Source organism: Apodemus sylvaticus, chromosome 17, assembly GCF_947179515.1.
Source record: "Apodemus sylvaticus chromosome 17, mApoSyl1.1, whole genome shotgun sequence".
NCBI classification, from domain to species: Eukaryota; Metazoa; Chordata; class Mammalia; order Rodentia; family Muridae; genus Apodemus; species Apodemus sylvaticus.
Genome location: NC_067488.1, coordinates 48,545,387 through 48,615,533, shown reverse-complemented (window position 1 = coordinate 48,615,533; position 70,147 = coordinate 48,545,387). Strand labels below are relative to the sequence as shown.

The window sequence follows — 70,147 nt, the reverse complement described above, 5'->3', positions numbered from 1 at the left end:
GTGCTGGGATTACAGGCGTGCGCCACTACCACCCAGCATACAAACACATTCTTAACAAAGCACAGCACACCTTCATGTCGATGATAATCCTCATTTCTGCAACTGGTCACGTGGCCTTAGATGGTATTTATAACTACTTTCCTCTACTACCCATTCTGTATTTCCTTCACCCTCTGCAAGCCCTTCAGTAGGTCTTGGCTCTTTTCCTGGAGGAGTGACCCACCTCCTCATTCCTGATGGGTCCATGCCCTTTGCTATCCTGCCTGGATTAGGATGTTGTAGTTTCCCGTGGACTTTAGCCACAGGACACAGTAGCACCCAGAGATGCCCTGTAGGTTCTTCTGCACTCCGGACATAATCTTTCTTATTGCTTTGCACTGTGGCAGAGCAAACCTGTTTCCCCTTGGTAATCTGGGTTAATCACCCCTCCTAATGCTATTATTCCTTTCTTAGCCTGTTGACTTAAGGGCATCAGAAATCCAAAGTGGCCAGGGCAAAGTCTGAGTTTCGGTTCAATGGAACGCATGTTTGGGTCTCGGCAGAAATGTTCCTACTCAGGAACCAAAACTTCTAGGCCGGCGGAACTTAAGGTGGAGGAAAGGGGACAGGAAGCAAAGTTTTCCTAGTAGGTCACTTGGGGTGACAGTGAGTGGCACAGTTCCCTTTCCCATGCCTTGAATTCTGGGCTTGCAGATCCTGGCTATAGGAGAAACTGTACTATTTATTGGACATGGTTTTAAAGTATGTACTCTCTTTTGGAGACTCCTGCCCCAGCCCTCCACGCTGCTGCCCCCTAATTGATGATGTCACTGTGTCTTCAAAAGGCCATTCCATCTTTCTATCAGGTCAGCTGCTTCAGGATGGTGGGCAACACGGTAAGACCAAAGGTTTCCATGGTCACGGGCCCACTGTCGCACTTCTGGCTGTGAAATGATGGTCAGAAGGAGTACTGTGTGGAACACCATGATGGTGGATAAGGCACTTTGTAAGTCTGATGGTGGTTTCAGCAGAAACATCAAATGCAGTAAGGCAAATCCATAGCCAGAATTAATATCAACTCCAGTAAGGTCCAAGTGTTGTCCTTCTCCTAAAGGAAGCTGTCCGAAGCAGTCAGCTTGCCACCAGGTCACTGACTGGTCACTGAATGGTGCCATATCTGGGGCTCATAGCCTGGTACTCAGCAGCAGCTGTGGCCAAGTCAGTCTTGGTGAGTGGCTGTCCATGTTGTTGAGATTATATATAACCCCCATCTTGGCCCCCATGGCAACTTTGTTCATGGGTCCAAAGACAATGACAGAAATGGCTGGGGAAAGAGGCTGACTGTCCACAGAACGGGTCACCCTATCCACTTGATTGTTGAACTCCTCCTCAGCTGAAGGCACCTTTTGATGAGCATTTACATAGGACAGAAGTATCTTCACATCCTTTGCCCATTTGAAGAGATCTGTCTACACATTTCTTTCCTAGACCTTTCTCTAACCTTTTCCAATCCTGCTCTTTCCAGTCCCAGGCCATCCGGCTAATCCATTGGCTCTAGACCCGGAGTCAGTGAGAAATTGCACATCTGGACATTTCCTCTCCCCCCCCCAAAATGTTTGAACATGTGTACTGCCTGAAATTCTGCCCACTGTGAAAATTTCCCTTCATCTGTGTCCCTTCAGGGCTGTGCCAGAACCAGGCTGCAATGGTGCAGTGTCCACTTGTGGGTGGTGCCTGCATAACATGCAGAGCCATTGGTAAACCAGGTCCTAGTCTTCTCTTCCTCAGTCAACAGATCATAGGGATCTGTTGACACACACACACACACACACACAGGGGAGGGAGGGAGAGAGAGACAGAGAGACCGAGAGACTTACTTACAGGCTGTGGTCTAGCTAGTCCAATAATGGCTTCCTAGATACAGAAGGTCCAAGAATCCAGTAAATGTTCAGCCCATGAAGTTGGATGTCTCCGCTTGTCTCCAGTGTACTGCTGGAATCCTGAAGACAGGCTCTAATGCCATACAGGCAAAGAGAGCTCTCTTCCCTCTTCCACATCCTTTACAGTCTTCCAACAAAAGGTGTGGCCCAGATTAGAGGTGGATCTTCCTATCTCAAAAGATCTGGATCTCAGGAGGCAGAACAGGCAGATCTCTGAATTCTGAGTTTGAGGCAAGCCTGGCCTACAGAGCAAGTTCTAGAACATCTGGGCCTGCACAAAGAAACTGTCTTAGTGCTAGAGAAATGGCACAGTGGTTAAGAACACTTGTTATTCTTTTTTTGTTTGTTTGTTTTTTTGTTTTTGTTTTTTTGTTTTTTTTTTGAGACAGAGTTTCTCTGTATAGGCCTGGCTGTCCTGGAACTCACTCTGTAGACCAGGCTGGCCTCGAACTCAGAAATCCACCTGCCTCTGCCTCCCAAGTGCTGGGATCCAGGTTCCATTCCATCACCCAGATGGTGGCTCACAACTGCCTGTAACTCAAGTTCCAGGGAATATGAAGCCTCCTTCTGACTTCGGATGCATATGGCACACAATAGAATAAATAAATCTTAAAAAAAAAAACAACCCTTGTCTCAAAAAAATAAAACAGAGAGAAAGAGAGAAAGAGAGAGATATTATTTTTTGCAGCTTCCAGGCCTTCATGCATACAAGGAAAACCGTGCACAGGACACAGCTTCCATACTGGCCAGTTATCCTAGGGGCAGCTGGAGAGGCTGGGCATCTGCATTTCAGATATGGCGGAGCTGTTCTATGATGAGAGGGGGCTGCAGAGCCCTAGGGCATGCAAGGGCCAACAGCAGTGTTTAGCCCCCTAATATTTAAGGTGTTTCTATAAACTCTGCCACTGCAGGTCTCCTCCTAAGACTATTATGCAAATGCATGAACACTCGTGTTCATGGTTCCTTGCAGAGCCTGAGGGTAACTTCAGCAGAAAAAAACCCACACAGTTCTTCAGTCGAGGATCAAGGATCTCAGAGGTGAGTTAGGGCAGCTTGCCTTCAGAGCTCCTCAGTGGCTGCCAAAGGAATTCTGGAAAGCTGTGTTTATTGACATGAGGGAGGTAAGAGACAGACAGTGGATGGGTGGATAGATAGATGGATAGTTGGATAAATAGATGGATAGATGGATAGATGGCAGAGTTATAGCTTGGCTTTTGATGAGAAACACAATGGTTTATTAGAACTGAGCCTTTTCATACATGAAGGGCATTTGGAACTGAGCCTGACACATTGTTTCGTTTTATTTTTGGATGCAGAATCTCTCGGTGAATCCAGCGCTGAGCTCAGCACCTGGGCTGTTAAAAGTAGGAAGTCCAAAGCTCTTCACACACACACACACACACACACACACACACACACACACACACAGGTACCCATATATGTATATTCACACATATATATGTTCCTATATATGTATATACACACATATGTGTGTGTTGTCTTAGTCAGGGTTTGTATTCCTGCACAAACATCATGACCAAGAAGCAAGTTGGAGAAGAAAGGGTTTATTCAGCTTATACTTCCACACTGCTGTTCATCACCAAAGGAAGTCAGGACTGGAACTCAAGCAGGTCAGGAAGCAGGAGCTGATGCAGAGGCCATGGAGGGATGCTGCTTACTGGCTTGCTTCCCCTGACTTGCTCAGCCTGCTTTCTTATAGAACCCAAGACCACCAGCCCAGGGATGGCACCACCCACAAGGGGCCCTCTCACCCTTGGTTGATAATTGAGAAAATGTCCCATAGCTGGATCTCATGGAGGCATTTCCTCAAGGGAGGCTCCTTTCTCTGTGATAACTCCAGCCTGTGTCAAGTTGACACACAAAGCAGCCAGTACTTGTGTACATGTATACATACATACATATATAAGTACATATACCTGAGACTGGGTCTATCTTCTTAGCTCTGGCTGTCCTGGAACTCACTATGTAGACCAGGATGGCCTCAAACTCACCTGTTTCTACCTCTGTAGTGCCGAGATTAAAGATGTAGGTCCACCATGCCCAGCCCAATATGTTTCCATTTTAAGAGGCTTAGAAATGTAAATTCCAATCCCTGCTGTGGAAACTAAGTAAAAGTCGCCAGATTCCCATGGACAGAAGGAAGGATGGAGTGAGGAACAATGCCGGCTCCTGACTGTGGCTCCTGCAGTCCTGAGGCTTCCAGATGAGCACAGACAGTGTGGGGGTTAGTGTTTATAAGTAGACTCTTCCACACGGACAGTCTCCTGTTGCTCTCAGCTCACTCTGCTGCTCCAGTGGCTCTGGAGAGGACCACCATGGCCCAAAGCAACCAGCCTGCTTCTTTTTTCCTTTTCTTCCTTCCTTCTTCTTCTTCTTCTTTTTTTTTTTTTTTGGAGACAGGGTTTCTCTGTGTGGCCCTGGCTGTACTGGAACTCACTGTAGACAAGGCTGTCCTCAAACTCAGAAATCTGCCTGCCTCTGTCTCCCAAGTGCTGGGATTAAAGGCGTGCGCCACCACTGCCTGGCTCCAGCCTGTTTCTTTAACGGGTATGTTCTACACCTCTTCCCTATCCAAAGAGTTGAATGAAGTGCAGAACTACAGGAAATAAAGCATTGCAACATTAACAACTTTTACTTTGTAAAATGATGTATTTGTTTTTATTTTACGTGTAAACATGTATGTATGTGTGTGTTTTGCCTGTGACTATATGTGATGCCTGGTATATGAGGAGACAGCAGAGGGCACTGGATCCCCTGAGACTGGAGTTAAGGACAGTTGTGAGTCCCTGTGAGGGTGCTGAGAAGCAAACCTTGGTCCTTTGCAAGAACAGTAAGTAACTGCCCTTAACTGTGGAGCAATCTCTTTAGTCCATACAAACTTTTACTTTAAGGCCCATTTCCTACCTCATATCCTTATAAGGTTTAAGAGAACTTGATTTATGGTACTGGGGAGATAGCTCAGTGGTTAGAAAGTGCTTCCTGTGCCAGCCTGAGCATCGATATTCAGACCTTCAGCACCTACCGACAAGCCAAATAGGTGTGGTGGCTCACACCTGAACCCCAATACTCAGCAGTTGGAGACAGAGGAGCCCAGAGGCAAAGTGGCTCCCCAGGCTCCCTGGTTGTCTGGCTCCAGCTCTGGGGCTGGATTATTGTGGAGAGTGACCAGGGAAGGCACCCACAGTCACATGGGGTCCCACGTGTTCACACACATCTGCCCACATATATACAGGAGAACATGTACACTCACATACACACAGACAGACCACACACACAGTCACACACACACACACACACACACACACAGAAAGAGAACCTGACGTACTGAAGTAATATACAGAGATTTATTATATTTTACATGTATCTATTTCACCTGCATGTATGTGTACCTCGTGTGTGCCTGGAGTCCAACAAAAGTCAGAAGAGGGTGGTGGGCCCTCTGGAACTAGAGTTAAGGATGGTTATGAGCTACCCAGTGCTGAGACTTGAACCTGGGTCCTCTGTAAGAGCAGCATGTGCTTTAAACCACTGAGCCATCTCTGCAGCCCCTATGGGTCTAATTTTTAACCATATAGTTGAATTATGGAGTTGGGCTCTCAGGTAGCCCAGATTAGCCTCAAAATCTCTATGTAGCTAAAGATGTTGAACCATGATCTTTCTGCTGTTTTGTTTTTGAGACAGGGTTTCTCTATAGCCCTGGCTGTCCTGGAACTTGCTCTGTAGACCAGGCTGGCCTCAAACTCTCCTGCCTCTGCCTCCTGAGTGCTGGGATTAAAGGCGTGTGCCACCACCACACGCTCTGCCTTTATCTGCCCTGCCCTGTGGCTGCAGGGCTACTCCACCATGTCCAGTCTATGTAGAGGGGGCTCAATCCTGGGACTCATGCATGCAAGCACTCTAGCAACTGAATCTCATTTTGAGCCCCTGGGATTTAGTCCTTTATACAAAGCATTGTAGCAACTAATTAGATTTCAAGTTCTTAGTATTTGTCAGCTAAATACATTAGATTTACAAGAACCACCTAACTAGGTGAGGAGGCCTGTTGGCTTAACACTTAAAAAGCTGAACAGATACAGGATGGACCACCCCAGATGGGATGGTTAAAGGAGTTAACAAACAGACCAAATTAATCAAGGCCTCCTAAAAGGCAATTACTTGGAAAAAATAGTGGTTATTGAAATCTAGACCTATAATGAAAATAATATGCTTTATATGCTGAATTAAAAACTAAGGTAAATGATAAAGGAGGTTTTTCCTGTGGTGTTTAACTTCAATAAATTAAATATTAATTTTTAAAACCTAGGCAAACCAAGGAATAAATCTTTTCTGTACACAAAAACCACCTTGAAGGGCGCCAGGGAACCCCACAGTATCGGTCAAAGAGCTTATGACGTTGAGGTTTTGGAGAAACTCGTTTCTATTTGTTTGGGGCTCAGGGGCACAGCATGTAGCCTCTTGAACTCACATGGGAATTAGGCTTTTGTTACAGCTCCTTCTGCTCCGCGATGCTGACAGGCCATAGATCACACAGGGCCCAGGTGACACTGTCCCCAGCCCAGAAGTTAAGGTTGTAGCTCTTAGTATCCCTTGGGGAATGTCCTAGCTGTCTGTGGAATACTCTGGGACTGCAGCTGTGATTGATATATTCAAGTCACAGTCACCACAAGGCTCAGTAAACTAACACTGTAATGCTGTTTGGTCCCTTGGGCAAAGTCTCGCAGGCAGCCTGTGGTGGGTACAATTGGTACGGCCCTCATAGACACATGTGTTTGAATGCTTGGCCCACAGGGAGTGGTACTATTAGGAGGTGTGGCCTTGTTGGAGAAAGTGCTTCACTGTGGAGGCAGACTTCGAGGTTTTATATATGTTTAGGTTATCTCCACTGTAGAGATACAGTCCTTCTGTTGCCTGTGGATCAAGGTGTAGACTCCTCGGCATCCCAGCACCATACCTGTCTGGATGCTGTCAAGCTTCCCACCATGATGACAATGGACTGAACCTCTGAAACTGTGAGCCAGCTCCAATTAAATGTTCTTTTTTATAATCACTGCCATGATTGTGGTGTCTCTATAGCAATAAAATTCTAACTAAGATAACCTCATCCCCCTTTGCTTTTGGGGTTGGGATAGAACCAGGACCTCAGGTACACAAGGCAAGAACTTTACCACTGAACTCTCCAGCCCAATAGCAAATTTGAAACAAGTACGAGAGGGACCTAATGCTGTGCTTGCCCTACCCTGCCTCGTCACTACTGACCCGAGCCCAGCAAGCATTGGAAGGAAAGCTAGCTCTATTCCCAGGTGTGCAGCTCAAGGACCCTTGACGGCGGCCCCACAAAACTTCACCGTAGGAAAATGGAAGGTTCTGTGCGGACTTGCCCCCTGTGGTGATTTGAACTTGAATGGCCCTATTGTCTCATAGATTTGAATACATGATCTCCAGCTGCTGGCTGTTTGGGAAGGATTAGGAGGTGTGGCCTTGTTGAAGGAAGTGTGTCATGTGTGTGAGGGGGTGAGGGGGTGAGGGGGGGTTGGGGAGTGGGGGGGTGGGGCAAGAGGTTTCAAAAGCCTCCTGCCATCCCCAGTGGCTCTCTCTGCTTCCTGTTTGTGGGTCAGATGTGAGCTACAGTTGTTGCTACAGTGCTGTGTTTACCTGCCTGCTGCCATGCTCCCCACCATGACAGTCATGGGCTCCAGTCTGCCTGAAATTATAAGCCTCAATTAAACCCTTCCTTCTGGAAGGTGCCTTGGGCAAGGTGGATTATCACAGCAAGAGAAAAGTAACTAAGACACCAACCAACCAGTTCACAGAAATGAGGAGGACATTTTCATATCTTGCCAGGAGTAGTTAAAAGGTCTTCTACAAGGAAGAAAGATTTCTTATTTTTGATTATGCGTGTTTCTCTCTCTCTCTCTCTCTCTCTCTCTCTCTCTCTCGTGTGTGTGTGTGTGTGTGTGTGTGTGTGTGTGTGTTTTGAGGGAGTTGGTTCTGTGCACATAAATGCAGTATCTATGGAGGCCTCTCCAGCCCCACACACCTGTTATTCTTTTTATCTGAGTCCTCACTTTATTGCAAAGGATGACCTTGAACTCCTGATTCTCCTGCCTCTGCCTCCCGATTGCTAGGACTGTGGGTGGGTACTACCATGCCAGGTCTCACCCTTTTTTCTTTTTCCTTTCTCCCTCCCTCTTTTCTTCTTTTCTCCCAGTCATGGGTCCCATAAGATGGTTCCATGGGTAAATGTACTTGCCCTGTAAGGCTATTGCCTTAAACTTAATCCTGGGAGCCCTCATGAAGGTGAAACTGTAAGCCAGACCCAAATTAAGCTATGCTCAGTGTGACACATCATCTCCCTCTGCTGCCTGCAGATCAAGATGCAGAACTCTAGGCTTCTCAGGCACCGGGTCTGCCCGCACACTGCCATGCTTTCTGCCATGAGCCTCTGAACTGCCTGAGCCTCTGAACCTATACTCCAGCCCCAGGTAAAGGTTTTCCTTTATAAGAGTTGCTGTGGCCATGGTGTTTCTTCACAGCAATAAAACTTTAAGACACAGCCCATTCAGGCAGAGACCTGCCCGGGACACATGGGGACTTCTGGAGGGAGGAAAGGCTTCCTTGGGGGAATCCCCAGTTGGTGGCTCTGTAGGAAACCATCAACACACAGCCCCAGAAACACTTGGTGTCAGCACTTGGAGATGCATGGTGACCCATGTCGGTGGTGGCTGGAGCCAGGACCAGTGTCCCACAGTAGGGACTATGTCCAGCAGTTGCTTCTAAATTGATGTCACAACCAGTTGGGCAGTCTCTTGTCTTTGTCTGGCCTCCCCACTTACCTGACTGCAGCTCATGCCTACAGAGTCCTTCCTTAGGACATTCAGGCGTGTCCCCAAGCCTAGCCTGGATTTTTTTTTTTTTATTCTTCTCTGGGGACTGTGTGCTCAGGAGGAAACTTGATTATATTGGATGTTATCCTTCATCCAGAGGGTCTTCTGGAGACCCCAGAGAACGAGAAAGGAGAAACAAAGGTTACATAACCCACAGCAGGAAATTGCACTCCTCCAGGTGGGTGTCATGGTCCCATCTGGGGAAGGGGCCCCTGGCATGCTAGCCAGAGCTGGTAGTGTGCACCATGGTGACAGTGGCAGTCTCTACAGTCCAGGGCTGGGCTCTGAACCAGGGTTGGGTTTGGAATGATCAGTGGATTTATAGAGCCCAAGGTGCCCCCGCCCCCAGCGTCCCCAGCGTCCCCCACACTCCAGGAAGTGCCTGGCGTTAATCTGAAGTGAATAAAAAAATCTGGAGGAACAGCATCCCCCAAAACACAGGAAAGTAGCTACAGAGGAAAGCTTGCCAGCGAAACAGGGAGAGCACAGTAGAGAGATGCTCGAGTGGGCTGCTTCTCCCTGACCACGTTCCCTGGAAAGGCGGGTGGCTGGGGGAGGAAAGGGGCCCCGCTGGAACCAGAAGTGTTTCTGTATTTTCTCTGTAGCAGCCCTAGTGTTGGCTCTTCCTGATAGGAGCTCTTCTTTGAGATCCTGTCTGTCCCCCTCAGGGGGCCTCTGGTTTCCTTGAGCCAGAATACACGCAAGAAAGTCTTCTTCTTCTTCTTCTTCTTCTTCTTCTTCTTCTTCTTCTTCTTCTTCTTCTTCTTCTTCTTCTTCTTCTTCTTCTTCTTCTTCTTCTTCTTCTTCTTCTTCTTTTGATTTTGGCTTTTTTCGAGACAGGGTTTCTCTGTGTAGCCCTGGCTGTCCTGGAACTCACTCTGTAGACCAGGCTGGCCTTGAACTCAGAAATCCACCTGCCTCTGCCTCCCAGAGTGCTGGGATTACAGGCATGTGTCACCACCATCTCAACTGGCAGGCAGAAAGAAATTCACTATATACATACATGCACACACATACATATGCACTGACAGGCACAGACATATGCACACTTACACGCACATACACACATGCATACTCAACACTCTCTCTCTCTCTCTTTCTCTCTCTCTCTCTCTCTCTCTCTCTCTCTCTCTCTCTCTCTCTCTCGCACGCCTGCCCGCACATGCACTCTTGCCTCTTGCACACATTTGTGAGTGCAGGTCACTGTTACTGTTTCAGTTTCTGCAGGAGCTTTTTCCACTGTCACATTTGCCTGTCTCCTGGAATACACATGGAGGAGGCTGTGCTACAGTAAATGGACCAAGCAGACATTTTGGCCACTTGGATCCTCACCAACAGCTCAGCTCTGCATGGTGCTTGTTGGGCCAGACCCTCCTTATCCTGGGTTCTCTCCTAGAGCCTCCTCTCTGTAGTCTAAGAAAGAACAAGCTCTCCTCCAGGGCCTGAAAGGCTCTGAAAGGCCCTGCCTCATCCTCCATCTCCCATCCACTCTGCTCTGGTCTTACTGACTGACTTACTTACGTCTGCCTCAAAGCCTGGGCACTCACTATCCCTCTCCCTGGAAATCTCTTGCCCAGGTCTCAGCAGCACCATCTTCTTTCTACCTCATAGTCACAGCTCAGACCTGGCTCCTCAAAGTTCCCTAATTGCCCTGGAACACGGTTTTAACACATGTACCTGTCGCCTACACCATACGACCTCATCCGGTCCCTTTACAACACATGATCTGCCTATAGGGTCTGCCCCTGCCTTGCATGCCCAGGCTCTTTCTGCCACTCTGTAAGAATATAAGCTGAGAGGGTATCTGTGTTTACCATGTCCCCGACACTTAGAATCACATAAGATACAAGTTGCAGTCCAGAAAATATTAGCTGCCGAGAGAGCAGAGTCAAGCACTGTCTGGGGAACTGGGTTCTGGGATTCCTGTCCCCAGGGAGCTCACGATTTATAGGTGGTGACAAGTGGCCAGACAGAGTTCCTGTCCTGGTACTGGGTAAGTAACCAAAGGGGGTAGGGAAAAGCTGGCCAGCTGCATCTGGGTGGACCACACATGGCTTCCTGCAGAGGGTGGCTGGGAGATGCTTCACAATGGAGTCAGGGAGGTCTTCAGGACCTTATCCAAAGGAGGAAGGGAGGCAGCCGCACAGACCTGGCAATAGCAGCTTTTGGAGTCTTAGCAGCAAAGGCCCGAGGCAGGCAACACTCAGTGATACCCTGGGAATAGGTATTAGGTTAGGAACAGCTCCGGCTTGTCCTAGAGTCACTGGGAAGGGTCCCACAGCTGATATTTTGGCTTCTTCACCGTGAAGGCTTTGAAATTGAGGAAGGACTCTGTGGTGCCCACAGAGACCAGAAGAGGACACTGGATCCCTTGAAACTTGGGCTATAGACATTTCCAAAAGGCTCCTCTGTCTAAATTGGTATTTCCCATGTCCCTTGCCCAATTATGACCATATTCAGGCCTATTGCCAAACAATCCCAGTACTGGTTTTCTAAACATAGGCAGCCTTTCTTTAGCAGCACACACTATCGTGCCATGATCTCCAGGCACCCCAACTGTTTTAGATTCTCCGTGACTCACACTGGTCACTTGGGCTCCCATCAGTTTCATTGGTGGAGCTACATCTCAGGGCGGAGCATGTCAGGTGGCAGGGGACAGGGGGATGAGACCGAGACTGGAGAAGGTAGGTATTGCTCATTTCCAAGTCAGAGCAGAAGCCAGCGCCCTCCGAAGTGTCAGGGAGTGTCACTACTCCTTCCTGGGGTTATTTTGGGGAATTGAATTAGTAGATAGTAGATATTGTACACAAATCGGAAGCACTTAGACAAATCCTTGAAGCATCATGTGGGTTGGCTGTGGTGTGTGTCGAAGGTCTTCAGAGTGGATCCAACACACTAGCTCTCAGGGTAAGAAGAACATGTAAGCGCATGTGCCTGGGTCAGTTGTTTTTGCAGCCACAGTACTTGACAGGAAGAAATGACTTGTTTCTGTTCACAGCCTCAGATGATTTTACTCCATCATGATGAGGAAGGTAAAGCTGTATACAGCTTAGACCATGGGTGTGGGAGTGTGTGATGAAGGCTGTTCACATGACAGGGGACCAGGAAGAAGAGAGCCACTCAGAACCAGAGGCTAGCCTGTCGCTTCCATGTATGTATGTGTGTGTGTGTGTGTGTGCATGTATGTATGTGTGTATGTATGTATGCATGTATGTGTATGTATGTGTGTATGTGTATGTATGTATGTATTTGCGTGTTTGTTTGTGTGTCTGTGTGTGTGTGTGTGTTTCTGTGTACTATATATATGTTTGGTGCCCACAGAGACCAGAAGAGGACACTGGATCCCTTGAACCTTGGGCTATAGACAGTGGTGAGCTGCCATGTGGGGTACTGAGAACTGAGTTGGGGTGCTCTGGATGAACAGCCAGTGCTTTTAACCACTGAGCCATCTCTCCAGCCCCTGAGCTATAATGTTCAAAGATCTGCCCCTGGCGACTACTTCCAAAAGTGAGGGTCTACACCCTAAAGTGCAGTGTAGTCCTTGGCCTCCAAGACGGCACCACCAGCTAGAGAACAAAACATGAACATATGAAGAAAACATGGGGAACGTGTGGGGAACATAGCAAACTGAGGCTATGTCAGTACAGTGTATGTGAAAGCCTGTATGTGTGCCAGTGTGTGTGTGTTAGAGAGAGAGAGCCTGAGTATGTGCCTTGATGCCTGCCTCTCTCTCTCTCTCTCTCTCTCTCTCTCTCTCTCTCTCTCTGTGTGTGTGTGTGTGTGTGTGTGTGTGTGTGGTGTCTTGATACTTGAGTGGACCTGGCACTTAGACACACATGCTTCTAGCACCACAGACCTACCACATGCCAGACTGAATTCCAGATGCCTAGAAGCCAAACGCTGTGCTCTCCCAAAACAGAAGAGACTCTCCATTTTACAGTGGAAGAAAACAGGCTCAGAGAAGGTGCCGGCTCCAGGCCACACAGCTGGGTGCACTTTGGGATCCCTCACCCGCTCAGTGTCTTTCCACTTTGTGCTTCCAGAGCTTGGTGCAGAGGAGGGGGAGGGGTGCAGCGAGGGTCTGACGAGCTTCTAAAAATCTCCTAGGCGACCCATCCACACATCCCACACATAAAAACTGAACACCCGTCTTTTTCAAGGTCCTGTGCTGGCAACAGTGAGGAAGGAGAGCCAGGCAGGCGAAGCCCCTTCCCTCAGGAGCCTGGGGGTCTGGTGAAGTGGTGAAACAGTAAATGCACAGGGAGTGTGGAGGGTCAGGAAGGGAATATAGTGTGGTAAGCGGGCAAGAAGGCCAGGGAACAGAGCTGAGCTCCAGGACAGAAAGTGGTCAGAGGACATTTTCTGAAGGAGGGATGTTTGGACTTTGGTTCCTGCAACTCAGGCAGCTGAGGTTGGGACATTGCTTGGGGCCAGGAATCTGTACTTATATAGTGGGGCGGGAGGCAGAGAGAGGAGAAGCTTCTGGAATACACAGAGCAGCAGCAATAAGAGGCTGTGCTTCAACAAGGTTGAGAGTGAGACGTGACCCTCAAAAGCTGCCCTCTGACCTCCACAAGGTCACCGTGGTCTGCACGCGCACACACACACATGCATACACACACACATGCATACACACACACACATATACATGCACGCACGCATGGACGTGCACACAACAGGAATAGTAACATTTTAAATAAAGGGGGGGGGAAGTGTAGTTAAATCCATCTGACACCTCACCTTTTTCCACCCATCCACTTTGTTTCCGGAAACCATGACTCTGAGACTCAGTATTTCATGAATAAATGCCTAGGCTAAAAGCTCTGCTTGTTCCTGACTAGCTCATAACTTACCATTTATTCTATTCTAAGTTCTATCATGTGGCTTGTTAACCTGGTCCTCAGTTCCATGCAACTGTCTTCTTATGTGTCTGGGGCGAATCTCCCATGCCCATGCCTGAATATCTCCTAGAATCCTTTCTCTCTCAGCCAGATGTCCCACCTTCTAACCCTGTCTCAGCTCATTGGCCATAGGCTTTTTTATTGACAGAGGAAGCTTCCATACATTGCATAAGAAATTTCTACAAGAAGGAGAAGAAGAAGAAGAAGGAGAAGGAGAAGGAGAAGGAGAAGGAGAAGGAGAAGGAGAAGGAGAAGGAGAAGGAGAAGGAGAAGGAGAAGGAGAAGAAGAAGAAGAAGAAGAAGAAGAAGAAGAAGAAGAAGAAGAAGAAGAAGAAGAAGAAGAAACCTTTGCACAAAGACTAAAAGCGTGAAGGAAGCCTGAGAGACTGTGACTCCTGAAAGTGTCAGCTGTTATACCTGTGACCTCTCACCGACATGGCTGCCTGAACAGGAGCTGAACAGGGATGGCACGGGTAGACCGGAGAATATGGTGAGAGGAGTTCCCAAGGCCTCAATTCCACACAAAGACAGTAGCTAAGGCAACCAAGGAAACCAACCACCTATCCAATACCAAACGGTCAGCCCTGAAAACATACACATAAGAAACATGCACAGACCGAGTACGTTGTATTTATATATTTAAGAACACACACAGTATTAAAGAAAAGGAATTTGCATGTGAAAAGGGGAGTTGCATGTGAAGAGGGGACAAGAAGGAATTGGAGAGTGGGGTGAGAAAGAGGAAATAATTATATTATACTCTCAAAAAAAGAAAAGGAAAGAAAGAAACAAGCCACACATCCATCTGAAGGGGAGACACATGATGTCTCATTCAGCTGATAGAGGGAGGAGCACACCCCAAAGGCCTGGGGTGAGTGCCAGTTTGGGATCTGCAGAGCCCATAGAGATGCATGAGCTGAAGTGCTAGACAGGTGGCCCAGCTGTTAAGAGCACTGGCTGCTCTTGCAGAGGGCCCAGGTTCAATTCTTAGCATCCCAATGGCAGCTCATATCCACCTGTAACTCCAGTTCCAAAGGATCCACTACTGTCTTCTGGCCTCTGCGTACACCAGGTAAATATGTGGTACACAGACATACACCATATACATAAAATAAAACAGTGCTTTAAAGGATGCTCGGAATGTCTCACTATTGCATAGGACTATATATGCTCTGCCCAGATGTCCTGGATCATTTTAACCCCCACTCCTGATGTTGTTGTCCTCCCAAGACCACACCCAGAACACTGAAGTTCACAAAGACAGAAGCAGGAGGTGCCATAGCCTTCCTCATCTGCACCCCCAGAGTCTTAAGCCAGTGCATTAGCTGGTGAGGACTACACCGATGGATAGCCCATGTACCGGCCCCTCAGAGGATCAAGCTAGGGCCGCTCATTGCTCAAACATGTGCTGGGTAAGCCACAGGTCAATAGGAAGCATAGCGTCTTCCGGTTTTCAGCGAGGGTAATAGGGCATAGAACTCTGCCGGGCTGAGTTGGTCCTCTGGGTCACAGCCCGTATCATAGCCCTCAGGACCTCATTGTGAATGCAGAACACTGGACTGAAGTTCCCAAGCACACGTCCTGTTCTCTGTCACTAGGAAGGGAAGTCCCACTCAGCAGTGAACTTGCCTTGGGACAAGCATGGGACAGACCTTACATGGAAGGACCTTCCACGGGTCCTAGGGAGTTATAGATCCTCTTTCTTATTTTTTTTTAAGATTTATTTATTTATTATATGTAAGTACACTGTCACTGTCTTCAGACACACCAGAAGAGGGCATCAGATCTCATTACAGATGGTAGTGAGCCACCATGTGGTTGCTGGGATTTGAACTCAGGACCTTTGGAAGAGCAGTCAGTGCTCTCAACCACTGAGCCATTTCTCCAACCCCCACCCTCTTTCTTATTTTTTTTTCTTTTTCAAGACAGAGTTTCTCTGTGTAGTCCTGGCTGTCCTGTAGACCAGACTGACGTCAAACCCAGAGATCTGCCTGCCTCTGCCTCTCTCGGGTTGGGTTAAGGTGTGTGCCACTGCTGCCTGGCTTAATTATTAATTTAAAAAAATTATTTGATTGTTTTTCTGTGTGTACATGAGTCATGCCTCACATGTGGAGGTCAGAGGACAGTCCGTGGGAGTCAGCTCTCTCCTTCCCCTATGTGGGTCCTGGGGATCAAATTCAGGTGGTCAGGTTGGCAGCAGGTACTTCCAGGGCTGTTCTGGACAGTTTACTGACTGAACCACCGTACAGACCCCCAGATCCTCTTTCTCTTCTGATTCTGACCTTGCTCAAAGTCAGCATGTCTGTGGGCATCTGTCACTCTAGACTGATGTGCTATCACCAACAGGGCCCTTCCCTCCCCCCTCTCATCCACTTCCCCTACCCAGGTGCCCCTCCCACTCCTGCATGGGGGTCTCACCACATCTCCTTCACTTATTAAAGCACTCACATGTGCCAAAGACTAAGGACACAGCATTAGCAACTGGATGCCACAAAATAAGTATCCCCAAAAGACTGCATTGTAAAGGGGCATCTGCCCCCAGAGACCTCAGTGGTTTTGTTTTTTAGTTTTTGTCTTTCGAGGCAGGATTTCTCTGTGTGATATCTCTGGCTGTTCTGTGCTCACTCTGTAAAGACCAGGCTGCCTTGAACTCACAGAGATCCACTTGCCTCTGCCTCCTGAGTGCTAGGACTAAAGACGTGCCCCATCATTGCCCAGCTGAGACCTCACCATTTTTAACGTGAGCTTTGTCCCAAATTGGTACCTACTTGTGTTATTACAATAACCCTGAGTTGTTATAATATTATAGTATATTACTATTATTAAAAAAGAGTAATTAATATAATAGTAATATAATATTTATGTTATGTAACATGTCATTATACAATATTTTAGGACATTAATATTTTCTTTTATTAATTATGGTATATAATATTATAGTATATAGCACCTACTTGTATTATTATAACAACCCGAGTCTTAGTCACTGTTCTAATGCTCTGAAGAGACACCATGACCAAGGTATCTTATTAAAGAAAACATTTAATTGGAGGCTTGCTTACAGTTTCAGAGAGTGAGTTCATGATCATCGTGGCAGGAGGTATGTGGCAGACAGGCATGGCACAGGAGTTGAGAGCTCACATCTTGTCCACAAGAAAGAGGCAGAGTGAGACTAGGCCTGGTACCAGCTTGTGAAACCTCCAAGCCTAGCCCCAGTGACACACATCCTCCAACAAGACTGCACTTCCTAATCCACCCACTGAGGACTAAGTATTCACACGTGTGAGTCTATTGGGTCCATTCTCATCCAAACTACTACAGTCCCGCTCACCATGAGACCTTGTCACTTCTCCTGTTCAGGAGAATGTCTATTTTTCCATCCAGGAGTCAGCCACAACTTAGTGGTTGAACACAATGCTAGCTTATTGCATCTATGCCTACGGGTCAACACACCGGAGACTGTGTTCTGGTCTCCTAGACGGTCATCATGCTCAGGGTCCTATAGTAAGCTCCAGAACTATTGATACGTTTCATTGCTTGGCATTGTGGAATGGAGGTCCGCCGTTTCTAGAAGCCATGCGCCCTTCCTGCCACCAACTCTCTCTGAAGCTTGGCAGTTTGTCCCTCCAGGCCAGCAGGATGGTGACTCTGTTGGCTGGATCTGTCACGTGAGGAAAGCCTGCCCAGGCTAATTTCCCTTTATGCAAGAGTTAACTAATTAGGGATCCTAACCACATCTGCAAAATCATTTTACTTTTCCCAGAGAACCCAATATGGGAGTACAATCCTAGTCTGTTCTGCAAGCTCTCCCTGCATGTGAGGGGAAGGGATTACTCAGGATATGTGCACTAGCAACCTTGAGCCTATGCCTCTTCTTTTGACTGTAGGATGCCTGGATGGAAGTGTTGTATGATCTCCTCTTTTGGTCCTCAGGGCTCCTGCAGGACTTACCAGGGAAGGACAAGAGCTCACTCATAGGCAAGAGGACCAGTCAGCTTTGGTTTCTCTCATTGTACCCACATTGATGACCCTGGGCAAGACCAGCAATGAAAACCCCCAGCTGGGCCCAGCCAACAGAAGAAGGGGAGGTAACATTCTGATAACCTGAAGCCACACTTCCATGGTTGGTGCTTCAGGTAAGACAGAGGTTCTCACCCGTGAGTTGAGACCCCTTTGGGGTCACATATCAGAAATACTGCATATGAGATATTACAATTCATAACAGTAGCAAAATTACAGTTATGAAGTAGCAACAATATAATTTTATGGTTGAGGGTCACTTCAACATGAGGAACTGCATTCAAGGGTCACAGCTTTAGGAAGGCTGAGAACCGCTGAGGTAAGAGGACCGTCTCTCTGTGGGCATCAGCTCATGTGGGCCAGGAGAGGAGAGGAATATTTTCCTTATAATGAATTAAACATCAGAACAGCCTGTGGGAGGTGGAAGAAACTTTGTTCCTCAGGATGAGATGACCTCCTCTAGAGGTTGACAATCATGGGACAGGCTTCTAGGAGGCACCTATAAACTTCTCATTTTTTTAAAGATTTATTTTTTTTATTTATATGAGTACACTACAACTGTTTTCAGACACACCCCAGAAGAGGGCATTGGACTCCATTACAGATGGTTGTGAGCCACCATGTGGTTGCTGGGATTTGAACTCAGGACCTCTGGAAGAACAGCCAGTGTTCTTACCTGCTGAACCATCTCTCCAGCCCTCTTTTTTTTTTTTTTTTTTTTTTTTGATGAATGACATCCAATCTTTAGATCGAAAACCAATCGAACATAACCATTCTCAGAATAGTCAATGACCAAAAAGTGCTATAAACACTGAAATTTGAGGTGAGAGGCTGGGGAAATGGCTCAGACTGCAAAGTGCTGGCCACAGAAATACGGGGACTTGAATTTGGATTCAGAGCATCCATGTGAAAAGCCAGACGCAGTAGTACAGGCTGCAATTTCAGCACTGGTGAGTGTGTGTGTGTGTGTGTGTGTGTGTGTGTGTGTCTGGGGTTTGCTGGCCAGTCCAAGTAGTCAGCAAGCTTCAAGCTCAGTTGAAAGACCCTATCTCAAAAAAGTAAGTTGAGTAATGATTGAGAAAGACACAGGGCTCCCACATGCGTGCCGCCGTACTCACATGCATGCATACACATGTGCACACACATGCATGCATACACATGCGCACACACACATGCATGCACACACACACACAAATGAAACAGAAACAGGTCTAGAGAGGGCAACAGGGACCTTGTGAGAAAGTATAGTCCCGATACACTTAGACTAAAGCTCCTGCCATGGAGATGTTATTTTGGTCCGATGTAACCACGGGGTCCTCTTGAAGAGGCAGGGGGGTTGTCATTGGTGGGGAAGGGTCCACAGGGTTAGAGATGTGAGCAACCAAACCAAAGGAGTGACAGTCACTCCTCGAAGCCAGCTGAGGCCAGGAGCTGGCTCTCTCTCCAGGGTCCCTAGTCTTGATGTCAGCTCATTGACTGTGACCTGGGACTTCTGCCCTCCAGAGTGTGTCATGTTAAGCTGCTCTATGAAGTTCACCTCGGGTTTGCTGTCATGTCAGCTAAGAGCATTTTCTCAGTAGCATAAAGGCCTTGAGGGGGAGCAGAAGGGTTTCAGTCAATGTAGTTTCTATACATATCACAGTGGTGTGGGGATGAAAGCGGAGATTTTTATTGGTGAGTTTGCACCTTCAAGAAATGGCACAATAGTGGAGACTTGTACAACCCTCTGCCCCCAACCCATTCTAATAAGCCAATCATGAAATCAAAAGACAATCCTGATCCTTACAAATCCCCACTCCCCCTCCAGTCCACCCCTAGACAACAGGGGAACACTGAAAAATCAGTGCCAATGTCCAATTACTCTCATTAAGGGAGGATAGCATCGACAGTGTAAATCGTACAACCCTGCAATGCATAAACATTTATACACATAGAATGTATGTGCCTGCACTCCCCATGTAGGTGATGTGTGTGCATATTCATGCAGGCCAGAGTTTAGGGAAAGAATTGGGCTAGAAGATCATAAGACTTAATAATGCAGGTCACGGATTCTTCCTTCACTTTTCGTTTCCTTATTTATATATGGTTATTTTTTTTTTTCCTTGCAAAGAACAAGACCACTGGCTTAATGGAAAATACGATTAAATAATTTGAAAACAAATGAACGGAAGAGTTTTCCATGTGTGTTTCACGAGGCGGGCTACATCCAGGAGGGAAAGCTTGTGCCTCCCAAGAGCAATGGCGGAGTCATCCCTGCAGCTGTGGGTTGCAGAATTATGCTGTGGCCTGCGGCCTGAAACTCCGGAAACAGATTTGACCATGAGGGCGGGTTCTGCTGAGTGACCCAAAGAAAGACTGCTTTGGACTCAATCTGGGATGCCCTCCGGTCCTCTTGGTCCTCTTTCGAGACCTCTCTCTCTCTGTGTGCTTTATAAACACACTTGCCAAGGTTTACTTGCAGGTGTTGCGACTGACCGTGGTCGTGGTACTGGTCGTCAGACCTGGGTCACCTCTGCCTTCACCCTTCCACCCCCCTTTCCTGTGGTGGCGTTTTTTTTGTTTTAACTTATCTGAACCGGTTACAAAACCACACTCCCACGAATACATAAATAATGGATGGGGTGATGTGTTAAAGAAATCCCCACAAGGCCTGGCAAAGCTGCAGTGAATGCATTTCTGCTGTATCATATTTAACTGTTTGCAAACGTCTGCAGGAGGATGCACAGCGCCTGGAGACTCCTGGGCTTATCCTACCTCTCTGTCGAGGGCCTGGCAATTCTGGTATGAGGAGTTACAAGGAGGGTAGGAGGTGGCAGGGATCTTGGGCCTGCAGGATGAAGGGGACAATGTAAGATTGCACTACACCTCACTGGGCTTGGCACCAGCCTAGCATCCATCGGTCTCCCGCTAGGACTGCGGCGGAGAGGACAGGCCCCTTTAAGAGCCTTCGCGCGCCCCCGCCCCGCGAGCGCTCATTTTCCCTAGCAACCGCCCCGGGGGAGGGGGAGGTCCTGGCAACGGCGCTCCGGCCCCGAGCATCACGTGACGGCCCGCAGCTGGAACGCGAGCGCGCGCCCCGCCGAGCGCCCGCCTGCCGGGGGCCTGAGCGCTGGGGCGCGTGCGCGAGCGGTGCAGCACCGGCCGCGGGAGCAGGGAGTATTATGGGCTGTGGGTGCCGCTGAGCAAGATGGAGCTGTCTGCAGTAGGCGAGCGGGTCTTCGCGGCCGAATCCATCATTAAACGCCGGATCCGCAAGGTGAGACCTCGGCCCGGACAGCCCCGTATTCTTCGCGGGCCCTCGGGGCGCAGCGGTCCCGCTAGCCCGGTTCCCTCAGCCACCCCCGCGCCGCCTCCTCCTCGCGTCCCTGCATCCTCCCCACCCCCATCCTCTATTTTTTTCTTTCTGTTTTTCAGGGACGCATCGAGTACCTGGTGAAATGGAAAGGGTGGGCGATCAAGTGAGTGTGGGTCGGTGGCATGGGGACCCGGGGAGGCAGCAAGAAGACACCTGGGCCTTGGATAGGGACTGCGTGCTTGAGCCCTCGCGTTGTGCCCCTGCCCCTTGGGTTTTCATTTTGCTTTTCTGTACGCGTGACTCGGCAGGTACAGCACTTGGGAGCCAGAGGAGAACATTCTGGATTCGAGGCTCATCGCAGCCTTCGAGCAGAAGTGAGTTGGAGAAGCTGGCAGGCGCGGTGGGGCGCCACGCAGGGAAGCGGGAAAGGCGGGCTGGGTCGGGGAGTGGGGCCCAGGAAGGGACTCTTTTTCATCGTTGGCATTTCTTGACTTACAGGGAGAGGGAACGTGAGCTTTATGGGCCCAAGAAGAGGGGACCTAAACCCAAAACTTTCCTCCTAAAGGTAACCTGGCCCAGCCCCAGCAGCCCCCTTTCGGGCCCCCAGCCAGGGCGCAGCACAGAGCCCGCAAGGGAGGGACAGATCCGCCGCTGCCCAGGCGGGCAGGCTTTTCCAGAGGGGCCCCAGCTGGGCAGGGGGTGGTTGTGAGTCCCTGACAAGTCCCTGGCAGCAGGCCGCAGCCAACCCAGCCAGAGGGGCCTGGGAGTGGGGTAATTGGGGATGAAACCAGCAACTGGGGATGGGGGAATCTACTGTGCTCCAGGAAGCGGGTGAGCGAAGCAGGTGGGGGCATACTCAGGAGAGGAGGTGACCGGGAAGCGGGAAGCTCTTTCGCTAGTGAGACCCTTCATCTCCTCCAGCCTTGCACACACTGGCCCGTTTCGTGATTTAGAGTCTTGGAGCTATTGAGTCTATAGAGTTTCCTCCTCGAAAAACACCGACCTCCCTTGCCTGGAAGCTGCCCACCTCTCTTTTGAGGTGTATTCTGTGCCCTCTCCCATAGCACTTGGGGCCCAACTTGAATAACTTCAACCTGAGTTTGATCAGCCACACTGGACTGACTACCAGCTTTTGGGTCCTAGGCCTGTTTACCCCCAATCCTGATATTTCTGGAGGTAGCAATGACGATGGGGCGGGGCATAGTGAACATAGCCTGTTTGGCAGGAGAGCAAAGAACTTCATGGGAAGCCATCTTGGAGAGTTAGGGGTGTTTTTGTTGTTGTTTGGTTTTGGGTTTTTTTTGTTTGTTTGTTTGTTTGTTTTGTTGTTGTTGTTTTTGGATGAGGAAGAACAGAGCCTGGGAAGAGGAAAGCAAGATAATCCGTGGTGTCCACTTAATGCAAGACTGCTGGTGGCCTCCTCCGTAGTTTCCCTAAAGAACTAACGAGGCCCCAGGTCTTCTCACCAAATTTGGCACTAGAAACACAGGACAGTCTCCTTGGAGAAGAGACTGCAAGATGCAGAACCTCTTAATCTCCAGTTTGTCCAAAGAGCTCCAAGATCAGTGGGGGAAGGGTGGACCAGTCCCCGCTGTCTCCGCCCCCTCCCCCAGCCAAAGGACTAGGTGTAAAGAGTTAGCCTTGGACCAAATGCAAACGTGGAAAAAAACGTTGGTTTTCGGAATCCTATGGTCTTGTACCCCTACTCCCTGCCCCTAGCCTCGGTGCATCTTCGGAGATTAACCTTAACCCTTTGAGGGTGGCGAGGGGTGGGCGGAGCAGCTGGAACACTGGTGGTGGCTGTGTTGACAGCTTGTCGGCGCCCCTGGAGCGCCTTCTAGTGGTCAAGACGGTAGTGATCTTGAGTATCGATTCTCAAAATGCCTTTTTCTTAAAAGTTGTCCTTTCTGATTTGTTTTGGGGCCCAGCAGTGCTGAGTCCTCTGCCCGAATCGTCTTCTTTAATGGTCTCAACATCACAGTGGAGTTCCCCTTTCACAGAGGGAAACAAGGCTCAGCTATGCTAGTGCAGGGGGTGGAGCTGCCTGCCTTTGAAACCTTAACCCAGAATTTAGGAAGCAGCAGGTCATAGAGGGATGCTTGTGACGGGATGTGTAAGAGGCAGTTCAGCAAAATACACTCAGGCTTTTTTGCAAGGAGTAATACTGAGTACCCTGGAGCCATATACCCATTCCACAGCCTGGAAAAGAAAACAGGCTAATAACTTATCCACCACCACAGAGAGCTAGCAGTGGGGTAGAGATGCTGTCTGCAGTACTCCCCAAACCCTGGAGCCACCCCTCCTCCTGTTAGTGCAGGGAATGTGGCCTGCGGTGATTTCAAAATTTACTAAGCAGACCCAGGTCTGACTGTCAAAAAACTCTCAACCCGAGAAGAATTACATTTTTCTGTTTGTTTAATATGTGAGTGCCTATGTGTATGTGTGTGTGTGTGTGTACCATGTTCATGCCTGGTGCCCATAGAGGCCAGAAATGGATCCCTAGAACTGGGAGTTAGAGGCATTTGTGAGCTTCCATGTGGGTGCTGGGGACTGAACCTGGGTCTTCTAGAAGAGCAACCATTGCTCTTACCTTCTGAGCCTTCTGTCCAGCCCGAGAACCGTATCGTATGCAATACTGTTTAGATACTATAAAGCAAGAGATGTTTCTTAGAGACCATTTGAAAGCATGTTTTAAGAAAAGCTGGTTTCTCCGAAGCCTGGTACTGGCCACCTCCAGATGTGTGGTCAGCAGGTACTCTAGCGTTGCTCGCGGGAGAGCACCGCTGCAGGATTCACTGGGCGGCATAGAAAGGGGAGTGAGGTTTGGACTGCCATCTTGGGTCCACCGTTTGCACACATCCTGACACCCCAAGGACCACCTGTCACCCCTCAACCTCTGTAGGAGCTAGCTAGTCACTGGGGGCTGGAGAGATGGCTCAGCAGCTAAGAGTGCAGCTCGGTCAGAGCACCGGACTCCCAGACACCTGTAACTCCAGCTCCAAGAGATCTGAGGCAGGATGCAGCGTGAGGATGCAGCGTGAGCAGATGGCAGGTCCTTGTTTCTGAAGAGATTCCTTAAGGTCCCCCATCAATGTACCTGGGGGAGGGGTGTAAGGGGCCCCTTGTGGAACTCAGCTGATTGGACGGAGGGAGCTAGCAGTGCCTGGCTCGGTGCTGCCACCTAGTGTCAGTGAATGTTGACAGGGATGCTCCAGCCTGGATAATGAGCCAGGCAGTCTTCAGATGTGTTTGTGCCTGGAGGGTTTTGGGCTACCTGGTAAGACATCAGTTCACTATAAGCCAGGAGACCCCTGACCGGTTTGTCAGGGGCTGTACAGGTTTTCTCTTTTAAGCATCCAAACTGCGGGAACTGCAGGTGGACTCCCCCCACCACCCCCTAAACACAGATTCCTTCTGGGGACCCCAACAGGTTAACTGTGGGAATGAGCTCCTCCTTAGTGCCCCTAAAGTCTCCCAACTAGACTAAAGCGTCACAGCCTAACCCACTGGAGCCCAAGTTGTTAGAGTCAGGATCCTTGTCCTTCCCTATTTGGTCCTCAGCCACAGTTGTCCACTCTTTGCATCCTCTGAGCACTGGGGTGTGGCCTGCAACGAGTCTGACCCCACGTCCCACCCTGGCCTCAGGAACTGCTGGGATTCTTTCCATATCCAGGCAGGGTCTGGTCTCTGTTTTCCTCTCTGCACTACACGAAGTCAGCACCTCCTGCTAGGTAGGCAGCCTGTGTCTCTAGAAAGCAGCAGCTCGCGGAAGTGGTGGCTTTGAGGGAAGATCTGAGCAGCCGGCCCTCATCCTTAGAGAAGGAGAGGCTGGCCGCGGAGAAGTCAGCGTCTCCTCTCTGCTCTAAGAGAGGTGAGCTTGGGTGGCGGCGGAGCTAGAAGGGACTTTCTGGGCTGGGGTTCTCGTGAGGTAGCTAGCAGCTGAGCTGCTGCTGGGTCCTGAGGCTTTTCAGAGGTCATACTCACCTCTGCCCCATTGTCTCGTGCCTGCCAAAGGCCTAGGATGGAGTCTCACACTGGCTTCTGAGTGTAGGCTTCGGACCGTTGGTGTGAAGGCACTCTTGCCTAGGGTCAGGGCAGAGGGGGGCTGGAGCAAGAGCCTCTCAAAATCACGGTCATGTGTGGTCAGGGTGGACGGGGCTGAGAGGTAGGAGGAGGAGGATCTACTGTGGCACCGAGAGTTAGCCCTTGGAAGAGTCCTTGCCTGGGATCCTTAACAGAGAAGAGGGTTCCTCACAAGGTCCCTGTCATTATTGCTGAGTCAGGAGGGGGCACACACACCACACACACACACACACACACACACACACACGCTTGGTTATTAAAAAGACCTCAAAAATTATCTGGCTCTTGTAAAAACCTCTCTGGACCTCTTCCTGTTTGGTTTGGTTTGGTTTTAAAGAAAAGTATCATGTAACCCAGGCTATCCTCAAACATGCTGCGTAGCTGAAGATAACCTTGAACACGGTCCACCTGCCTCCATTTACAGATGCGTCCCACCATGTCAGGCTTATTTGGTGCTGGGTACCTAGGGCCCCGTGCATTCTAAGCAAGCCTGAGCTGCACTCCCAGACCTTTCCTCTTCTGTGTGAAGGGTCCTAAGTCCCTGATTGTTCTGGGTACTCTTTCTGAACATGTGCTGATGGAGCTTAGGGCTATCTGGCACAGGGGTGTCTAGGGACCGCGGGAAGTCTTGAGGTCCCACCCACGCCCCTTTGCCTGCAGGCCCGGGCCCAGGCGGAGGCCCTCCGCATCAGTGATGTGCATTTCTCTGTCAAGCCAAGCGCCAGCGCCTCCTCACCCAAGCTGCACTCCAGCGCTGCGGTGCACCGGCTCAAGAAAGACATCCGCCGTTGCCACCGTATGTCCCGCCGCCCCCTGCCACGACCAGACCCACAAGGGGGTAGCCCTGGCCTGCGCCCACCCATCTCGCCCTTTTCTGAGACCGTGCGTATCATCAACCGCAAGGTGAAGCCCCGGGAACCCAAGCGGAACCGCATCATCCTGAACCTGAAGGTGATTGACAAGGGCCCGGGAGGTGGCAGCACTGCGCAGGGCACCGGGGCACTGGCCCGCCCGAAAGTCCCCTCGCGAAACCGGGTCATTGGGAAGAGCAAGAAGTTCAGCGAGAGCATGCTTCGCACCCAGATCCGCCACATGAAGTTTGGCACCTTTGCGCTCTACAAGCCCCCTCCCGCTCCTCTGGCACCCTCTACTGCGGGCAAAGCCGACGTGGCCTCCTCGGGGCCTGGGCTGCTCCTGGCCACCCCAGCTGCTGCCCCCTTTGACGCACACAGCTCCAGCTCTTCTGGCTGCCCCTCACCCACACTGCAGTCCTCTGACCCAGACGATGCACCGCCCAAGCTGCTCCCTGAGACCATGAGCCGATCTGCGCCCAACTGGCGAGAGTCGGAGGTGCTCGATCTGTCCATCTCTCCTGAGGCGGCTGCCACCGGCCAGCGGGTGCCTCCTGATGTCACTGCTGCTGCGGGCCAGGCGCTTCACACAGCTCTGGAGCCCACGGGTGCTGGCTCGTCTGAGTCTGAGGCTGGGGACTGGCGCCCCGAGATGTCTCCATGCTCCAATGTCGTCGTCACAGATGTCACCAGCAACCTCCTGACCGTGACCATCAAGGAATTCTGCAGCCCTGAGGATTTCGAGAAGGTGGCTGCTGGGGTGGCAGGTGCTACAGGAGGTGGGGGTGGCACTGGGCCAAGTAAGTGAGGGGGGCTTCCTCAAGGAGGGAGGCTTTGGGGAGGGGCCTCCTTCCTGGAGTCATCCTTGTGCTCCCGCCCCGTCCCTGCCCTCAGACCCGATTGCCTGTGCTTTCCTTGCCTCAGATGGCTCAGTGCTGACCCAGGGATGGGGTGTGGGGTGGTCCTGGACTTGGTTAGGGCCCTGGTGGGTACAGGAAGGAAGAGCCGCTCCCTGGTGTCCCTGGCACTGTCCCTGACTGTGCAGGTGGGGCCCCCTAGATGGTTTCTGGGGAATCCCCAGAACTTGGGGTTCATCTATCCTATCTACACTCCACCTTGCCTCTCCTAGCTTGCTTCTTGCTCTGTGTGCAGTGTCTGGTCTCGGTGCTATCTCGGCATCTGCAGGGCCCCCAGGAGATCCAGCCTAGGGTGGGCACAGTCTCTCACTACCCTGGCATTGAGTGAAGGATGAGGCCAAAGTGGGTCCCTCCCTCGACACCTGTGAGGGTGGCAGCAGCTGGGCCAGAAGTCCCCTTCCCTGCTTGCCTACATGTGGACCAGGCCTCTGCAGATCTCCTGCCCGACACACTGTCTCTATCCAAAACCCCCTTTGGAGGTGGAGGGGCTGGCAGACATGGCGCCCTGCCACAGCTTCTGGGCATCTGAAAACCCCTTCCGTTTTCTACCAAAGGTGCTGCAAGAACCTGCTGTGGCAACTTCTGGCTGTGCATGTGTGTTTGCCCCTTGGCTCATTCTTGTGTAGATCCATGTGTGCGTTGGGTGCAGGGCCTCAGTTTTCCCTGCAACACCCTTTCCGGTTCCTCAGAACAGGGTCGCTGAAGGCGTGGCCTCCCTTGCCTTACAGTGCAGTCTGTGTGGTTTGTCCAGGAAGCCACAGGCTCCTCCAATCCCAGGTTGCTGTGGGACGTGGAGCCCTCAGGCCCTTCTTGGGATGGTCATCTTGAAGGCCAGACCTTCACTACAGACAGGGCTCTGTGGGGACTGTGGTAGAGGGAGAGCCCAGCTGAGCCTCTATTCGCAGATATTTGTGGAGGAAAGAGGCAGCCCAGAGGCCTCCCAGGGGTCTTCAGTTCCCCCCACTCCTCTGGTTTGCTTTTGACTGCTGAGGCTTCCTGACAGTCTAGCCTATGGGAAGACTTGGGTGCCTTGGGCAGCTTCTGTTGCCCTCTGCTGCTACAGAACGGAGGCACCCTTGCCAGTGGCAGAGACCAAAGCCCCAGATTCGGGCCAGGCACCAGAACTGTAGGCAGAGAGGGGAGACAGGGAGGTGCCGGCCTCCAGGCAGCACTGGTCTGGCCTTGGCCACTGCCTGGGCTTCACCTGGGTGTTGAATGGCACGTTCCTGTGTAGCCTGAGCTGGCTTCTGGTGTACACAGTCCTTGGTACCTTGCTCAGAAGCATGGGAAGCGGCAGAACCACGTGATCTAAGGACAAGATTCTGGTCTTAGAGGAAGATGCTCTTCCCACCATCCCCACTGGGGTCTGCAGCACGGCCCCAGCCCTCTTTGCCCCAGGGTATAAAACGGGCGCTCACAGGGTTGGAGGGGGCCACGGTCTGGCCCCACCTTGTCCTGTGTTAGCTCCCATACCGTCCAAGTGCCAATTGGCTTTTCCCCCAAATAAGGGCTGGTATTTCGCCTCTGTCCCCAGGGGCGATTTCCCCCTCCCCCCTTCCCCAGGTGAGCCACCACCTGGGTGCCAGTTACAGGTGTTTGCAGAGACCATAGAAATGTGTTTTCCTGAGAGTCTGTGTCATTTGTGACCTTTTTTGTAAAGAAGTTGTGTTTTCAGAGGTGATTTTATGACAGGAAAGTGAAAGAGTTAGTTTTGCAGAAAAAAAAAGAAAAAAAAAGAAAAAAATTTTTAAAAAGAAAAAAAAAAGAAAACTAAAAAATAGAAAAAAAAAACATTGTAGGACTCGTAAGAGTGTAAGGTGGTGGGGAGAAAGCTATTTAAGAAGACCGTATTAACGCAGCGATTGCACAGGTGAGGGCAATGTTGGGGTGGGGTGGAGGCCTGAGCTAGCTGGTGGGTCCCCTGGGCTGGGCCCCACAGAGGGGGCCACAGCTGTTCTCCTTCCTTGACAGCAGGCGGGGTGAGTGTGTTGTGACAGCCAGTCCTAAGGTAACTAGCAGGAAGTGCGGGGGACAGGCAGATGGCGGTAGTGAGACTCGGTTTGACCCGGCTCACTGTTGGCGCCTTTCCTGTAGGAAGGCTTTTACTCTTCAGCCCTCTGGGTCATGTGGTTTCCAGTAGCCCCCAAGGCACCCTAAGGACCTGGGCACCTTTGAGTATCCCTGGTTAGGAAAGGGATGCAGGTTTCAGAAAGCGGCTGACGGCAGTACTCCCCTCCGCACTCATGCACAAGGCCTCAAGGTGCATGGAGAAGGGAGGCCTGGGCCTACCAGGCCCAGAGGCTGCACAGCCTCCCACACAGCCCCCCCTACACACACACAGCCCTACATCATCAGCCTACTGCAGGCCCCTCCCCCACCCCTGCTGCTTTTCATTTGCCTAATTACCAAGCAGAAGTCGCAGTCCAATTTGCTTTATTTTTGTATGTGAAATGATCCCTGCGCCCCCTGCAGGTCATGCCCTGTAAGAGCACTCTCCCACCTCCTGTCGGTTACCTGTCCGGACCTAGGGTCCTGGGTCTTGGGTTTTGCGATGGAGGCTTGGGGTCCATCCCTGCTGTGGTTCTTGCCCTGATCTAAGTCAGTCCCTCTGTGACAGGGCAGTGAGGCCAGCACGAGGCACTCTGCGGCCTCCAGGTGCACAGCCTGACGGAGCAAAATGAGCCTCTTTCCCTGGCTTGACAGGGAGCTGTTGGGATGGAGAGCGATGTATCGTTTCAGAGGAGGCTGAGCTGCTTCACTGGAGTCTGGAGGCTTCAGAGCCCAGGCTGGCCTGGCCCTTAAAGGGAAAGGTGGGACTGGCGCTGGCCGTGGCCTAGGCTGGAGGCTAGCTCTAGCAGAAACTCCGTCAGTCACGGCTGGGCTGGCCTCTGGGGACCTGAGAGGGCACACCCAACCCTTCTTACTCTTCTGGTTTGTTCGGGTTTTGGTTTTTTCTTTTTTCTTTTTCTTATGTTTTGTTTTGTTTTTTTGCACTTCGATGGATGGTGGAGCCCAGCCTGGTCAGTTCTACCCTTGGGTTCCAGTGCACTAGACCAAGGTGGCCTCTCTGGGGCTTCTGTGGTTCGAGGAATCACTTTTTAAAAGATAAGAGAAATTTTAAGGGTTTTAGTTTTGTTCTCTCTGCTTCTCTTTTTGGTTCAGAAGGCTCAGAGGGTGTGGATTCCCTCCGATAGACACTCCGATAGAGAAGAAAAATATGTACCCAGTCAGGTGGGGGCTCAGGACCCCACTTCCCAGCCTACGGTTCCCTCCGTCCTTAAAGGAGTCAGGGTTCCACCCCGCCTGAATGCTGTGCACCGGCCCTGTGATGGAGCCGGAGGGTCTGAAGGGGCCAAGTGGTGGGGGTCAGACGCTGGGCACACCTGGGCTGAGAGGGAAGCAGGTACCTTTTTGTTGGTTTTAACTTAAAAACACAAAGGCCTAAAGAAATATGTATCTTATAATTCTTTTAATTTTTAAGAAGCTCGTTTGATGAACTGCACGAATGGATTCTATATATATATATATATAATATACGTACATAGCTCTATATTTGGGGACGGGCACTGTCTCTTTTCTCTCACATTTTAAAGATGAAGTGTCTTTACCTTTGTCTGTGGTTCAACCATCCAGCCCCCAGCTGGCTAAACTTTGCCTCCAGTGGTTAATGGCAGGAACCGGATAAAGCTGGCCAATGGACGAAGGGGCGGGCCCCTGGTCTGCCCCGCCCCTCGGGGAGGACTTCCGGTGGGGAAGAGCTTATTTTTTGGACGTGGGTTCGGTAGATCTGGGCCAGGGGAGGGCGGGCTCGTGCTGGTCACTCTGTCTTGTATGTTTTGTTCTGCTGCTCTTCAATATTGTATCGATGCCAGGAAAGGGGGTGAAACCTCCTTCACCCCCAAATAAATTGTCACATTCCGAAGCTATATATATCCCAGCCCCCTGGATGGGGCGTGTGGCTTTTTTTTTTTTTAAGTGGTCTGTAACCCACGCCGGTGTTACATTCTAGAGTTTTAGGTGTGAGTCACTAGCCTGAGCCTCAGAGCTGCGTCTGTCAGGGCACAGTCGATAAAGGCTCGTGCTGTGAAACTTGGAAACCTGAGGTCAAGTCCCAGAACCCACATAAAAGGAAAAGGAGTGACCAGCTCTGCACAGCTGTCCTCTCTCCTCAGCCGTGGCCCGGCATGGACACACAGGGCTGGAGAGGTGGCCTAGAGTTACGAGCACGTACTGCTCTTGGTGAAGACCCAAGTCCCAGCACCCAGCTTCACACGTATCAGATGCCTCTGGCCTCCAGCGACACCTGCATTCGCATGCACACATCCACAAGCGGACACACATACACGTACCTCTCTTAAGAAAGTAAGTCTATTAAAATTTAATCCGCGAGGGTAAGGTTATCCATGAGGACTGATGGTGTCAGCTCTGGGCCAATCCTCAGCCACTGCAAAGTCCTCCCAGCCCCCACCCACAGCGAACTGTAGACCTGCCGTTTGCTTGGCCAGGAACACTGAGGCCTGCTGCTCTTGGAAGTGCCGCTCTTGGCTGGTAGGTATATGGCAGGGGTGGAGGGCCAGGGGCCCGTGAGGCTGTCACTCTAGAGTCTAGAGCCACACAGGTCTGAAGGAGTACATGATTGCTTTTGCTGCTGGTCCCCATAGTCTAGCACCGTATGGTCAAAGCGTGGGGTCTTTCACACTGCTGGGTGACGTGAGCCATCCCTGAGGCCCTGAGCAGGAAGCAGCCTTCAGCAGTGTCCTCAGTGAGCCACGGCTTCACCCAGCACGTTCCGTGAGCATCTGTTGGTCAGGTGTGGGCAGCGTCACCATCCCCTCCTCCTCCCACCGCAGTATCCTGTCTCCGTGTCCGGGGTCTCACGTGCCTCCCCACTTGGCTGCCCTGTGTTCCCTGTCCTCTTTAGCAGAGCCATGGTGCCACGTCTCTATTCTTGCCGGCCTCCCAACAGGGCCTCTGCAAACTCTTCAAACTGAGGTGGAGCTCAGCACCTTCAGCCTACAGAGTGTCTCCTCCCCCACCTCTTGTCACCCACCCAACACATGTCCTTCAAGACCACTCCCACTGTCCACGTGCCTGGCCATCCCACCTGTCCTCCGGCTCTGTCCTGACTGTTCCTGGCTTTGTTCTGTGATCCCTCCTTCGAGGATGTCTGCCCCCGTCTCTCCCCTGCCGGCAGCCTGAAACCCCCTCTTGGCACACTGCAGGCCCACCTTACCAAGCTGTAACTAACGGGACAGTGACATTCTCCAACAGCTGTCTATTTTAGCTCTGCCAGCAGCCTTGGCTTGTAGCCAGCAAAACCAAAAAAAAAAAAAAAATGGGGGGGGGGCATGTCTCTTCCCAAGACTGGCCATGCAGATGAGGGCTGAAGAAACCAGCGTGAACAGAAGGAAAAGGCCTCAGAAGCACGGCAGGGGGTGAGGCAGAGGAGTCCAGCCATGAAGCAGTGCTGGGCCTTTATGGCATTTGCTTTGTGTCCCTGACACAGCCGCTATCGCATTATCCTGAGAAGCAACCTCACTGTTCCACTTCCCGGAAGCTCCCAGTAAGGGAGTTTTGTTTCTTGAACCAGACTCCTGCAGCCCAGGCTAGTCTCAGACTCACTAGGCACCAGAGGGTAGCCTTGAACTCCTGATCCTCCTGCTTTTACCTCCCAAGTGCTGGTATTACAAACACGCACCACCAAGCCTGGCAGTGGAGCTCACTCTGTAGACCAGGCTGGCCTCCCAAGTCAGAGAACGGCTTGCCTCTGCCTCCTGAGTGCTGGACTAAAGGCCTGTACCACGGATATTTTGCAACTCTTAAGAACTGCCTTAACCTGAGTAGCTCACCAGAACCCAGGCCTGTGAGTTGTATGCAGGGGCAGGTGACAGGGCCAGTTAGTAGATTTGCCTCTCTAGATAGCACTGAGCCCCAGGCTGTGGAGGCCAGAGGCCAGAGAGGCCATCGCTGCCTTTTGGAGGCAGGACAATAGTTCAAAGCTATCGTCCCTATCGGATGCCTCTGCTAAGCAGCTCTGACCTTATTGTTGGGGGATTAGTGAGTGACTCCCCCAAGTCTTGGGGAGATGAAGGTTTGGTAGGCTTGCTCTCAGCACCATGGGCCTGATTTCCCATCATGTATGTAGCGGGTGAGCAGTGCTGGCCGGTCTTCATTCTTTTCCCCAAGGTCAGGGCCATCCGTATTCCAGCGTGAGGTCAGTGACGAGATGAAGCTCAGCCTTGGGGCGGGGTGAGGAGCAGGTTTGATCTGGGGTGAGAATGGCCATTGTTGGGAGCCTGACTTGTTGATTTTGAAAAGCTGTTGAGCTGTGTGAAGCGAATGGTCAGAGAAGCTACGTTAGAACGCCACGCCCCTCCTCCCAGACCAGGGGAGGCTTCATCCAGATGCTGGCCTCAGGGAGGACACACAGAGGTTGTCCCGCAGCCTGCAGAGGTGGGGCACACCCACACCTGCTCTTCAGTGCTGTGCTATCGGAAGCGAGAGGCTGGGTCCTGGCCTCCTGAGTCCCAGGCAAGCTGAGCATCTGTCAGGGAAGACATGAACCCAGAAGAGCCGTGGTGTGTGTGACCATGGCCACTCTAGGGTGAGGTTTGGAGTGACCTCTGCAGGGATGATGAGACCTGGGCACAGAAGGCAGCGGGACCAGAAGTTGCTAGAGCCTGAGATGCTTAGAATGTGTGGGATTTGGTGATCAAGTGCCTTTAGAGTTTCTAGAAAGAGCCTATAAAACCCACTAGGTATGTGAGGTGTAGGCAAAGAGGTAGGAGTTGGCACTGCTCACAGGCTGAGAACCCAGTGAGGAGGTAGCTGGGGAGATGACACAGTGGGTAAAGTACTTGTCAAATAAATACAAGGCCCTGAGTTTGAACCCCAACCCCCTTGTATATAGTCAGGTGTGGTCCTGTGCATCTATAATCCCAGGACAAGGGAGGTGGAGACAGCGGGATCCATAGGGCTGCTGGGCAATCAATCCATCCAGGCTAATCTGTGAGGCCTGGGTTCAGTGAGAGACCTTGTCTCAAAAACTAAGGTAGAAGCCAGGCAGTGGCGGGGGAACGCCTTTAATCCCAGTACTCAGGAGGCAGAAGCAGGTGACTCTCTGAGGCCAGCCTGGTCTACAGAGTGAGTTCCAGGACAGCCAGGGCTACACAGAGAAACCCTGTCTCAAAAACAAAACAAAACAAAGCAAAGCAAAACAACAACAACACAAAACACAACATCAAAACACAACCATACCACCACCAGCAATGAAACAAAACCCCAAAGCCTGAGGTGGCAATCAGTGATGGAGAAGCACCTGCTCTGGATGTATGGCCACTACAGGGAGGTAGCTGGGGAAACACACTCTTTGGAACATCTTGAGGGTGAGTTAGACAGAGGGGCCAGGGGGATATTTAGGAATAGATTGGAGGTCGAGCCAGTCCCTGCCAATCCAAGCACCACTGGAGAGAGTCTTCAAGTCTGTCCCTGATGGCTTTCAGCTCTGAGATAACTCAGCATCAGTCATTTGTTGAAGACCACCAGGTACTTAGGGATTAGTTCTAGAGGGTCCTAGGAAGCGCTGTGTGTGTGTGTGTGTGTGTGTGTGTGTGTGCGTGCGTGCGCACGCGCGTGCAGGGGGGTAGTGTCAGCCCCTTGCACTCCCTGTGTGTGTGGGGGGGGGTGTGCAGGGGGGCAGTGTCAGCCCCTTGCACTCCCTGTTCCCTTCCTAAGCTCATGCTTCCATCGCTGTGAGCAGCTGAGTGGTGAGAGAAACATCACACAGGTGAAGCGGCAAGGTAAATTGGGGGGAGCCCCCTAAATCTGTCTGGAGAGTAGAGCCTGGTCTGGGGTGCAAAGACTAGAACCTTCTGTAGTAAATCAAAATAGAGGCACCACATAAAATGTCACAGGCATTTTTTTCAAATATTCAAGTTTCTAAGATAGTGGGGGTTTTTTGTTTGTTTTTAGAAGTTCCTGGAGACCAAAAACAAGGAAAAAATAAAACATCTGTTCCGTGGGCACCCCGTAGGCTGGTGGGGACAGAACCGAGACCTTGTGGGAACAGAACTGGCCCCTGCAGGTCTTGGTAGTTAAACTGCACCCCTAGGTAGGGATGGGCCCCTGGGATTGGGCTGACTGAGACTCAGAACCAGGATGTGTGTGTTGAACTGAGCCCAAGCCCAGGACCACCCCTGTACAGAGGGGGTGCCTGGGAGCTCACTTATTCCTGACTCTGCCAGAAACACACAAAAAGAATCCTCTCTTGAGAAATTATAACTCTAAACCTTTCCTGGCACAAAGTTAAAAGTGTGAACTTGTGTTTCTTCTCACACAGCCCCAGAACTCTCAAATTGAGAAATTAATATCAAAAACAACCCTGTGTTGCATGACACCAGAGAGCATGTGGGAATAGGAGATAGAAGTCTCTCTGGAACACTGTGCCCACTGCATAGGACACATGGGATTCCCTCTGGAGAAACCCCCCAGTTGTCAAGAGACCACATGCTTGGGTGACAGTACACAGCAAAGGAGCAGAGACTGGCCCAACACTTTTCTATGTGCAGTAAAGGACGGGGGCTCAGAAGTTCCTGAATGTCACTCAGGGAAGTTCTCTACCACCGAGCTACGTCCCTGGCCCAGGTTTGACCCAGGGTCTCTCAGGTTGCCCAGACCAGCCATGAGCTCACTCTGGAGTGCTGGAGGGCTTTGAGTGTGATCCTTCTGCCTCCATACCTGACTCTGAGTCTACACCGCCAAGCCTGGCTCCCAACACATTTTTAAGTATGCACTGAGGATTTCAAAACTTAGCATGTCTCTCCCAAACAGAACATAAAGCAAATCTCAGGAAAATTTTAATTCACCAATTTAAATCACCAATCTCAGAATTGGTGTCACAGATTACAGCATTGGATTAAGAGTCCATGGGAGTATCCAGGGCATGGTGGTAAGAAGGCCGACGACAGAGAGCCGAGAGTCCAGACATAGGCGTTCATCTGCAGGGCCAGGTGACTTGCTTACATATACTTATTCATTGTGTGCTGTAGACGCATGTAGAGGACAAATTTGGGAGGTGATTCTCTCCATGTGGGTCCTGGGGACAATCTGAGGTCCCCTGGCTTGCCTGGCAAGCACCTTTACTTTCTGAGCCACCGTACTAATCCTCATCAAATTACTTTTTCAAAGGTGCCCCAACTAGCCAATAGCAAACGTACAGTCTTTTCCCTTTTGAGACAGGCTGCCCTCAAATTTGCTGTGTACCCAGAGATGGTTTTAATTCCTGCATACCACATCTGGTTTATAATGTGGAAGCTAGTGTGGAAACTAGGGCTCTGTGCAGGTTAGGCGAGTGTTTTACCAACTGCACCACATCCCCAGCTGCTGCCATTTCAATGAATGAAACTTTGAGAAAAGAAGGAGGAGGAGGAGGAGGAGGAGGAGGAGGAGGAGGAGGAGGAGGAGGAGGAGGAGGAGGAGGAGAAGGAGAAGGAGAAGGAGAAGGAGAAGGAGAAGGAGAAGGAGAAGGAGAAGGAGAAGGAGAAGGAGAAGGAGAAGGAGAAGGAGAAGGAGAAGAAGAAGAAGAAGAAGAAGAAGAAGAAGAAGAAGAAGAAGAAGAAGAAGAAGAAGAAGAAGAAGAAATTGGATTTTTAAAAGGTAGACACATGGTGCAAGAGAAAAGACTTTAAGGAGTTCCAGCGATACAGCCAGCTAGTACACAGTATTTAGATGAAATATTTAGAATCTTGAGAGCTAGGGAGATGGCTCAGCTGTCAAGACTACTGGCTGCTGGCTCAGAGGACCTTGGTTTCTAGCACCTACAAGGTGACTCACAACCATCCTGAACTCCAGTTCCAGGTGATCTGGTGCCCTCTTCTGGCTGCCTGTGGCACTGCACACACATGGCGCATAGACATACACGAAAGACTCCCCCACAAAAGTCTGGAAATTTTTAAAATGTTGACAGGAAAGTAGCAATCCACAAATGGGCAAAATTGCAAATCAAGTATTTTAATAAAATAATATATTTAGAATATACTGGAGCCGGGCAGTGGTGGCGCACGCCTGTAATCCCAGCACTCTGGGAGGCAGAGGCAGGCGGATTTCTGAGTTTGAGGCCAGTCTGGTCTACAGAGTGAGTTCCAGGACAACCAGAGCTATACAGAGAAACCCTGTCTCGAAAAACCAAATCCAAAAAAACCAAAAAAAAAAAAATATATATATATATATATATACTGAAATGCAAACTCTTAAATTTTAACGACAAAAATGACTTTCTCAATTCAAAACTGGGGGAAAATCCAGGCACGGTAGAGCACACCTGCGATCTTAGCATCCCAAAGGCTGAGGTAGGAGACTGAGAGTTCCATGCTAGCCTGGGCTACTTAGATAAATTTTCTCAACACAACAAAAACAGATGGATGAACAACAAAATGACAAAGGACCTGGACAGACAGTTCTCCAAAGAGGACAGACTAAGCAGAGGGCCAGTGAACCCAGCTGGTCTGCATCAGTAACCAATGGGGAGCCGCCAGTCAAAGCTGCAGTGAGGGCTGGGCCTGTGGCTCAGTGGTAGAGTGCCTTCCCGATATGCTCAGGCCCTGGGTTCGATCCCAGCCTTCCTGCATCAACCTGGTGCAAAGGCACAGGCCTGTGATCCCAGCACTCAGTGGGCAGAGGCAGGAAGACAAGAAGTTTCCTCAGTCATATCAAATTCCAGGTCAAGCCTGGGCTACATGGCACTCTGTCAATAAATAAATAAATAAATAAATAAATAAATAAATAAAATAGTAAAAAAGAAGAAAGAGAGAGAGAGAAAAGAAAGAAGAAGGGAATCCTCAATGAGATAAGCTCTAATGTCTGCCCTCCAAAATCTCCTCACCCATGCACTGGGGTGACATTATGGAATTTAATATTCCATAATATTAATATGGGATATTAAATAATATATTCCATAAATAATAACATTACGGAATATTAAATAGCACAATCCCTTCAGAAAACAGGATGAAAGATGGTTCAAAACTTCAAAGTGCAATTACTGTAGGATCCCAGAAATGGCTTCTGATTAACCTTAAAGTAAGACCTTCAAGAGGTCAGCGGTTCCTCATACCAAGAGCGGCGGCGCAGTTACCAACAATGAAGATGGGGCCCAGAGGGCTTCAGGCTTCAGGCAGGAGAATGGAGAGCCTGAGGAAGAGCTCTGAAGTTGTGGGGGTGGGGGTTGTGGGGGGGGTTGTGGGGGGGGATGATGGGGGGGAGGGATGGGGTGTATAGCATTCTAACTGCAGCTGGGTGTGCTGGTACATGAATGGTATAATCCCATAGGAGGGAGAGGCAGGGGGATCAGGTGTTCAAGGTCAGCTTTGGCTACATAGTACGAGGACAGCCTGAGCCACTAAGATCTTATATCAAAAAACAAAACAGAAAACAAAACAAAACAAAACAAAACAGGGCAGTGGTGGTGCATGCCTTTAATCCCAGCACTTGGGAAGCAGAGGCAGGCAGATTTCTCAGTTCAAAGCCAGCCTGGTCTACAGAGTGAATTCCAGGGCAGCCAGTGCTACATAGAGAAACACTGTCTCAGAAAAACAAACAAACAAAACAACAAAAAAGAATTACAAGTTCAAGTTGGTGCATAATCTTAACCTACTAACATGTCATGGATAGGAAACTTGAACCAAAGAGGTAAAAGTGCCAGTGACCACTGAATGACAGTGAAAGAAAGAGACAGGAAATTGTGAGACATAAAAATGCAAAAATAAAAACCCCACCAGCTGCACGATTACAGTTAGTCTTGGACAATTAATTCTACTAAGTCTTAAAAAACAACAACAACAAAAACTAAGGCCCTCAGGGATGGCTCAGATAGTACAGTGCTCACCATGCAAGTGTGAGGGTGGATTCCCATCCTTAGCACCAGGGCAGCAGAATGCAGAGATGGGCGCTTGCAACCCCAGCTCCGGGGAGGTAGAGCCTGGTGGATCCCTGGAGCTCACTGGAAGTCTGTGTAGCTAAATCAGTGAGTCCCGGCTCCCTGGGAGACCTCTCTCAAAAGATGAAGTAGAGAAAGAACATGCCTGGCTGGATGCTTAAAAGTTCTTCCTAGTTGGGCGATGGTGGCACACGCCTGTGATCCCAGCACTCTGGGAGGCAGAGGCAGGCAGATTTCTGAGTTCGAGGCCAGCCTGGTCTACAGCGTGAGTTCCAGGACAGCCAGGGCTATACAGAGAAACCCTGTCTCAAAAAAACCAAATCCAAAAAACAAAAAAACAAACAAAGTTCTTCCTGCTCTTCCAGGGGACTTGAGTTTGGTCCCCAGCACCCATATCAGGCAGTTCATGACCATGTGTAACTCCCAACTCCAGAAGATCCAACACCCCCTTCAGGTCTCTATAGGCGCCTACACACCTGCCCCCCCCACTCTTAAATAAAAAGTAAATTAAAATCTTTTTCAAAAATTAGTAAGCTGAAGGGCCCGTGAGATGGCTCAGAAGGTGAAGGCTCTGGAAACCTGACCACTCCTGAACTGTGTCTAGGGAGAGAAAACCAGCTCCAGAGCTGTCCACTTTCATGCCAGGCCATGTGTGGACCAGCGTGCACATATCACACACACATACGCAAAACAAGGGAAATATAATATTTTAAAAATAAGGTGTCAAAGCATTGAGGAAGATGCTTGCCATCAACCTCTGGCCTACACACACACACACACACACACACACACACACACCAACATGTGTACACATATAAGCACACACAAAAAAAGGGAAAACATTGCAAAAGCGCTTAATCCTGCAGACTGACATTAACCGAGTAAAGATGGTCAACTTTATATCTCCTGTTTTCTACACTGAAGCACTGGAAACAAAATCAGTTCCCCAGGTCATGTCCAACGCCATCTATTCAGGCGCCATTTTCACCTGCCCCCACTGCCTCCCCAAACTTGTGCAGTCTCGGGGGGACAGTGAGATCTGAGGACAGCCATGACAAAGCCTAAAGAGAAGGCAACCACCCAGGAGGCCACATCTGATCCCAATTAATGCTGGATGGGACTGGGTCCCCTCCTGTCCCTCAGCTGGGATATGGCCTTCATTAGAGAAACCGGCACCAAAGTGTTTTCTGCCCTTTTCCAAAGGCTTCGTGAGCTCAGAGAGTGACTAAAGCCTGAGCCTTCCTTTACAACGATGGTCGATGGTTGGCAGTCGGCGGTCACGGTCAGTTGCCACAGCAGGGCCTTTATGCGTAAGTGGGCCTGGGGAGTGATTGGCAGAGCAGAGGAGAGGGCCCATGGAATCAGGACAGGCTGGGTGGCAGGGGTTCTGTGTTCTGGGAAATAATGACACCCCCTGCCGTGTCCTCTGGTCACTCTTGCTACACCGTCTAAAATGGAGCCACCAGTAACAGCCCTTGGGGGACAGACTTGGCATCTCTGCCATTCTCCGTCATGGCGGAGGCTCTGCCTGTGTGCAAGGAACCAAGATACACTTTGGAAAGGCAAGTATGCCTCTGTCCCGGGTGGAGGTTCATAAACGTCATTGTCACCTCTCTGGCTCCCTCGGAGACCTCTGCCACACTCAGGCTTGCTTTGAGGCAGTGGCACCTCCCAGTGTTCTTCACCTCCTGCTTTTCAAACGCAGGCACCATTAGGAGGCGTGTCCGGAACTCGTGGCCTGGTGGGAGCCTGCTGGTCACCTCCCATCAGGGCTCAGTGTTCCTTTACCTTGAAGGAATACGGGTCACCCTGACAAGCTGGGTCATCTGGGAGGGTGGAAAGAGGTGGTGGCTGAGAAGTCACACCTTCCAGATCTATGTTCAGATATGGCGGCTCCTGGCATCTGGTTTGATGTCCCAGCTGCTTGGGCACCACCAGCTCACACTGCCCACCACCACTACAAACAGCTTGAAGAGAACAGAGAAACAGTTCCAGAAGTTCTGCCCTCTGCGACCTCAGCCAGGCCAGGAGCCTGACCATGGTTCGTTCTTCACCTGGAAAATGGGGGACAGAGCTTCCTCATTAAAGACAGTGAACATGGGCAGAGCAGAATTTGTAAGGATTGACTCAAGAAGTTGAACTCCCAGCAGATGTCCAGTGAAGCCCCAGATCCTGCCAGACAGATTACTGAGAGCCTCAAACCCCTCCTACTAAACCATCACACCAGCCTGGCACAACAGAATCCCTGGAGCCAGACTGTCCAGCTGTGTGGAACCCATGACACATCTCTTACCTGTTAGGGGCCTACAAAATGGGGGAAAGTCTGGGGAGATAGCTCCGTCTATGAAGTGTCTGCCTCGAAAGCATGTTCACCCCCAGCACCCACGAAAAGCCAGGCATGGTGGCACATGACTGTAACCCCAGGGCTGTGCTGGGGCAATGGCAAAGAGAGACAGGTCCCTGCAGTTTCTTGGCCAGCCAGCCTTGCTGATTTCTTAAGTTTCAGGGTCAATGAGGGACCCTGTACCAAAACATGAGCGTGGATGAAGTTGGCTCAGCGGGTTAGGGCTTCAAGCTAGACAGCATGAGTTTGATCCCTAGGTTTCTCATGGGGCAAGGACAGAACCAACTCCTGCAAGTTGTCCCTGGACTATGTACACATGCACACACACAAATAAATGGATGTAATTTATAAACAAACAAATAAGTGGAGAACAGTCCAGGAGACACCAGATGATGACTGGCTTCCACACGCATACACACAACTGCACACACGTGCACACATGTGCACACTAACAGGTACGCGTCCCCTCCCCACAAACAGAACACAGTAGGAAAGCATAGTGATGGCCCTTTCTTCATGGGGCTGCTGGGAGCCAGAAGCCTGTGCTTTGACTGTGCATTTGAGTCCTCCAGTAATCCCCGTGGGGCAGCCATTGAAACTGGAGAAGGTTGAGCCACCTGCTCCGGTGACAGCATTATTAAGTTGTACAGCTGGGATGGAAGCCAAAGGCCTACTTCAGAGCGCTGGCTCTAAAATCTCCTGTTCTTCCTCAATGCACACCCCTGAGGTCCCACACTGAAAATCTAGCTCCCCACCACATGTGGTCCCCCAAGACTAGGTGACTCACCCCCTTTCCCTACGAAGCCCAAACCCTATTCCTGTCTGTGACTCATTCCTTCTCAGCCAGCCACCAGTGACTGTGACTAAATGACCCCTGCAAGGAAATGTCACTCTGATCTATCATTTCCTCTGCAACCTGCTGTCCTATTCCAGTCCAGGCCTCCAGTAGATGCCCCGTGACCACTCCCAGAGAGTGTGGACTCCCATAAGGGCAGAGCAAAATAGGCTTATTTCTTATGCCTTGACCCCACGTGGCCACAGAGCTAAGGGGCCATGTATGAGGTGGGAGGTTAGTGGGATGGGACCTTCTTAGGGACAGCAATGTCACCGTTTTCCAAATCCTGTCTCCCCAGGAAGAGTCTAGTGCATAGCAGATGTTAATTGGAATTTGGAATCTAGGGGAAATGTCTGAAATGTTCTGTCCCACGAATCAGGGATGGATTCCTTAGGGCCCAACTCCCAGTATTTGGGGTTCACTAAGGAACATGTTTTTTCAGGGCCCAGGGTGAACCCTGGAGAACATGGCTAGTTTGAGGATGGAGAGATGGCTTAATGATTAAGCTTTACTGCTCTTGCAGAGGACCCGAGTTCAGTTCCCAGCACCCGCCTGGTGGTTCACAATGGTCTGTAACTCCTGTTACAGCAGATATGATGCCCCCTTCTGGTCTCCAAGAACACTGTATGCATGTAATACACATAAATTGATATAGGCACACATGTTTACATAAATTTAAATGTAAAAACTTTTGGTTTTTCAAGACAGGATTTCTGTGTAGCTCTGGCTGTGCTGGAACTAACTCTGTAAACCAGGCTGGTCTCAAACTCAGAGATTCACTTGCCTCTGCCTCTTGAGTGCTGGACATCTAAACTCTGGAGAACCAAGCTGGGTGGCAATCCCCATCCATGCCCCCCATGACCCCAAACTCCTATGCGGATAATGCAGAGGCAACTGGTGAAGGGCAGAGATGGTCTTGAGAGGAGCAATCCTGCACCCTCACAACTCTCTCTCTCTCTCTTTCTCTCTCTCTCTCTCTCTCTCTCTCTCTCTCTCTCTCTCTCTTCCTCTCCCTCCCTCTCTCCCTCCCTCTTTCCTACCCTGTCTCAAAAGAAGGTAGAGATCAATATCGGAAGACACCTCTGGCCTCTAGCCTCGCTATGAATACATGTGTACATGTGTGTACACATGCACCCCTACACATGAAAGAATCTAGCAAAACCCAGAGAACACTGAATACATTGAGATTGCATCATTGGTGGGAAAGATGGGCTAACTTACCAGCCTAAAGAGGTACCACTGGGCAAGAGTGAAGCCATTGGTGCCTGCTGCAACCTAGCACAGGCTTCCTGGGTGTCTAAAGAGACTCTTTTTGTTTTGTTTTGTTTTGTTTTGTTTTGTTCTGTTCTGTTTTGTTGAGAGAGGGTTTCACTGTGTAACTCTGGCTGTCTTTGAATTCACTATGTAAACCAGGCTTTCCTCGAAATCACAGATATTCACCTGAGTCTGCCTTCCAAGTGCTGTGATTAAAGGTGAACACCACCATGCCCGGCTTCTATGGTGCTTCTTCTGCTCCCTCTGCTCCTTCTGCTCCCTCTGCTCCCTCTGCTCCCTCTGCTCCCTCTGCTCCTTCTGCTCCCTCTGCTCCTTCTGCTCCCTCTGCTCCTTTTGCTCCTTTTGCTCCCTTTGCTCCTTTTGCTCCCACTGCTCCCTCTGCTCCTTCTGCTCCCTCTGCTCCTTCTGCTCCCTCTGCTCCTTCTGCTCCCTCTGCTCATTCTGCTCCCTCTGCTCCCTCTGCTCCTTCTGCTCCCTCTGCTCCTTCTGCTCCTTCTGCTCCCTCTGCTCCCTCTGCTCCTTCTGCTCCCTCTGCTCCCTTTGTTCCTTCTGCTCCCTCTGCTCCTTCTGCTCCCTCTGCTCCCTCTGCTCCTTCTGCTCCCTCTGCTCCTTCTGCTCCCTCTGCTCCTTCTGCTCCCTCTGCTTCCTCTGCTCCTTCTGCTCCTTCTGCTCCCTCTGCTCCCTCTGCTCCTTCTGCTCCCTCTGCTCCTTCTGCTCCCTCTGCTCCCTTTGCTCCTTCTGCTCCCTCTGCTCCTTCTGCTCCTTCTGCTCCCTCTGCTCCCTTTGCTCCTTCTGCTCCCTCTGCTCCCTTTGCTCCTTCTGCTCCCTCTGCTCCTTCTGCTCCTTCTGCTCCCTCTGCTCCTTCTGCTCCCTCTGCTCCTTCTGCTCCCTCTGCTCCTTCTGCTCCTTCTGCTCCCTCTGCTCCCTTTGCTCCTTCTGCTCCCTCTGCTCCCTTTGCTCCTTCTGCTCCCTCTGCTCCTTCTGCTCCTTCTGCTCCCTCTGCTCCTTCTGCTCCCTCTGCTCCTTCTGCTCCTTCTGCTCCCTCTGCTCCTTCTGCTCCCTCTGCTCCTTCTGCTTCCTCTACTCCCTCTGCTCCTTCTGCTTCTTCTGCTTCTTCTGTTCCTCCTCCTCCTCCTCCTCTTCCTCTTCTTTCTTCTCCTCCTCTTCCTCCTCCTCCTCCTCTTCCTCCTCCTCCTCCTCTTCTTCCTCCTCCTCTTCTTTGTTTTCTAGACAAGGTTTCTATATATAGTCCTAGCTGGTTCTGTAGATCAGCATGGCCTTGCACTCATGTAGAGATCTACCTGCCTCTCAAATGCTGAGATTAAAGGCATGTGCCACCGCCACCAACAGGCTCTATGGATATTCCTAACAGGCCCTTCAGCTGTGTCCTCAAATCCTGCTGCAGGCACTAGACACAGGCTGGCCAGATGAGGTAGTTGTCTGGCTGCTGCTTAGAGACACAGAATATACCAGCAGCATGGGTTTCATTGTGTGAATTTGAATATCAGTGCCCCAAATTAGCCACTGAGCAACCTGAAGCCACTTGCTTAACCTCTCTGTGCTTCACATGGTGATCCACAACCCAGGAATGGCCGCAGAGGCCCAGGGTTTCCTAAGGATTTTATGAGGCTTTAGTTGAGAGCTTCAAAGCAGTAACTACTGTGACAGCCATCTCAGGACAGCTCCCTCCTTGTCACATGCCTCCTCCAGTAGACCCTGTAGCAGTCACTTCCCTCCACACCACCTCCTGTTTGCCAAGTTAAAAAATGATGTGTGGGCGTGGTTTGCTAGTGGCTGCAGTTCTGGCAGGTTGTAGGCAGACTTTAGACAGGAGAGGCCTCAGGCTTGAGTCACCTGAGGCCGATAAGCTAGCTCAGGAACAGGAGCAAGAAGGACCTGGCTCACTGGGCTTCCCACCTGCCCTAACCCCCGACTTTGTCCCATTTTCTAACCAGAGAGCTTCCCTAGCTTGGCCCCCATTTTTAGATTCACCCTAGGTACAGGAGGAACCAGATGGCATTGGCAGTTGCTGCCAGGCACATATGAAGGACCACCCGGGCAAGGTCTCATGGCTCTGCCTTGCTGGAGCCAAATCAGACCCATTTAACAGACAAGAATGGAAGTCTCCTAAAGCTTGAGACTCTAAAGGCAGCATCCGAGAAACCCCAGCTCCCACCACGTCCCTCAGCCCCATTCACTTTCCTAGATCACAAACTCCCTTTGTGAAGAACATAGATGCCCCTGGATCTACCCAGGGACCAGAGACCCAAACGCAGGAAACTGGCTTCTGGGCCTCGAAAATGCATGCAGGGCTCAGTGGGTTAAAACACCTGCCAGAAAGAGTAATCGCTGGGATTTGTTCCCTGGGACTCGTGTGTCGGAGAGAGAACTGACCTTTGCAAGTTGTTGAACTCTGGAGGGAGACACATCTATCTCCCTCACCCCATGATAGATGTAAAGAACTTAAATGTCCACACAAGCCATTGATTAGTGGCGAGAGGCACTGGTGTGGGGCCTCTGAGGTGAGAAAGAGGGGTGGATGTGTAGCCAACAGGGCTCCGGTGACTGTGTAGGAAGAAGCCATTTCTCAGGACATCCACACAGGACAGGGATGACAGGGGGCAATGGGGGATGTTCACTGACAGCTGCCAGTCTCAAGTGCCAGCCATAGGACCCCAGGACAGACACTGCACCAAACTTCAGTTTCCCCAGGTGTGGACTAAAACCTGGGTAGCAGATAGCTGAAGTCTGGTCATGGATGTGACCCCACAAGGCAAGGCTCAGGAGGAAGAGCCCACTATCTGGGAGCTACTGGGAACCCAGCCTGCCCCTCGTAGCAACAGATGGCAGGCAGCCTTGCTGGCTCTGTTTCTATTGGTCTTTCTTCTCTGGCCCCGGCCAGGACTCTGCACCACTCAGCAGAGTCCCTGCCAGCAGAATACACTCTTCCTCCTGCTTTGGGGCCCCTCCAGAGCCTGCAGGAACAGATGTCCCCCTTCTGCCTCAGCCTGTGGCTGGGCTGTTTCTCTAGTTGCTTCCGGGAAGCAGAGAGTCTGGGTGGAAATCTCTTGGCTTTCTCAGGAGGCATGCCCCGCCCCCCCCCACACTGGCTTCCATGTTCCTTCCTATTGACTGGGTCTCCTGATCCCAGCATCCACACAAATGTGCAAACAGTTTGGGGCTCCAGCAAAGCCCTGCTTTCCTCCAGGGGAGGCTTGAGTGTGTTTATAATTTATAAATGAGTCCAGGATGCCAGTCATAAAGAGGCAAGAGGGTACCAAAAAAAAAAAAAAACAAAAAAAAAACCACAAAACACAAAAAACAAAAACAGGAACTAACACTGAGCACCTAACTCGTGCTGAGGAACGGGTAACATTTATTAGTCACTTGAAGGTCAGGAACTCTACTGCACTCTGGAAATACAAAGCAATGTGGTAAGAAATGGAGCCTGAGGCCTGGAAGATGGCCCAGTGGTTAGAGACATGTGCCACCAAACCCGACCTAAGTTTGCTACTTAGGATCATATGGTAGATGGAAAAGAGAGCCAGCTCTGGAAATTGTCTTCTGATCTCCATACATGCATGTGTGCATGCACACACACACACACACACACACACACACACACACACGCGCGCGCACACACACACTAGCTACACAGACAGAAGGATATGTAGGTAGGTAAGAAGGTAGGTGGGTAGGTAGATAGATAGATAGATAGATAGATAGATAGTAGATAGAAGATAGATAGACAGACAGATAGACAGAGACAGACAGATAGATGGATGATAGAGGGGTAGATAGAATCAAACAGTAAAAAGAAAAGAAATGACGCCTGCCCCAACCCCTGGAGGAGAGGTCTATGCAGTGTCTGTTACTTCTCTTTACCTCCTGTCAAGTGGGGTCTCAGTGACACCACTGCCCAGACGAGAAGAGACAGCTCCTGCCAGAGACCAGACCTCATAGAGACTAGACCTGTCCTTAAAATGGAGAGGAGGGTCCTCCTGACCCCCTTCAAGGAAGAGGTAGCTCTGCTCACAGACACACCCTCCAAGGGGGACACTGGCTCCAGGCACCTTGAGTGTGAGCATCCTGTGTAACAGTGTTGTGGAGACCGGAGATGGGGCTGTGAAGGCTGGTCCCAGCCTGTATGCAGGCAGAAAGCACTGAGAAGATGCTGCAGGCAAGGGCACCAGGGCTGAGGGGAGAGAAAGGTGTGTGGTGACAGTTTGCTCCCTGGCAACATGGAGGGCGTGTGGCAGAATGACTGGGGACCCAGGGGCGGAGCCACATTCATGGTTTGTCCAGGGCTGAGAGATTCCCTGGGGTGCAGGACACTCATCCCTGAAACTGAGGAAAATCCCAGGCCATCTGGTGTTGAGTTGGTGGCCCAAGCCCACATCAAATCCTGGCTCTGCTCCATGCCTGCTGTGGAGACAACCAGTAACCTGTGTAGCAACTGCGCATGCTTACAGTTTTTATTACATTCATTACATACATACTTATTATTATATTCATTTACTTATGGGGGGCATGTATGTCACAGCACGTGTGTGGGGGTCAGAGGTTGATTTCGGCAGCCACCCTCCTTCTACCATGTAGGTCCCAGGAACTGAACTCAGAATGTCAGGCTTGGCACCAAGACCTGCTAAGCCAGTCCACTGACCCGTGCCCTATGTTTTAGAAGCGATGCGATTATATTTCTTTCACCTGTACTGTGCCTGTTCCTTTTGAATTAACCATAGTGTGATAAACAGTAATTGAGCAGAATTTTTATTTGTCTGATCATTTACTTCATTGTATTTGTGGCATATTGTGCCATGTGTTTATGTATGTGGAGGTACACATGTATGGGTATGCATGTATGTGTAGAAGCATGTGCGTGCTCATTTGCTGTGTCTCCATCTAGCTGCCCAGACCCCTGTCACACTTGCAGGTTTGTGCCACCACACCTAGATTTTGGGTTTTGTTGCTATTCAGGGTCTTGCTATGTAGCTCTAGCTGGCCTGAAATTCACGGCATAGACCACCACACTCATAGAAGAGAAAATAAAGAAGGGATGATGGAAGACTTGTGAGGAAAAAACAAGGGTGCTAGTGGTCTTAGGGAAGGTTTCCGGAGAACACCCTCTGACCCTCCCTGTAGGATCTTTGTTAGGATTTAGGGAGCAATCCCAGAAGAGATGGACCCAGAGCAGTGGCACTCAGTACCTGTGGGGAAGAATTCTCTAAGAAGCTACTGGAGATGGGGAAGAGCCCTGTGCTGAGTGCCGGGGCTAGAGAGGAATGGAGGAGGTGATGCTGCAGGCTCCCAGGGTGGACCAGTGCAGAGCAGGGAGGTGTTGCCGTGCCACAGGCAGGCGCAAGGATGGAGAACCAAATTATGCTCAGATTACCAATTCTCTATCTATACATCTGTCTGTCTGTCTCGTCTCTGTATGTTTGTGTATCTGTCTGTCTCTCTGTCTCTGTGTGTCTTTCTTTCTGTGTGTCTTTCTCTGTGTGTGTCTGTCTGTCTTTCTGTGTGTACATGTCTCCATCCCTATGACTGTCTGTATCTCCCTGTCCTCCTTTCTCTGTCTATCTGTCTGTCTTTCAACAGGGTCTCATGAAGCCCAGGATGACCTGGAACCCTTGATCCTCCTGTCTGTACCTCCCAAATGCTGTGGTTACATGCATGTACCACTTCCTGGCTTTATGTGGTACCTGATCTTCATGCTGGCTAGCCAAGCACTCTGCCAGCCAAGCACTCCCCAGCCCAGACAGAAAGTTTTGTTTACTCTCATATTCCTCATCTTACAGAGGGAGACACAGAAGGTGTCAAGAAAGGCCTGAGATCCGCCTCACCTGCAAACCAGCAAGTTAGGCCGAGGCGTAACAGTGCACACCTTTAATCCCAGCTCTCTCTGAAACAGAGGCAGAGAGATTTCTATGAGTTTGAGGTCAACCTGGTCTCTTGAGGAACTTGAGACAGATTTCCAAGTCTGCAAGGGCTACATGGAAAGACCTTGTCTTGAAAACAGAAACAAACCAGCAAATCATCAGGTTTCACAGATGCTGAAGAAAAGTCAAGATCCTCCCCTCTGGGGAGGGGGTGGGGGTAGAAGTTGGGGGATCAAGGGGACATGGGGGTGGGGAGGCAGAGAGAGACGTTATTCACATCAAAACAGGCAACATTTACTGGAGGTAGGCAATAGCCCTCGGTGGCTTCATGGAGTAATGTAGGAACCCTAGGTAGACACACACAGTAGGTCTGCAGTTCAGCCAACACACCGCAAGCTAAGATAGCCTCGGTCTTCTTTGATGGTACATCAGCTGACCCACCCCCCTGTGGTCCCAGAGATGCGAACTGTACTCCGATCAGCAAGCAAACCTGTTCTCTGCTCAGAAGACAACATGATGTTGCCCAAGGTTGTTACCATATAGATATCCCTATAAAGACAGTCCCCAACAAGAGATGGGGTGCCGGTGGCAGGTGTTTAAACAGAGGGGCAACTTATTAATCCCACTGGCTTAATAGTCATGCTAAGCAATTAATAGACTAGTTTAAACAAGATTCACCTCCAGTCCCTGCACTTGTCTACTCAGCTGTCTCCGAACTCTCGGGGCAACTGAGATGACAGTTGACACTGAAATTACAGTTGACTGCTCTGCTACTGGGAGTGGCTTCCTCTTGGCCTCTCTTGGCATTACTGACTCTTGGAGGACATTTTTCATGGGGATTTTGTCTGGGTGTCTGTCTCCATGGACCCACTAGAAGCAGCTGGGGTGCTGATGTCTTCTGCACCCCTAAGGCTTCAGGGGGCCCAATGCCCGTCATTGCCTCTCCAGTTGTGGATACTTCCTCAGAGCCATGCTGCCTGGGCTGGGTTTTCAGGTAATCATCATCATCAACCGACTCTGGGTGCTCATAAAGAGTATTCGCAGGCTTCCTGTGCTGCTTACTAGAACACCCGGACAACAATCTCCGACTCTAGGAGGTGAGCGAGCAGAGGTGATATAACCCCCCCATACACACACACACACACACACACACACACACACACACACACACACGTGCCTGGAGAGTAAAGGGAATTGGAACCGATGCCCATGGGCCACCCATGGGGTGTCAGTGGCCAGGTAAGGTTCCCAGGTATTCTGGGGGCTGCTGCCACCTCACGAATGTCCCTGTCCCACCCCCCAGTCATGTCCACATTGGTAGCTGGGGGGCGGGGGGGGGTGTCAGAGACTTTGAGCCAGTCGAGGATTGGCTCAGGACTTAGTGAGCAGTTGCTATGAGTCCCAGGCTGCAGGGCGAACCTTGATGGCCTTTGAGGGTTCTTCCAGCTCAGGAAGGGACAGGCTGCAAAACAGCAGGGTTGAAGCTGGGCTGGAAAGGGTGGGAAGATTTTCAAAGTTTTTCATTGCAAAGTTAATTTTCAACAGAATATATATAGACATTGTAGACACGATAAAGTAAAACCTACACACACACTCATATAGCCCACTCCTGCCTGGTCTTGGCACCTACCAGCTTGTGCCCCACCTGCCGTTCTGATGGAGGCTGCAGTGAGTAAGAGGGTTCTCCTCTGGGAACCTTGATACTTGCAGGCCCAGGGACTCAGATGGGGTGCTTGGAGCGGAGCGAACCTGCTCCTCTGGAAAGAGGAGGTAGCAGGTGACACTCAGGCGACCACAGCAGAAACAGATTAGGTCAAATCGCCTCCTCACCCTCCGACTGCTGCCTCTTTTCTCACTAGCTTCCACCTTAGTAGTCCTGTCCAGGCAGACACTGCTCACCTCAAATGCTGCTTCAAGTGTATCCTAGCTGTGTGACCTTGGGCTGCCACTTGGCCTCCAAGGGTCTCAGTTTCCTCTTTGTTAACAGGAGCATGTATGCTGAGGCTTAACTACAACCAAGTCGGCATTATGCAGAGCCCAGAGCCCTCAGTTTCCTCATTTGTCTCGTGAACGTGTTCAGGCTGAATGTTAACTGCAACGGAGGCTGCAGCAAGCTGAGGCCAGAGCCCCGCAGGGACACAGCTGTGGGCATGGGGTGGGGTGGGGGAGGGACCCGGAGAGAACCAGAGGCCAGAACGCAGGGTCGCCTTAGAACTCAGCTGCCACATAGCCATCCAGTCACCTTTCTCCCAGGGAGATGAAGCCCTGGGCGTGGCGCACGCACCCGGGCTCCCGGCAAGGAATGGGTGCAGGGCTGGGCTTCGGCCGTCCCCGGGGGAGCGAGTGGGGCGGGGCCGCCGCGCCCGCCTTCTCCTCCTCCTCCTCCCGCCGCGCGGGCTCAGAGCGGCGGCAGCAGCGGCCGCGGCGACAGCTCCGGATCCTGCTTCGGCTCCCGTTCCGGCTCCCGCGCTCCCGGGCCCTGCGCCCCGACCCCGCCGCCGCGCCTGCCGGGGGCCTTGCGCGCCCCCTCAGCGCTTCACCCTGAAGTTCCTGGCCGTGCTGCTGGCCGCGGGCATGCTGGCGTTCCTCGGTGCCGTCATCTGCATCATCGCCAGCGTGCCCCTGGCGGCCAGCCCCGCTCGCGCGCTGCCCGGCGGCACCGACAACGCCTCGGCCGCCTCGGCCGCCGGTGCCTCGGGTCCGCAGCGCAGCCTGAGCGCCCTGCACGGCGCGGGCGGCTCAGCCGGGCCCTCGGTGTTGCCCGGGGAGCCGGCGGCCAGTGTCTTCCCGCCGCCGCCCGTGCCGCTGCTCAGTCGCTTCCTCTGCACGCCACTGGCCGCGGCTTGCCCGTCGGGGGCCGAGCAGGGGGACGCGGCGGGCGAGCGCGCAGAGCTGTTGCTGCTGCAGAGCACCGCGGAGCAGCTGCGCCAGACGGCGCTGCAGCAGGAGGCGCGCATCCGCGCAGACCGGGACACCATCCGCGAGCTCACCGGCAAGCTGGGCCGCTGCGAGAGCGGCCTGCCGCGCGGCCTCCAGGACGCCGGGCCCCGCCGCGACACCATGGCAGACGGCGCCTGGGACTCACCCGCGCTGCTCCTGGAGCTGGAGGACGCGGTGCGCGCGCTGCGAGACCGCATCGAGCGCATCGAGGTGAGTGGCGCGCCGTCGGGAGACACGGGGTGGAGGGGCCCTGCCCTGCGTGCGGCATGCGGGTTCCGGGTCCCTGGAGCTGCCGTCTGGTCATCTGAAGCATGCCCCTGGCAGGCACCATGGGAGCGTCCTGGGCGGAATCGCTAGTGGGAGCCTGGCATGGTGATCGGGGCACGAAAACGGGAGAACGGCGTCCACTTGTAGTGGAAATTGATTGAGACGCAGGTGTGGGGATGTTTGGCACGTACGATGCTCTCCTTAGATGTCCTTCCTCGGGAACCTAGAGCAGCTCCCACGCCATACTCACTACCGTTAGGAGAACCGTTAGCGTACTCCTTGCAAACCCAAGAGTGCCTCATTAACACCAACCTGCATGCCTGCATCACCTCTCATCCCCGGGCCACGCCCAGTTTTATGTCCCTGAAGCTCTGGACTCTTGGGGGGAAATCAGCGGATGACTCCTCAGTAGGGATCCACTTAGCTCCCTCAGCCTCCTTTTCCAGGTCAGATACAAGGAGCACCGGGAGTAGGGACCCTTCTCGGGTTTGTGTGTGATACAAAAGCATTGATTGATTGTGCCTATGGTCCCTTTCCCCTCTGCCACAAATTCCCAGTCTTGGGAAGCATAGATAAGACAGATTGGGCAGGACAAACATCCAGGAAAGCCTTGGCCATTCCCAGGCACCGACTGATTTCCAGACACGAAATAGATCCTCGAAGGAAGAGAGAGATAGGGCAGACACTGTGGCCTCTGCTTTCTCCCCCAGGCTGTAGCTGGCACGGCAATGGTGAGGTGAAAGCGGGAATGAACTAAATGGACAGAGAGGGCACGTGTATGGCTCCTACTTCAAACTGGGTGAGGAGGCGATACCTGTGGGAAGGTTGTACAGGTCCCATCAGACCACCAGGAAGTCGGCTGTCACACCCCTCCTTCAGAGTGTCAGACCACAGCCTCCCCATACCACCTCCACTGCTTCCACTCCCCTTATGGAGATGAGAAAAATCCAGTTTGAACCTCCTGAGCTGAGTGGCAGAGAGAGAGAGGCGAAGCCAGGCCAGCACCCCACTTCCCTGCCCAGGGGTGAAATTCTTAAAGCCAAGAACAGGAAAACGACCAGATAAAAGCTGCAGGGGAGGGCAGCCTCAGTCTCCTCACCTGTACAGTGGGCACCAGGACACTTTATGTCTCACCAGACAGACACTCCAGTGGCAAAGATATAAACAAAAGCATACATGGGAACAAATTCTCCCTTTAAGATTGTACTAACATGCCGGGCGATGGTGGCGCACGCCTGTAATCCCAGCACTCTGGGAGGCAGAGGCAGGCGGATTTCTGAATTTGAGGCCAGCCTGGTCTACAGAGTGAGTTCCAAGCCAGCCAGGGCTATACAGAGAAACCTTGTCTTGGGGGTGTGGGAGTGTGGGGGGTGGAAAGGATTGTACTAACGTGAGAATCATTTGAGTTTTCCCTCAACTTTCCCTTGATGCCCTAGCTCTGGCACCACAGATGGCACAGGTGGCCCCTCTCACGTCTGTGACTGGCCTGGCTGCGCTGACCCTGCTCCCTGGCACCTGGCTCTTGTCGGGGTGGGCTTCCCCGGGGTGGGCTTCCCCAAGGCGGGCCTGCCATGGCTGAGGGATCCTGGCAGCTAGGACTTGGCAATAGGTTGGCTTTCGAGGCTTGGGGACTTCCGGCTTCTCCACATTCCCCTTCTCCTGTTTGCTAAGTAAGACAGGCATGAAGCTACCAGGTCTGGTCTCTGAGTCTGGCAACAGCCAGAGCCAATGTCCTGGGGCCACACTGCCACTCTCAAGGGGGACTCATGCCCTTCTAGGCCACTGCCTGGTTCCCCTTCATTTCTCATTCAGTGTAGGTGAAAGCCCTAGAATTACAGAGTCTGCTGTCACAGATGCAGTCCCCTGAATTCGCTCTTGCAAATGTCCCCAGAGGTGATAAACTGAAGGTGTTTTCCAGTCTTCACTTTGCTGGTCCCCTTCAGTCACCTGACCGCTTTCTTCTGCCACAAGGTGTTTCCCTTCTTGGCTTCTAGAAGCATCTCCCCTGCCCCCTTCTTACTCTGAGAAAGCGCCTCTGACTGCTTCGAGGTCCTTCTTGGTTCTCCTCTCCGTCCCCTCGGTGGGCTGAGCCACACCCCAGGGGCTTCCAGTGCCCACTCCACGTGACCCCCAGATCCCGTTTGCGGCTCTGTATGCTCACTCCCAGCTGCCTCTTGGCTGGTCTCTCTCCTCCACGCACATCCGGGTTGTTCCTAAAGCCTACCCTGGGGTCGTCCTTCTCCTCATAGTCCACCTCAGGTGGGAGCCATATTTGAGGACTTCAGAAAAAACATTGATTTTTTTTTAAATTAGCCTATTTTCATTGTTTACTTAAAAAAAAGTCAACAGGTTTGAGGAGACATTTCTCAATTAATTCCTCTCTTATCTCCCCCTTTGCACCCCCTGATACCAGTCCACTGGCAGGCACAGGCCAGGGCAGAACCACTATCCACCAACCCCTCCCCACCCCACCCATCCGTCACTAGCCCGCATGTCTTGGATGGGCACAGGTTGTCTCTGATTCTTCTCTTCTGCATACGGTAGCAAAGCTGTTTCCTCTTCAGTCTGTTGAATGGAGCCTTTAGCTGGAGTCCCAGGAGAGCCATTCTCAGGTCAGGGGACGTTCACTTCCAAGCACCACTTTCCGTGGGAGCTGGTCCACTTACGTGGCATCCGGCCATCCACGCTGGCTTGTTCCGGAGTTCCATTTTTGTGCTAATGTATGTGTAGGGTAAAAATTCAGGGTTGGTTTCTTTCCTTGACATAGACCCTGCCCTCTGCCGCCCTGCCCCTCCCCCCCCACAGCACCCCCACCCTCTTTCTGGAACAGAGCCCGCCATGGTGAAGAACATCCTGATGGGAATCCCAGAGGATGCTGGGTTCAGGGAAGCAACACTTACTGATGTTCTAACAGTGATCGTCCGTATTACGAAGCACTTACCGTGCATTGAGAACCTCACAACATCTCATTTAATCCTCCCTTCACTCTATGGAGGAGAAACAGTTCATCTTTTGCCCTCAGACTGACTCAGAGAGATTAGAACACTGGCTTCTGGTCACCCAGCATCAGAGCCTGAATTCGACCTATTAGTACTTGGCTCTAGGGCCCTGTCAGCTTCTTCATGGTGACTCTATACAAGGTGGGGTCAGATATTACCCACCTACAGGACAGTGAGGAATACAAGTGAGGGCAGTACCCACCTCCATCTCTGGGTACTGAGAGTGGGCACCGTGCTGGCCGGGTCCCAGAGGCTGGCCCTGCTGGATTGAGGCTCCCCTGGGGCTGCCAGGAGCAGCTGGTCCCTTTGAAGTATTTATTATATATTAGCCCTTCTGTCTCTGTCATGTGAAAGAAGCCATGCAGTTTCTGTCTTGGGAGAGGACAGCTGAAGTCTCAGAGTCTGAGGGATGTGATAGGGTAAGCCCTCTGCCCCTTGTTCCTGTCAGGGCTCTCTGTTGTAAAGACTCCCCAGGGAGGGGCTGGGGTGAATTTCCATTGGTAGAGTGTTTGCCACACATGCACAAAACCCCAAGTCCAGTCCCTAGCACAGAATAAATGGGACATTGTGGTACACACCTATAATCCTCACTTTTAGAAGGTAGAAGCAAATGGATGAGATTTTCAAAGTCATCCTCAGCTACATAACAAGTTCATGGCCAGCCTGGGCTATGTGATAATCCATCTCAAAAAAACAAAAAACAAAACAAAAACCCAATCCTATAGCAGACCAGATACTTCCTAGATACCTTGCAAAGTCTAAATGACCACAGAGAGGCCAGCTGCATGGGGCTCACTTGTTGCTTGGAAAATTCTCTTTCCAGATCTCAATTTTTATATCTGTAAAATGGGTGTTCTGAGTGTGCAAGGCCCTTAGCCTGAGTCTTTATGCAGTAGGCCTTCATCCTAGCAAGAAGCCTGGCTTTGTAAAGCAGGGGTCTGCCACTGTCATGCTGTGACCTCTGAAACCCTCCCGTTTCTGATCCTCAATTATCCAGTCTGTTGAATGAGACAAGACATCCCATCCCCTTTAAAAAACAAAACAAAACAAAACAAAACAAAACTCTCTTGTCCTCCTAAGAAGAGAGGCCCTTCCTGCAGTGTCAGAAGCTCAGTCACTTTCTTTCTGTGGTCTACCACAGAAAAATACATCCAGAGATGGTAAAGTTTCCTATGTCTCACTTATAAAAGGATACAAATCCCCTAGGACAGGTCTGGGAAGAAATATGTGGACAGCCCTCAGAAAGTACTCCCAGGGTAGCAGCTAGAACATTCGCAGGTCCTGAAGGCTCTCTTGGGCCTCTCCAAATCCCTGAGGTCCCCAGGTCTGGCCTTGGCCACCATTGATGAGTTTTGCTTGTATCTGAACCTTGAGAGGCTTTGTTCCTGTGCTATGAGTCAGGTGTCTGTGGCAGTGGCCATTTGTCACTGTGCAGAGGCACCATCACCCGATGACCTGAGGACAGATGGAGTTCCGTCTGATACTAGTGTGAAGCTCCTGTGAACACTGTGTGGTCTCTTTGGGTGGCCATCAGCCTTCTTTCTGCTGGCCCTGTCCCCAGCAGTGGGATGCCTGGGTGCCAGCAGGGACATATATTTAGCATCTGTAGATACTGTGACACATTTTCCTAAAGTGGCTGTAAGAGTTTCCACACCCACCCGAGAGCGAGCCTCGCCCACCAGGCCTGGTCATTTGCAAGCTTCCTGGAGCTGGTGGGTGTCAAGGACTCAGGACTCTCATGATTTAAATATGCATGGTTTGCTAATTCATGATGTCAGGCACCAGTCCACTCTGGGGGTCTTTGTCTATGGGGGGATAGGGTCAAAGGTTAGGTTGCTCACAGGGTGTCCCCACGATGGCTTGGATGTCTTAATCCTATTGGGAGCCAAGGACAACAGTTGAGCTTGTGTGTCCCCCCCCCCCCCACAGCTGTACCCATCAAGAATGGGATCTGAGAGACAGAGGGACTTGTCCAAGGCCACACAACTCAGTGAGGCTAAGGCAGGACTATTGTCAGGACAAAAATGAACTGGGATAGGGCCAGGGGTCCTCCTTTGCTGAGGACACTAGGGGAGGCACCGTATCATCAGGAGCATGCCCAGACGGCTCGCTGGCTTTCCAATGTGGCTTCATTGCTCCCTTTGCCCTCCGTAAAGACAACAGTAGTGGTAATAACTGTTCGAGGGCTGCCTGTGACATGCCAGGCTTATGTCCTGCCTTGCATCTCATCCCCTGCACCCCAAATGTAGGAAGATTTAAAACAGGACCTGACCCTCCCAGATGATCACCATGAGGGTCAGAGGGCCCCAGCAGCTCGCACAAGGCCACAGATCCTGTGAGAAATCCAGCGCCTCGCAGACCACCCGGCTGGGAGCTGGTGACAGTTACCCAGGCTCGGCGTTGCCAGGGTGCACACGGCTGGTGGAACGAGTGGAGGGGGGCTCAGAAGCCCCAGCAGAGCTTGGGACCCCGTTCTCTTGGAGTGTTTTGGCTCGGGTGTCAGGGAAGCTGCCATCTGGGAGTGCAAGAGCTCTCTTGGAGAGGATGGGCTGGGGCAGGAAGAGTATTCCTGGCAGGAGGAGCAGCATGTGTTAACGCCTCAGGGTGAGATGGATTTGGGGTGTTTGGGGCATGGGCACCTCCCTCCGAATTGGCCATATCACCCCTACCTTCTCCCTGTACTATCCCCTCCCTCTGTCACCTGACATCCGGCAGTGTGGACTGCTGGCCTCCCTGTGCCTAGCTTTTCTCTCAGTGTAATAACTTGACAAATGAGTTTTGAGGCTGATTATAGAGAAGTATGTATCCTTTCAAAACATATATTTTATTTGTTTATCTATTTTTGAGATGGATCTCTTGTAACCCAGGCTGGCCTAGAACTTAATATGTAGCTGAGGATAACCTAAAATATCTGACCCTCCTGATCTCACCTCCTGAAGGGGTCACAGGATGTGCATCACCCCACATGGCTGTGGAGTGCTGGAGTCCTCTGCCAACAGAGCGTGTACCCCCTTAGGACATGGTGAGGTAGGGTTGGTGGCAAAGATAACAGTTAGCATTCCACACAGCTCCCAGGCCCCGGAGGGCCCTGAGATTATATTACGCTTGTGCTAATAGGGGAACTGAGGCATGGCATCTTTCCATAACAAGCCACTCAGCTGGTGGTGCCAGGGCGAGAACTGGCAGGACTCACAGGATATGGGCACGGTTGGGGCGGGGAGGCCTACACTACTGTCCTCAGAACCTGGGCCAAGAAGGCAGGGACAGACTGTGCACGGGCCCTGAAGGCAGGCCCTTCCTTCCTCGTCTCCGACACAAGAGAAACATCTGCTTGCATGAGGTCATGCAGTTGGCTTTCCAGTTCTTTCTGCAGCTCAGCTGTGTCGCACTCCAGGATCCTCCTATGGGGCCCTCTGTGAGGCTGTCCTACACCGTGTGATGCAGCCTGACTTCCTGGTGTCCTCGGGGATGCTCAAATGATCCTTTTAGGCTTTCTTAGCAGACAGGACCATACTGCATACCCACTGAGACTCAGACTGTGAGGGTTGGGATGAGGAGTGGGCACAGGACTGCTATGTGACTTTAAGCAGGCAGTCCACCCTCTCTGAGCTTCAACACTTAGTCCTCAAGAGATAAGAGCAGCTGAGAAGTTTGCCCCTGACAGCACTGCTCCTTTCTTGGTGTCCCCTGTTGAGGCTGAGGAACTCCCTACTCCTACCTCACCCCCATTAGCGCCGGAGTCAGAGCTGGTCCTAGAACCCTGAGTTTTGGCTCTAGGCCCAGATATAATAAACTCTACCTCAGACTCTCAACAACCTGCCTGGAGTCCAGATCTCCCTTCCTGCCCTATCAGGCGCTGAGTGGGGGACAGCGTGACATCATCCCTGCTGTCCCCCTACTGTCTCAGGCTGGGGCCCACTTGGCATGAGGCCCACGGAGCCCACGCCATACAGCCTGTGCTGTGGCAGATGGAATGGGGGTGGGGGCGTGGTGCTTCTCTGATTCACATGCTGGGGTGGGGGAAGCTGCCGCCTAGCCCCTCAGCCCCCTCCTCCCTGGCCTCCTGGTGTCACCAAACAGGAACTTTTACCAAGGACAGCTTGTACACTCTCCCCACCCCCAGCCACGTGTGTGTGTTCCCTTGAAGGAAGCAGCTAGACCCTGCAGTGTAAATAGTTCTGTCCTGGTCACTCTGGAAGGAGAATGGAGGAGATGCAGTCCCCAGCTAGAGACCAGAAAGTGTCTCAGCAGCCCTTGAGCACCTGAGCCTTAAGGCACTGGCCCTGCTAAGAACACGTTAGGGGCCCTTTCAGCCTCAGTGACCCAGCCCTGGCTTTGCTGGTCACTTGCTTGGTGACACTGGGCATGCCTCTTAACCTTTCCTGTAATAAGGGGATAAGCGTGCCCCTTGGATTAATGTGCTCTGAGGCATGGTAACCAATAATGTGGCCTCAGGCCAAGGATGTGTAGAGTTCAAACTCAGCTTTTGTTTTTTGGTTTTTTTTTTTTTTTTGCCTTTAATGAGCAGGGTAGAGGGTGGCTGTCTGCTACCACCATTCTGCCTATATAGGTCAGGGCTCTGTGATGCCCCACATGAGGGCTGTGATCAGGGCTGGGGTGCACAGGAGAGAGGCCCAGAGCCTGGCTGGCATGTGTGTCAGACACAGGGTTTCAGATGGATGGGTTATGCCAAAAGATACCAGTGGAAGACAAGCTACAGCCACCCTCTGGATCCGCCATGATAGGGTAGTTCATTGGGAATCACAGGGAGTCAGTCTCCAGTCACGAGGAGGAGCACCAGAGGGTCCAGACAGCTCTCCATCCTGCTCGCCACCAGCAGTCACACACTCACATCATGAAGTCCCGAGGAGCCCTGTTCCCTCCGTGTCTCACCTGTCCCCCCCCCCCCCACTGAGTGGCTCCCACACGAAGTGTGAAGTTGCCTCAAAGGATTGGAGGTCTGGGACAAATTCAGACTTGGTCCTCACCTCTGCTCAGAGAACCTTCCCAATTCATTCATTGACCACACACAATGTGCACCTACTATGTGCCACAAGCACTCACTGTGTTCCATGAACACCTACTGTGTGCCAGATGCTACCCCAAGCACTGAAGATACTACTGTGCTTCTGTCTTGGGGTCTTAGCCAGGGACTTATGTATCACTCACTGCCTGGATCCTAGAGGAGTATGGAAACATGGAGACTGGAGGGCCAAGGAAGCCACATCCAATTTGGCTCCTCAAAGCCCTGCTGACACTTGTGTGACATGTTCACCAGAGAATGTCCTTTCCATTCTAAACCTGTGGCCTAGCCTACCTGCCTCAATTCTGCCCAATTTAGGACAGGACAAAGAAGACTCTGCACACTGTTCTCCTCCTGGGCTAGACACGGGGTGTGAGAGACAGCCTTGAAACACCCTGAATGCCAAAGACATCAGCGGCCAGCACGCTGTTTATTGGTGTTTGCCGCATAATCCTCCCCAGAACGGTCCCAAGGTGATAGTGCAATAGTCTCAGGAGGAAATAAGTTCAGAACAGTTTACACATTTTCTGAGCATCATACAGCAGGTTGGTTCCCAAGCTGGGTTTGAGCCCTTGGCTGTCACTTGAGTCTGGGGTTGTTACTTCAATCCCAAGATAATGGGATGCTAGAGCCCATACAGACAACCAGGTCGCAGATGAGTCCCCGGAGGCCCTGCCCTCAACTGTGTCCCTGGTCTAGGAGTGGGGTTTGTGTCGTGCAGCTTAGCCAGAGGGCCTAGAAGTCAGTGTGTTCCTGGCCCACTACGAGGCTGTGTTTGTGAGGTCCTCACTCCCTCTGCATGCAGGCTCTGCCTGCCATAGCTTCACTACCTTAGCTGTGCCTACCGGAAGCCAGGCTTACCTCTGGTGGCCAGCAGAGTGTGACATCGCTGTGTGACATCACCATCCTTCCTGTCTTTCTGGAGCAGCAGGAGCTCCCAGCCCGTGGGAACCTCTCCTCGGCGCCGGCCCCAGCCGTGCCCACCGCCCTGCATTCCAAGATGGATGAGCTAGAAGGCCAGCTGCTGGCCAAAGTGCTGGCGCTGGAGAAGGAGCGTGCCGCCCTCAGTCATGGCAGCCACCAACAGCGACAGGAAGTGGAGAAGGAGCTGGATGCCCTGCAGGGTCGCGTGGCCGAGCTGGAGCATGGTAGGTCCTGGGGTGCAGGTGCCTGGGCTGCCGGGCCTGGTCTCTGGCTGGAACTTCCACAGGCTGTAGAACGTGACAGGGAGAGCCTTCTGGGGAATGGCTACCACTTTCAAAGTCACCGTTGTCATTTCTAGCTCTGCTGGGCCTGGAGGTTGGCTGTGTAAGGACACCCTGGCTGATTTAATCTTCACTAACCACAGGGTTTTCACAGGTAAAGGCAGTGAGTTTGACAGAGGTCAAGTGACTTATCGAAGGTCCCACGGCAGGTAAGAGGATGGTCTAGACCTGTCACCAGATACTTCAGACTCCACACCATGCACTTATAGCCATCCACAATTAGCACCTTTGAGTAATCGATCGACCTCTGTTATTTGTAAGCCTCAGGCCTGGCAACTGCCAGGGGTCAGAGACTCTTTTTTGTTTTTTGTTTTTCTGTTTTTCGAGACAGGGTTTCCCTGTGTAGCTCTGGCTGTCCTGGAACTCACTCTGTAGACCAGGCTGGCCTTGAACTCAGAAATCTGCCTGCCTCTGCCTCCCAAGTGCTGGGATTATAGGTGTGTACCAATACTGCCCGGCAGAGACCCTTAATGTAGTTGTAGGTGTCAGACACCTGGGTCCTAAGTCTGTCACAAATCTGCTCTGCGACCTTGAAAGGTCATTTACTTCTCTCAGGCCTCGCTGTCTTCACCTGAGAGATGGAGGGGTCGCCTTAGGGACTTATGAGCTCTCACTGGTCCTTGTGAGGGCAAGATGGAGGGACAGGGGAAGCAGGAGTGACTCAGGTGCAGGGCAGAAGTTTAGAAGAAAGAAACCTGGGTGTCTTCTTGGAGGAGGAGGTCTGGAGCCAGCTCTGGAGAACAAAAGTATTAAGTACCTGTGGGAGCCAAGGGGCCATGGTGGATTCAGCTGTAGGGGAGCAGTGGGTCTGGGGTGATCCAGGAAGACACCCAGTTGACTGCCTGGACTTTGGCAGTGACCTCCATCCCCACTCAGTCCAGCGGTATGCTGTCCCTCTACGCCAGCATCCCTGAGGACCAGGGGAAGTGCATCTTCTTTTAACTGTCTGCGGGAGGGAGGAAGGAAATCATGAACAGAAAATAACCTGTGTGCCGAGGCCTGGGCAGTGCCTGCCTCCTAGGCTTGGGAGGAAGTGACATATGGAAGGCACTTCTGACCAGCCCGCCACAGGCAGCGCCACACAATGCTCCTTAAGTAGGCGGACGACTGCACATAGTCATGATTATAGCTAGCATCTGATGAGCCTGTGGGCCTGCCGACTCTCACGTGTGGAATGGAGAGCCAGTTCTGCTGAAGAAATGGAGTCCCAAGGATGTTACATTCATCTCATTGAGACCCACAGGTCAGAAAGTAGTGATGGTGAGATTTGAACTCAGGACATCTGCATTCAAGAGCCCCTGGGCCCAATTTAGTCTCACCTCTCATCACAGAGGCAAAAGTAGACCAGGTGAAATCACGTGGAGCAACCCCCACCCCGCGGGTGGTCTGGAGCCAGGAGTCCTCATTGCACAGTGTCCTCTGACCCCGCCCTGTTCCTTCCAGGGTCCTCGGCCTACAGTCCCCCAGATGCCTTCAAGGTCAGCATCCCCATCCGCAACAACTACATGTATGCCCGCGTGCGCAAGGCGCTGCCGGAACTGTACGCCTTCACTGCCTGCATGTGGCTGCGCTCCAGGTCGGGTGGTTCCGGCCAGGGCACCCCCTTCTCCTACTCCGTGCCAGGGCAGGCCAATGAGATCGTGCTGCTGGAGGCCGGCCTTGAGCCAATGGAGCTGCTGATCAACGACAAGGTGGGCGGGGTCTGGGTCTAGGACACTGGGCAGGGCTTAGGGCCCCAGGGAGGGCTCCGCTTTCCACAGTTCCAAACCCTGCACTGCCTAGGAACTGAATGAGTATGGATTGACACTTTCACTCTCCTGTTCACCATACTCTGCACGCATTGAACACCTACTGTGTGCCAAGTTCAGTTCTGGGTATATAGACAATCCAGATATGCAGGGCTGGCTACAGAAGGAGGAAAGAAGTTGCCCCGGCTGGACGCCAATCTACAGGCATCTGCACCTTGAGCCCTGCTCATTCTAAACAGAGTGGGGGGAGGGAGAGGGCGAGGAGAAGAGGGAGAGGACAGTAGCGACCAGGGAGGGCTGCTGGTGATCTCCAAAGCTTGCCCTTCTGCCCTCCCCACCGTGGAAGGACTCCATTCTGAGGGTGATGTTTGAGTCCTGGCTATTTACTGTGCTCACTGAGCGATCTCGTTTTCCAGCCTATGGCTTAGTTTCCTGCTCTGTCATGGGCTCCGGAACTTCCTTTTTTTATTCCCACAGTTCTGCCCTTAGGCCATCCCCTACCTGTCCAGGCCACCTGTCCCCATGACTAAGGCAAGCCTAGGATCTGCCTGGCATCTGTGTAGTTACGGAGAAAGAGCATCTTTCCCAAAGCTGCCTGCTGCCTGCCACATTGCTTTAGCCTAGGGGAGGTCTAGTGTTATTTTGAGACACCCTGGAAATAAATGCAGGTCGCACTTATCTGGGAGCAGCCCACAAACTATGCAGCTGAGAGCCCCACCGGATGTCCAGGAGGCAGTAGACCAGGGGGTGCGGTCAGTGTGGTGTCTTGAGGTTCAAAACATCACAGAGTGAGCAGGCTCTGCGTGGAGAGGGCTGTCCTCCTCCGCTCATCACGGCCAGTCAGAGGGTGGTCCTAGGCTCTGGAGATGGAGATTTCAGCACCCTGGACAGGGCACCGCTCTGTCAGCCCGGTTCCTGCAAGCCGCCCTTCTCGTGGCCTCTGTGCCCTTGCTCTGCTGCAAGCACCAGGTTTCCGGTGCCACAGCCAATTCCATGTCCTTCGAGGAGGCCTTTGTCAACACATTCCCCCCCATCCCCCTCACCTCCCCTGCAGCGCCCCCCAGGATTTTTTTCCCCTAAAGTCTGCCTCATGCCTGTGGCAAAATACCACAAAAGAAGTTTAAGGAAGGGCTTGTTCTGACTCACAGTTTGCAGGCAGACCTAGTGGCAAGAGCACCTGTAGCTCGGGGCAGGGGTGTGAGGAGGCTGGTCATACTATCCACATACCGGAAGCAGAGTGAGAAGAACTCAGACTCTCAGCTAGCTAGCCTCTTTCTTTTTATTCTGTCTGGAACCCCAGCCAGCCCTTCAACCACATCTGGGGTAGGCCCTCCCTCAGTAAGATCTCTCTAGAAACTCCCTCACCGGCAGTAGTGCACAGAGGCATGTCTCCTGTGTGATTCCTCATCCAGTCAAGCTGACAGAAGACAGGAATAGTTAGAGGCAATGCTGAGCCTAAAGCCCTGCAGTCCCAGGCAGGCATGGCTTGTTCAAGGCCACGCCCTGATCCGCCCTCTGAGCCTGGAATGGGGCTTGGTACCCAGCAGGCATCGAAGAGTGCCTTTTCAAGTCGTGATCTCAAAGCATTTGTAAGGGACAAGAACCATTTAAAGCCACAGACAACAAGTAGCTTTCACCTCACAGACCAGCGCAAGCCTCCAGCAGGAGCTTCTAAGGCACCATCAGCAGAGTCCCAGCCTGAGTAGAGGCTCATGATTGATTAGCCATGTCTGCCTTGGATGCCGGAAGAGGCAGCAACTGGGCATTCTCTCTCCAACTTTCCTGGAATGAAAGAAGTCTCCCCAAGGTCAGACAGGGGGCTAGTGGTAGAATCAAAGCCAGACACTGGGACCCACCCATCCTCTGAGTCCAAGGCTCATTCTGCCTATGCCGGTGAATGAGGCATCCCACCGTGTGCTGGGATGTATTTTAGGCGTGCAAGGGAAATGGATTTGTGGACACTGCCCCTACCATGTGTGACCTTGAAGCCCTGAAAACCAAAAAGGTTGTCCCTGTGGTCTGAGGAAAGCTGTTTGGTGGGGTCATGTGGGAAAATGGAGAGTTGGGACAGGAAAGACAATGGTCGGAATGCAGGTCAGGTCTTGGATTCCATCCGTGGAGGGAAGCATCAACCCACTTCTCCAGCCTGGGGCCTCTGACGTGGGGTTTGGGTCCTGTATCCAGGTGGCCCAGCTGCCTCTGAGCCTGAAAGACAGCAACTGGCACCACATCTGCATCGCCTGGACTACACGGGATGGACTGTGGTCTGCATACCTGGACGGAGAACTGCGAGGTTCTGGCGAGAACCTGGCAGCCTGGCACCCCATCAAACCACACGGCATCCTTATCCTGGGCCAGGAACAGGTAAGGCTCAGGGAGAGCGCTTCCCCAAGTCATTACCCCGCCCACTCCAGGACCTCTGACGAAAGAGAACAGTGAGAATCCTGTCTGATCCACCAATTTACTGATAGGCCGCTGAGAGCTAAACAAACAGGTAGATCTCAAATGTGGGATGAGACCCGAACCTTGGGGCGGAGGTAGAGCAAGAGCTGTGACAGTAAGGCTAGATAGAGCCCTGGGAGGTAGCAGCTTTGGGGTCGAGGCATCCCGGGGGCGGGGCATCCCGGGGGTGGGGCATCCCGGGGGTGGGGCATCCCGGGGGCGGGGCATCCCGGGGCGGGGCATCCGGGGCGGGGCTCACAGCTTGGGAAACAGGCTTTGACAGGTTGAGTCTGTCTTGATTACTCTTCCCTTCCTCCCTCATTCCATGTTTCTCTCTTTTCTTTGTTGCTGTCTTGGCTCAGGATACCTTGGGAGGCCGATTTGACGCCACACAGGCCTTTGTCGGTGACATTGCACAGTTCAACCTGTGGGACCACGCTCTGACACCTGCCCAAGTGCTGGGCATGGCCAACTGCACCGGGCCACTGATGGGCAATGTCCTCCCCTGGGAGGATAAGCTGGTAGAGGCCTTCGGAGGGGCGAAGAAGGCCGCCTTTGACGTGTGCAAGGGGAGGGCTAAGGCTTGAGGGTCCGCCTTGTTCAGGGCCCCTCCCTCGCCTGTCAGTTTCGGGACTTTGAAGGGGCACATCCCTCCTCAGCCTGTCCACATGCTGACCTTCCCTCCTACCCTACTCCTGCCTCTACCTCCACTTCTCCTCATGGGCACCCACTGCTTCAGAATGCCCCACCCTGGATGGATGTCCCCTGAGCCACGGGATAGGGACCAGTATCTCATATCAAAGTAGGGGTTGAGGCAGTCCCGCCTCCTGGCAACATATTGGCTTGGTCTCTCTTGTCTTATACACTGTCTTGCCGATCACATCGGATCCCACTAATTCCAAGGACATCCATCCCCTAAGGAGTCGTGGGTAGAGGTGGCCTTTGACCCTCGCATCCCTTATGCTCCGGGCCTACATCAGGCTGTAGAAAGGATGCCAGAGATGTGTGAGATCTGACACTCCTCCTCTCTCTTCCTCAGTTGCCCACAGTGGCAGCAGGGTCATCGTGCCCACTGACCCCCTCCCTCCTCTCACCAGTTTCTCTGTGTGTTGTGGTTTGAATGTTGGTTTGATGTTGGTTAAAGCCCCCACCTCAGTTTCCAGGATGTTCTCCTTCCAGCCCCCACCCTAGAAGCTAGGGACCAAAACCCCGGCGGCCAAAGGGCTGTTGTCACCCCCTGTACCCACTGGCAACTTTGCCCACCAGCAGGGTGGTCCACCCCCTCCATGCCCGAGACAGGACCTGCTGGATCACTCTAGCCTATCCTGAGAACATCCAAAACAGAGGCACGGTGACCGAGGAGAGAGACACTTCCCAGGCAAAGCCTGGTGGCCCTGGAAAAGATGGAGGATGCTGGGATGGAAAACAGCACTGAGTGAGACAGAGGACCCCTTGGTTCTTATGACTTGCTGTGTGACTTTCAGTAAGAACCTACCCTCTCTGGGCCTCGCTTTCTCCTAGTCCCTTACCAACTCTCCCAAGAGCACAGAAGAATGTCAGAGCTGAGAGAGACCATCCATCATAAGCTCTTGCTGGTGGAAGATGGAAAAGAGAGAAAGGGCAGTTAACTTGTCCAGGATTAAACAGCACAGGGTGGCAGGCCCAGAGTCTCCGAGTCCCTCCAAAGTGCTCTTCCCTGTGAACCACACTGCCTGTCCTTGCTTATACCTGTGCAGGGAGGCACTTGAGAGGACACATGCTTTCCAATAGGACACCTCAACACATTGACAGCCTGAGGAGATGAGGGAAAGAGCCCAGACAGGCAGAGTTCCAGTAGACACGGAGGGTGCAGGGCCCTGTTGGTCCTCTCTCGAGTGTTGGGGCAGTAGCAGGTCGGCTGAAGCAGTCGGCACTGGTGCCTCTTGCCCCACCCCACCCCACCCCCACTTTTGTCCCTGTCTGTGCTCTCCATGGCCACTCAGCCCGAGCCATGACGCAGGAGAGGCGGCAGCCCATGCCACGGAAGCGTGTCCCAGACTTGCCTCTGGCCTGCAGGTTGTGTTTCCATTTTGAGAGCAACGACACGGCTCAGCACCTCCATCCCCGTCCCCTGGAGATAGCTGCAGAGGCTTCACCCAGGCCTGCTGAGATCCTGGTTGCCCAGTAACAGCCAATGACATCAGCGCCAGTGTTGGGTCAAGTGTCTGTCGTGAGGACACCGGTTGTTGCTGGGTGACAGCTGGATTCAGAACTTAGACCTGGGGAACTCTGAGCCATACCGGGCTCTTGCTATTGTTCTAGAAGAGGCCTTGCTATTGCTTTAGAGGAGGCCTTGGGAAGACAGAGTCTTAGAAGGGATGTAGCAGCATAAACTGCCTGGTAATTTGAGCCCACCAGACACACCATCCCCTTCCTTTCTGCTTTGTCTCAGTGGTGATGAGAAATAACACCTCAGTCACATTCCTATGCCAGGTCACCCTGGTTAAACTTCAACCTCCCCACCCCCAATACTACCCAGGAGGATAAAAATGGAGGCACTGGGGTCATGGTTCTGAGGATGGATTACTGGGGAAAGGGCTGCCTCTCTATTTCCAAAGTCCCCACCTGCTCTCACCTATTGTGCTATGAGCATTCTCTGAGCATGTGGAGCACCATGCTGTCTTCTGCTGGTCCCAAGCACAGCCTACAAGACAGCTGTGGTCCTGAGCTGCCCCTGGGTCTGATGAAGATGGAGCTAGGCTGGTTAGATAGTCTTGGGCATCGAGACCGCAGAGTGTTGTATCCGCACCATCCGGTTTATCCTCGCAGCACAGTTACAAGGCAAGACTGTGCTTAGCCCTGAGATGCAGAAGAGAAGGATGAGACTCGGAGAGGTAAAGTGACTCGCCCGGGGTCGAACGGCCAGCTGGAACAGAGTAGTTTCCATTTGGAGGCAGGCTATACGCCTAAAGGACCACACCACTCCTTCAGAGTGCGGAAGGAGCAGAGATGGGGTGTGGGGCTCAAGGCCGGTGAAGAGGGGGGGTCTCTCACCTATGCCCAGCCTCAGCCTCAAGCTGAACTGCAGTCTTCAAGGCAAGAAAGGAGTTTCTCCAGAGTGTAGTCAAAGAGGCAGGGTGGAAGTGGTTCTTCCTCAGCCTCTGTTCTGGGCAAGGCCTATGTCAGGTTCTCTAAGCTGTTTTCTGCCAGATTCCCCACCTGTGAGGCATGGAGTGGCCTCTCTCGTGTCTCATGTCTCTTGTGTCTTACCACAGTTACACATGAATGGGGACCGCAGACTGAAGCTTGAGGATCTGGGGGTAGGGGTGGGGTGGTAACTCAACCCTTGGCTTGTAGATGAGGAAGCTGAGGTCTGGCCTGGGAGCTCAGATGACCCGGAAAGCTCCCCTGTCTGTCCTCTTCTTCAGGACCCAGTGGCCACTCTGCCCCTCCCCCCAAAACTGGGTCCTACCTACTAGTCCCAGCACCTTTGGCCTGAGAAAACTGGAGAATGGTCTCCTCCAAGATAAGGGACCAGTGTCCTCCTCTCCTCTTGACCCCAGCTGCCTGCCACCCCCAGATCCCACTTCCCACCCACCCTATTCCCTGCCCCTGCTGGGTGGAGAACAGGTTCCTCCCCAGGCCCAGCCGCCAGCAGCGAGCACGTGAAGTTGTCTGGTTGGACACTATGACATGAGTGCCCTCCACTGCCCTCTTTCCCCACCTTGCCCTGTTTTGTACATAAGTGACATGAGATGCTTTGTGTGTGTATGTGTGCGTGTGTGGTCTGTGCCATGGCTTTTCTTACCATTTCTTGTTTTTGTAAATTTGAATGTTCAAAATAAACATGTGGTTTACTCGGGGAGGCTCTCGATTAATGTGGGAGGTAGGGGAGCCACCTGTCTGCCTCCAGAGTAACATCTTCCCCTGGCCTGGCCCAAAGCCTCACCTGTGCATATATGCCCCCACCTGGCCCGACTGCTCCCACTGAGCTAGGCTCAGACGTACAAGTTCCCGGGATTCCCGAGGAAAGGCTGCATAGACGCAAGTCCCACGTGGAAAGTGCCCCAGTTCTAACTCAGCTTTGGCCTCATTCCGACACCCCTTCCCCACCTGTGACCCAGTTCCAGGATCCAGGCCCCTGATGTTGCTTAGGATCCAATCTTCCTGAGTCACATGCCCAGACCTCCAGAGAGCTGCATCCCTTGAGGGCTTGAGAATTGGTACAGGAAGAGAAAGACTATGACATCATGCGCGGCCCTCTGCTTCCTACTTTTCCATCCCTATCCGACCTCCAGACTGGACTCAAACAAGCACTAGGGCCCTCA

At 51.9% G+C, this 70,147-nt stretch overlaps 2 protein-coding genes across 3 annotated transcripts; both read left to right on the top strand.

The window, feature by feature from the left end:
* The first annotated feature begins 20,807 nt into the window (after positions 1-20,807).
* Cbx6 (chromobox 6) lies at positions 20,808-30,817 on the top strand. Of its 2 annotated transcripts, none has more exons than XM_052160441.1 (5): positions 20,808-21,001; positions 21,160-21,203; positions 21,349-21,414; positions 21,539-21,605; positions 25,838-30,817. In XM_052160441.1, exons 1-5 carry the CDS (start codon positions 20,933-20,935, stop codon positions 26,780-26,782), a joined length of 1,191 nt encoding a protein of 396 aa, XP_052016401.1. In that variant the 5' UTR covers positions 20,808-20,932; the 3' UTR covers positions 26,783-30,817. The 2 variants fall into 2 exon arrangements, with proteins under 2 accessions (XP_052016401.1, XP_052016399.1); XM_052160439.1 differs by having other exon boundaries at positions 25,784-30,817.
* Positions 30,818-50,359: 19,542 nt separating this feature from the next.
* Nptxr (neuronal pentraxin receptor) lies at positions 50,360-69,676 on the top strand. Its single transcript, XM_052160355.1, has 6 exons — positions 50,360-50,395; positions 51,410-52,306; positions 61,314-61,533; positions 63,094-63,341; positions 65,583-65,762; positions 66,203-69,676. The coding sequence occupies exons 1-6, from the start codon at positions 50,360-50,362 to the stop codon at positions 66,425-66,427; spliced, it is 1,806 nt and encodes a 601-aa protein (XP_052016315.1). The 3' UTR covers positions 66,428-69,676.
* Positions 69,677-70,147: the final 471 nt, after the last annotated feature.

What these genes read in the sequence shown, in the direction of transcription:
- Nptxr (XM_052160355.1), top strand. Translation starts at nt 50,360, where the DNA reads ATGCCCATGGGCCACCCATGGGGTGTCAGTGGCCAG. An exon ending in CGTGGCCGAGCTGGAGCATG is followed by an intron (nt 61,534 to 63,093) that starts GTAGGTCCTGGG and finishes TGTTCCTTCCAG; the next exon opens with GGTCCTCGGCCTACAGTCCC. An exon ending in TTATCCTGGGCCAGGAACAG is followed by an intron (nt 65,763 to 66,202) that starts GTAAGGCTCAGG and finishes GTCTTGGCTCAG; the next exon opens with GATACCTTGGGAGGCCGATT.
- Cbx6 (XM_052160439.1), top strand. Translation starts at nt 20,933, where the DNA reads ATGGAGCTGTCTGCAGTAGGCGAGCGGGTCTTCGCGGCCGAATCCATC. An exon ending in ATCGCAGCCTTCGAGCAGAA is followed by an intron (nt 21,415 to 21,538) that starts GTGAGTTGGAGA and finishes CTTGACTTACAG; the next exon opens with GGAGAGGGAACGTGAGCTTT. An exon ending in CCAAAACTTTCCTCCTAAAG is followed by an intron (nt 21,606 to 25,783) that starts GTAACCTGGCCC and finishes CTTTGCCTGCAG; the next exon opens with GCCCGGGCCCAGGCGGAGGC.